The 70,866-nt window shown below is 39.0% G+C and overlaps 2 protein-coding genes, 1 non-coding gene and 1 pseudogene across 4 annotated transcripts; all 4 read left to right on the top strand.

The window, feature by feature from the left end:
* Nucleotides 1-3,417: 3,417 nt before the first annotated feature.
* On the top strand, nucleotides 3,418-28,004 carry csnk2a4 (casein kinase 2, alpha 4 polypeptide). The gene is made up of 13 exons (XM_041783193.1): nucleotides 3,418-3,570; nucleotides 10,208-10,516; nucleotides 10,612-10,723; nucleotides 10,835-10,936; nucleotides 17,656-17,706; nucleotides 17,992-18,051; nucleotides 18,297-18,380; nucleotides 18,613-18,723; nucleotides 20,553-20,654; nucleotides 20,787-20,887; nucleotides 22,239-22,387; nucleotides 22,481-22,570; nucleotides 26,462-28,004. The coding sequence occupies exons 2-13, from the start codon at nucleotides 10,416-10,418 to the stop codon at nucleotides 26,578-26,580; spliced, it is 1,182 nt and encodes a 393-aa protein (XP_041639127.1). The 5' UTR covers nucleotides 3,418-3,570; nucleotides 10,208-10,415; the 3' UTR covers nucleotides 26,581-28,004.
* LOC121507595 lies at nucleotides 17,752-17,887 on the top strand. Its single transcript, XR_005991744.1, has one exon. It is a non-coding gene; the product is annotated as a small nucleolar RNA SNORA57 (small nucleolar RNA).
* Nucleotides 28,005-33,017: 5,013 nt separating the features above from the next.
* On the top strand, nucleotides 33,018-36,369 carry LOC121507110 (interferon-inducible GTPase 5-like). Of its 2 annotated transcripts, none has more exons than XM_041783273.1 (3): nucleotides 33,018-33,094; nucleotides 34,264-34,828; nucleotides 35,178-36,369. In XM_041783273.1, exons 2-3 carry the CDS (start codon nucleotides 34,279-34,281, stop codon nucleotides 35,813-35,815), a joined length of 1,188 nt encoding a protein of 395 aa, XP_041639207.1. In that variant the 5' UTR covers nucleotides 33,018-33,094; nucleotides 34,264-34,278; the 3' UTR covers nucleotides 35,816-36,369. The 2 variants fall into 2 exon arrangements, with proteins under 2 accessions (XP_041639207.1, XP_041639208.1); XM_041783274.1 differs by having other exon boundaries at nucleotides 33,033-33,094; nucleotides 34,234-34,828.
* Nucleotides 36,370-50,338: 13,969 nt separating this feature from the next.
* LOC121506736 lies at nucleotides 50,339-51,809 on the top strand (annotated as a pseudogene).
* Nucleotides 51,810-70,866: the final 19,057 nt, after the last annotated feature.

The following is a 70,866-nucleotide window of genomic DNA, read 5'->3' on the forward strand; positions in this document are numbered from 1 at the left end:
TGTTAGTGTTTTGAAGAAAGATCTGTTTTTCTGTGATCAGAATGGATTATCATTTTACAATCCAAGTCCAAAAAAAGCTGGGGTGCTGTGATGATTTGTGAATCTCATAAACCCATATTTTAATTCACAATAGAACATAAACAACATATTAGACATTGAAACTGAGACATTTTACCATTTAATGAAAAATATGAGTTAATTTTGAATATAATTTGAAATTTTGAATTTCCAAGTATTTCAAGGAGTGCCTTAACAAGGGTTCAAAGCTTATAACACAAGCCTATTAACCATCCACCACTCTTTCATATATACAAATACCTCACCTGTGACTTGGATGTCATTATAGTTATCAGTCAGGCTCAAAACAAAGTGAAAAAAGCTTCCTATTTTATTTTCTTCTTTATTGTAAGCCATGGGCATAAAAGTGACTTAAATCTTTATAAGGTTTATTCATACCACTTTTTCTGTGGATAAACCATGAATGGTAAACATGATTATTTGTATACATTTTTCTCCACAAGGTTGATTATACAGCAATGACAATATCTGAAAATTTACTGAAGCAAGATCCCATTACTATTCATTTAAAATAAAATTGAATAAAAATAGAGATGATCATGCCCCCCAAAAAGGGATTTTTTAAACCAAACCTTCAGTTTACAAATTGAGCAGGCTTAAGTCAAAGCTGTCTCTACTTTAAATACACTGGTGCATGTTTTTACATTGTAGAACATAGACTTTGGTTCAAAGAAAAAAAAGTAAATCAAAACGATAATAAAAGAAATCCAGCCCATGAAATTAACTTAACAACCTAAAGGCCTGTTTAAAAAATGTCCAGCCAGGACTGAAATAGACTCCAGCGACCTGTAAAGTGCATTACTTTGTATACTATGCTGCCCCCTTGTGGACATAAGAAGTCTTTTTTCCCCTTAATTTGTAATGATGAGTTTTGCTTTGTCTCTGACCCAACATTGTTTTTTTTTAATCACTGATCTGTGAAATAATATAAAATATGAGCTAATAATATAAAAACATGTAAATCATCCAATAATAATGAGGCCACCTGTCTGCCTGCCAGTTACCAGGTTTATTATTTTCTGAATTTTACTCACAATCAGACGATTATTAAGTAAGATTCAGTGTTTTTGAAGAAGGCCCAACCAACCAAGTTATTAAACATTTACAGGATTTAATGAAACAAGCCATACAGAAAGATAGATTATCAGTGATCAGACCTACAGTATGAATCCCAGTCTTTAAACTGCAATAAGTGATCTAGGTCAGCGGTTTCCTGCTTGTGGGTCAGAACCCAAAAATGGGTTGTGGGGCTGTTTTTAGTGGGCTATGAATGTTTGCCTGGAAAAAAGAAATGTGGATAAAAGTACAGAAGCCCTAAGTGGACACACATTACCTTTATATACATTATATGGACAAAAGTATTTGGATGACTGATATTACACTAACAGGGACTGTGATGACATTGTATTCAAATACATGTACTTTAATATGCAGTTGAGCCCTCTTTTGCAGGTTTAACAGCCTCCACTCTTCCTGAAAGTCTTTAAGCAGGATTTTGGAGTGTTTTTTGGGAATTTGAGCCCATTCATTCTGCATTTATGAGGTCAGGCACTGATGTTGGATGAGAAGGCCTGGCTCACAATCTCTGTTCCAGTTCATCACAGAGGTGCTGGATGGGGTTAAGGTCAGGGCTCCATGCAGGCCAGTCAAGTTCTTCCAGATTGAACTCATAAAACCATGTTTTTATAGTCCATGCGTTATGTAATAGTTTGATAAAATAGAATACTTTTAATTCAGCCACATTTGAGGGTTTTTGAGCATGAACGCTATGTTTAAGGACATTGCAGTCAGATTTAAGTTTGGATTTAAACCCACTCCAAAACCTTCATAATGTTTTTAAACCATTTAGAAGTGGACTCTCTGGTGTTTTTTAGATCATTGTCATACTGCATAACTCAAGTTTACTTTAGATTGAGGTAACAAACTATTGGCCATACATTCACTGCTCTGAATTTTCTCCTTTTGTGGATAACGGCTCTCACTGTGGTTCATTGGAGTCCCAGTGCCTTAGAAATGTCCTTGTAGCCCTCTCCAGACAGACAGATGTCAGTGACTCTGTGTCTCACCTGTTCCTGACTTCATTTAAATGACAGCATGATGCAGTGCTTTTGGAGATCTTTGAGTCTTCTTCATTTTGTCTGACATGGGTGTTTGGCTCGTGAACCTGAACTCAGCTTTCCCAATTTGCAATCCTGAGTAAACAAGGAAAAAAGTGCAATTCATACATGTGGAAAAACTGTTGGTATCCTTCTTTTAAGAAAGAAAAACTCACAATGGTGACTGAAATAATTAATCGTTTATTAACTAATGAAAATCAGACATTGCTTTAAAATTGTGTTTCAACAGAATCCTTTTAAAGAACAAAATAATAAAACTGGCCTGGACAAAAAGTTAGTTTTATTTTTCAATTATTTTGTTGAACCACAATTCAAAAGCAATGTCTGATTTTCATTCATTTATCAATTTCCAGTAATTTTTTGTTTATCATTACTTTTGTCAGTTTCCAGTTATTTCAGTGACCACTGTGGGTTTTTCTTTCTTTAACAGGAGGGTACCAACAACTTTGTTCATATGTGTATATTGATTTGTGCCGTCAATCAATTAAAAGAATCAATCTAGCAAATTAGGGCTTTGTAGATAATTAATCCCACTTCATTACATATGCTCATAATCTAAGAAAGATTTCATCACTTGTAGATTTAAAGATAAGGGAAACCAAACAATCAGAAAGGACTTGCTTCTGAATGGCATCACAACTTTCTACTTGATTTTTATGGACCCCACACTTACTAGTAAATATAGGTTGGTTATAATCTGTAGCATATTGATTTTATTTCTTAAATCATAAAAAATAAGACATCAGAGAATTTCTACATGTGTTCCAGCTGGAGTAACAGAGCTACCTTAGACAGTTGTGTGATGGCATCAGAGTGAAACTAATCAGCGTGCATTTTCTAATCACATTTTTAACCCTGTGATTAATAAATCAAAAATAAGCAACATTTTGACAACACTAGGAAAAATGTGGACAAAAACTTTTACTTCAGAATACTGCACAGGCTCATAGGGGCAGGCACTGTTGTGGTGACTGGAATCTAAATTACATAGTTGGTTAGAATTATTGAGAAATGAACGGCTCATGAAGATAAAAACAACATGTTATGTTGAAATACAAGAAATATATCTTTATACAGTTTTTAATCTCAAGTGAACTATCTCAGCAAATGGGCAGAGAAAAATAGACGTGCCTGTGAAATGACGCAAAACCCTTTCCGCTTTATCGGCCTATTTGCGGTTAATGACTTGTCCCTTCACGGCCTCCGTTGCAGTACTCGGGGACGTAGGTGGCGGCGGTGGTCAGCCATATTGTCTCTGATACAGCAGAAATCACATACTGGCACAGACACACCGGCGAAGGAGGGAGGCGAGGATCGTTGCTTGACGAAACTCGGCTTATCGGGAAGCATTTCTGCCGTCGCGTTGGTCGAGGGGGTAAATATCCACTCCAGTGTTTTGCTTTTGTTGAAAATGTTGACTCTTATTCTCCGCTAAAGCCGATAAACCCTCGGAGAAACCCAGCGAGCGCTAACGTTAGCCATGCTAATGATAGCAGGCTAGCGACTTAGGCCCACATAAAGTTACAACACCTTCTGCTCACATAGACAATCATTCCGGCTGCATCACCCATTTAGCTTTATAATATATATAAACGCTGCAGTTATGGGAAAATATATGCAGAGAAATGATGTGTAACAGCAGAAATACAGCTCAGCTCTTATTTCAATGTCGACATCACGTCAGAATTACAGAAATTGAGTATGTAACTGTGACATATTTTACATCAAATGATTTTTATAACAGTATTTTTTCATCCTAATACATCATGAAGGCTTCTCAAGTTTGTGTAAGAGAAAACGTCCTTTAATTACGCGCTGATTGGTTTAGCAGGTTAGCTAGTTTAGATGAATGCCCTATGCAGGAGATGATCCGGTCGATCAGGAGGTCCCTTTGGTGAATCTTCATGGTGTCTCTGTGGATTATAAGTGATTAGATACTCAGGTTTTAACACCACTATACATGCCCTTCCTGGTTTTGATAGTATGATAAGAGGATAAGAAGACTATGATCAGAAACGTCTAATTTTGTGCTTAAAGTAGCCTGCAAAGCTTGTCAACATCTGGCATTAACAGTTTGTCATCAGTAGAGCTAAGCATCTCAGGGTAATTCATGACATAATATCTGATAAGTGGCGCTGCTCAATCCTAGCAACAATAGTCATGATTACTTAAAATGCTGCTGAGATCACAACCATTTCAAGATGTACACCCCTGGTAAGTTTCATCCTCAGTGTGAATGTCATGGAAGATTAATGTAGGATGAAGGGATCCCCCTGTCTGTGCTGGCACCAGATATTGCTACAGAGGGGTCACTGGGACAAGGCAGGATCGAGGGAGAGCAGCGCTGTGTATATGGAGCTCAGAACTTGTGTTAATAATTGCCATCCATGAGAGAATGCACCAACTGAGTTGTGATGTCTTATGTTAAAACTGAAGGCTTTATGCCACCCTTTCACTGTTTTTCTGTAACTAATGTTTGCATTAATTAGGAGTGTAAACGTATGTGTATTTGTACCATACCGATTCGGTACAGGCCTCTCGGTATGGTACAGATGTGTACCGAATGAGTACATGTGGAGCGAAGCTCACACACAGACGGAAAACCAGAGAGCAACTCACTGTCACACTGTCCTGGAAACCACACAACCACAGCAAACAACATATTCCCAGATAAAAGTGTCCTTTAACACTTTGTTTCCCAGTAAAATACAACAGTGGACAAAGACAACAACAGTAGTGCTGACATTATTCAGCAGCTGTGTCGCTGACAGCACGCTGTCCAGCGGATCAATCAAAGCGTTTTAAAAGGCTCCACTCAGACAAGAACGTCACTGTAACGAGGAGGAGAAACAAAAATCTCACCAGCTGCTTATGATTTTCCTATTCTTCAAGATCATTTTTATTATAACAATGATGCTCTGGCTCTGTGAATCAAATTAATTTTACCTTCAACCATCGAGGAGAGGGAGAGGAGGCTCCATCATGTCTGCAGCTGTGTCATACATAAAGTTATCCTCAGATTTCACACGGCTCTAACCTCTTTATGCTCCAAAATGGACTGTGAAAAGTTCTCCCAAACTTCGTAGTGGGTCCCACTGGTTAAAAAGGTAATCCAGTGCTGAAGTCTGTGTTGAAATTGGCAGGATAGACTCTGATTAGCATACTTAACAAGCTAACGCATGGTTGTATGCTGATGGGTTCGAGTTGACTGGGAAATATTAGCGTATAAAGAATGGGTAAAATATGTCAATATATCAATTAAAATAACCTAGTGATTAAAAAACTGTATGTATTTATTAATATTTTTATTCATTGAAGAACCTTTGGAAGGAGGTTGCTGCATTATTAATAATTTAAATGTAATGTATTCAGCCTATTTATTCTAATACAATTAAATTTAAAAAATTAAATTATACTTATTTGCTTTAATTACTGTACCAAAAACGTACCAAATTGTAATTTCAAAAAACCGAGGTACGTACCGAACCGAAATTTTTCCGTACCGTAACACCCCCAGCATGTATGGATAGTTAAGGATAGTTGTTGTAATACATGAAATTAGTAATATGATCATCATTTCTAGTGGCACTTTGGCATGTAAGTAGCTTTCTTTAAGCTTCTTTGTAAAGTGTACTGCTGGTGAATGTTGTCAAAAGATCAGACAAACAATAAATTACCCCAGAATGAGGCAGAGTGCTACTTGGGTACAACAGAGGATATACGTGTGTTTGTGTGTAGATAAGAAATTGGATGTGAAGTAAGATGAAGAGATTATACAAGCTTTATATCAAAAATATAACCTTATGTCATAAAATTTGGTACTCCAGTGTCGAGCTACACTGCATAGTCATCACCAAGGCATGAAGTGGAGTCACATTGACAGAGAAATCTGTCTAGAATGCAGTTTTATAAATTAAGATATCAATATTTGGCATCAATATGACAAAAGTGACCCCAAGTCAGGACAACAGTATGTTGCAATGTCAGTGTTTTGTCCCACCCTTGTCATTGCTTGACACATGGACTCAGAGAGCTTGATTTTCTTGAGGCTGGGTACAAAGAAAGATGGACTCTTGATACTAGAGATTTTTAAAATCTATTAATGTCTTATTAAATCTTTGTGTAGCTTACTGTACACACAGAATCACATAATCATGTAATGGTCCTTATATGGGTTCTACTAAAAAGTCCATGTTGTTACATATGAAAACAGAAACATTTAACAGCATGTCATTCAGTGCATTTCTTAAGAAGACACCTAAAAGCATTCAATACTGGTATTTGTGGATAACACAGAGGTAGTAAGAAGAACAGGGCTGTGGATATTCATAGCCAGCTGAAGATTTTAAACTAAAATACATGTGAGGTTAGAGATGGGTGATGTGGCCTAAAACTGATGTTGAGATATTTTTACACTAGCTACATCCTGACAAATGTTGATTTAGCCCTTTGATGCATAAAATGGCACCATTATCATTTTTAAAGTATCATTATTCTATTTGATTTTTAACATATGTATGCAGAAAACATAAAATCAATATCAGGTTAAATTTAGCACGTATTAACTTTTAAAAACTTCACTCATAAGCTTTTACAAATAAAAAATAGAGAATGTCATTACAGGCCTTCAGCTTAAATAGACTAGAATGCTCTCAGTGTTTTATTGTGTATTGAAAGTTATGAAATGTTTTCCTTGTAATGCTTGTTGTTCCTAAAATATTATTTTCCCTGTTAAAAATATTACTTTCCATGTTAGGGGTGAACCAAACCTACACACTGGAGGATTTTCTGACAAATTCCATGAGATGTAGGATTGGGCAGTATTCATCTTTTAATACAGTCATATCCTGGCTTAATTTTACCAGGCTATACTGTATTACTGCCAGGTGTTCATATTATGCATCGTAACATCACACTACACAGGCACTTTTCAACGTGCACGCGCAAGCAAAGCGAGCACCTCCCCCGGCATTTCATTAAATCCTTTATCAAAATGCAGTGAGTTTAAAGGTCTACCGGAGCACTGGAAGTGAAGAATTGTTCTCACACTTTATAAAGAAATGGAGCTACATCAGGGAAGAGGAGCAAACACAGTTCCTCTCTGTTTTTTGCACTTTTGACACTCTTTTCCTCTCTCTTCCCTCCCCTCCTCCCTGATTGACTATGACAAATAATAACCAGCTATTATCACATAGGACCTGGGAATGTGAATTAATGTTTTGTGTGCATTTAAACAGATGAAGATTGGCTGTATTCACAATAGGCCGAGATACTGCAGGTGGAAATGGACACAGCCTCAAGGCATGTATTATAAAAGTGTGCTCATTATGCAGCATTGTCTTCATGGCAGTAATTATAGCAGTATTACTGGTATACAGTATTACTGCCCATTCCCAATGACATGAGAGCATCTTTCAGACCATGTGCAAACATCCTGTGTGAGCATCAGGAAAAAAGCTTGTTTGAAGGCACCAAATTTTAACCCCTACTGTTAGGCTGAGGCCACAGATCTGTAGCTGTGGAGAGGCTGGTTATATCTGTTAGCTGCTGGGAACCTTTTTCACTTACAGACATTTAACAGTCTGGCAGGGAGTTTTTAGCACATCACTTGCAGCCAGGCATATCATACTTCATACTATCATATGACAGGTAAAGACCGGTGTTGCGGTTTAATGAGTGACTGTGTTAACTAGTGACTACATGTCAAATGCGTTGGGTTAAAAATGGATGTTGAAAATTTAGAGAGCCCCCCCTTTCTTTGGTTTCTCACTAAATTGATGGCGTTTAGATATATATGTTAGACATAGCTGAAAATGTTCAGTGTTTGAACATTTGGCCTTGTTCACACATAGTGTGCTTGACCATAACAGGTGTTTGACCATAACACCTGCCCTCCTACATCATTGTCAACAGTGAAGACTTTAGATTATTGATTCCACTGACGTATCTGATAAATACATTGCTTATACCCACATTCATATTAAATTATTTTGTAATTTAAGCATAAGTCGCTGTAATCCTTATTATTGTAATTTGCTGCTAAAAATGCTACGAATATGCAAATAAAGAAATCATGAAATCAGGAATCTGTCTGAACCTAAATTCAATTCTAAATCGAATCGTGACCCAAAGAATCAAAAACGAGACAATTAAAGATTCACATCTCTACAATTAAATGCAGGCATATACTTCACCTAACTGCTGATTCAATTAAGATTTTTTTCTAATCAGGCAGAAGAAATCACCTGTTGGGCAGCCTGATCTGTTTATGGTCAAATATGAGCGGAAATGATTGAATTGTGGGTCTTGTAGGGTTGTAGTCAACTAAAGTAAAACTTAGACGACCAACATCGCACCCTGGCACCAACCAATCGATTGGTCGTTCAGGTAAAAAATAAATAAATTTAAAAAAATGACCTTGTTGGGGACCGGTTTTATTCATACAGGTTCCTTACTGAACCTGCTTGGTACTCTAAATGATCCTTAAATGAACATAACAAGCCTTTGGAAGCATTAATAGATTTTTTAGGCCTGCCGCCCAGGGTGATCTTGGTCCAACAGAAGCTTTTTGACCAAATAATTGACCAATTAAATGGAAGCTGTCAGCTATAGAGTCTTACGCAAAGGGAAGTGATGAAAATAATATCTGCTAACCTGTCATTTCAAATGTCTATATTAGCCCAAATTTTCAGTTTTGATGCATTTCTTATTCATTTTAATGATGGCTGGATGGTATTATTGTTGGTAGAGCAGTTTGATTTTTCATTTAAAAAATCCTAATCATGATTATTTGGAATGGTCTTGACATTACAGTTATTAGACATGATAACTCATTGACTGAACTGATTCAGTTCAAACATTATATTGACCAGAACTGGAGCAGTGGCTGTATTTAGAGCTTTGCTGCTGTGTCATACTTGACCAGATGTTAGAGCTCTGCTAAAAAGGCAGGGCAGCATTCTGCTCTAACATTTTTGTATCAGTCAAGCTCCAGAAAGAGGTTAATGGCAGTGTATAATTTTACAAAATTAAACATAAGTAATGAAAAAAATAACCCTTTAAATTAAAAGATGATTGTGATTAATTATAGTAACTGCTGAGCAGGCCGATGGGATCTCACCTTAATGAAAATTCAGTGTTGGTGTGACAATTTAGACTGGCATTAAAGATTAGCTAGACTATGGCACAGCATCATACATCACAGTAAAATCATATCTAGTACAATATTGGCATAGGCTGGGCAACTTGTAAAGGTTGAATATTTCTTTGCCCTGAAATGTTTGACAGAAAACCCGCTAAAAAGAATTTTTTTCACACAGTGCAAACATTCAAGTGTCAAATTTTTCTAGAATAATTGGCAAAAAATCCTGCTTTCTTCATTTCTGTATATTTTTATTAACAATGTGAATAACATAAAATATTTGCAAAACGAGTCAAAAAAATCACAATAAGGCAAATTTTAGAGAAGTTGTTCAGCCCTAAAATTGGATATGTTATGTTGTGTTATGATATGGCCTCTGCATCAGTGCATCCTGAGTTAATGGAGATTTTTCCAAACACAATGTTTAACCCATTAAAGCCTGAAAACACAAATTATAGCCAGAAAATTCTCATTTTTAGAACTGAAATGTTTATTTCACTTTCTAATGAAATCCCAAAAAAATCGAAATTTCCATAAACTTTTAACATATATATCTTTTTTAATCTCATTTGATATATTAGGTGTTTTTGGTAACTGATTATCCACTTGAGGTATTTTTTTTCATCTATCAGATTGTATTCAGAAGTTTTTTTAAGTCATTTATGATCGTTTTGATTAGATAGAGGTATCAGAAGTATATATCAAATATGATACAACAGGCTTTAAGGGGTTAATATTCTATGTTGTCAGGATTTTGGCCTTTATTTCAAACTGTTGTGTTCAGTTAATGAAAGAAAATGCAAATACCTGTGATATCCACATGTCGATCAATAAATTGATCTTTATTTTCTTCTCTCAACTTCCATGACAGCTATCCCACCGTGCCCGTGGTGGCCCCTTCCCCTCCCCGTCCTCAGGCAAAGCCCCCTCCCCCAAATCCCTTGCCCTGTTGGGATCAGCCTCCCCCCTTGCCCCCACCTTCCCTCCTCTTCCTCCCTCCCTCCCACCCATCCTTCCTGTACTCCAACTGTCATCTGCTGCAGTGAAGTCACCCCACCATCTCTGCCAAGCTGTCGGACATGTCAGGACCCGTGCCGAGCCGGGCCAGGGTGTACACTGAGGTCAACACTCACCGGCCCAGGGAGTACTGGGACTATGAGTCCCATGTGGTTGAATGGGGGTAAATACCTTGTTGGCTGTAACACTAAATTTACAGCATGCTGTGAGACGACTCTTTAACCCGGCTAACATGTCACTTTGATCCACCTCTCACAGAAACCAGGATGACTTTCAGCTGGTGCGGAAGCTAGGGCGTGGCAAGTACAGTGAAGTCTTCGAGGCGATCAACATCACAAATAATGAGAAGGTGGTGGTGAAGATACTGAAGGTAAATCGATACAGAGATAGATCAAGGCCTGGATTAGGAAAGTAGCTCTGATTGAATGATTTAATGCTTTAATTCCACCTGACTAACCCTGCCTCATCCTGTTACCCTCAGCCTGTGAAGAAAAAGAAGATCAAGCGTGAGATCAAGATTTTGGAAAACCTACGCGGAGGTCCAAACATCATCTCTCTTATAGATATTGTGAAAGACCCAGTGGTAAGTACAGTTTATTTACTTAGAAATGCACTAAATTCCTTGACCATGAACACAGCAGAGGCTATAATTTTATTGAATGTAGCCTGTGCTTAAATTTTACACAAATGTAAACTGCATCAGGGTTCTGAATTATCATTGCTGTACCAATAGTTTGGTGAGCCCACCTGCTGTGCAAGCTTATCCATTTCACTTGTGCTTGGGAAGTATGTGTCTGTAAGTACTGAAGTTAGATAGATGTATCTAATCAGTAATCCAGCCTTGTAATGCTGTGTTGTGTCAGGGCTCTCTTCAAATAATTTAAAAATCATTAATTTGCTATAAAACACAAGACTGCCTTCTTAATAATTCAAAAATCATAGTTTAAAATTTATGCCTCTGATTTGACAAAAACAAATCCTTCTTACATGCAGAAGTCCACCAGTCCACTGAGTAAAGTGAGTTTTTATTAAATCGTTTAAGTCTTGCCAAGTAGAAAATGCTGCCACAACCAGAAGAATCTACCAGAATAAGTAAATAGATTTTAACCAAGTGTGATTTAAAACCAGCATGCCACACTGAAAAGAGAACCACCAAACTGTTCAATCTCAAAAGCTCATTAGTCCTTCACTGACAACAAGTTCCAAGAACTGATGAAACAAAGGAAGCAACGTGAGATAACAAACAGGGAACCACAGGTCTGATTTGCGCATACTTGTTTGGGTTTCTCTGAAACTCATGAGGCATGAAATTATGCAACAACTGTCAGTATGTTCATATGCAGTTAGAGAAAGGGAAACGGCTCTGATTGACTAAATCTGGGCTTTTAAAGTACATTGTGAAGTATTAGTCCTACTGAGGTTGAATTCCTCAGTCAGATTAACAAACGTTAACACTGCATTTAAAAGTGGCCCAAATCTGGTTGTTTTTGCTCTTATATGACTCATGCCTGTGTTTTTTCTGACAGTATAAACGGCGTCCTCCACCAATCTGTGCTTACAGTAGAGTGACACAAACACATGAAAACCCACTTGGAGTTTGCAAAGTACTCTATGAAAGCCAAGCTGGCTTTCATGTGTTTTGCACTTCCATGAGCTTTACAACAAGCTGGACTGTGTTTTAGGGGATAAACCTAGCTGTCTGCTCAGTGCTTGCTAACTATTTTAGCAAGGCCATACAGAAGTCCAACAGCATTGAGCTTAAAGGGGAAAGTTGCCGCTTAACTTAGCTGAGTCTCAACCTTGCAAAGCAGATGGATTTGCCCATTTCCGTGTTTCTCACTGCCGAGTCCATCTTGCAAAGGTCCCATCTCAACAGTTTGGCCTGATTAGAAAGCGACAGGACCAATCAGAGACGAGGGGCACTGCTTTTGGGAGCAGCAGAGTACGTAGCTACAAGAGGCCGATGGAATTATGGTGGAAGAGATTGGCGTGGATGCTGCTACAGTGTCAGTTTTGTCAGAACTTGACGACATTTCTTCGTTAAAAGAAAAACAAAGAACTGCACTGAGTTATTTTCTTTTCAAAAACAACAAAAGTCGTGTTCTGACATGTCTACAGTTGCCATGGTTGGCGTTATGCAGTTAACTGTGGAGTTTACTCCTCTGTAGCTGTGCACACCTACAACACACATTTTGTTGCTCAGATTGTCCCGTAAAGATGGGACAGACAGAACGTTCATCCAGTCACCCTCCAATTTTTTTTTTCTTCAAAGGCTCTGCCTTTTCCCAAACACTGTCTATGGAAAATTTACCAGAAGGTTTCACACATCCATCTTGCGTGTCAGGTTAGCCAGATCCAACATACTTAATACATTCTCCCACTGTGCTTGTACACCAGTTGGGTGAAATTACCCAATGAGCTATAACAGTAGTCTCACCTTTCTGTGCATGTAAACATACTGACTGAGAAGACATCCTGTACTCTGTAACTACTAATCATTGAGACTAAAATGTGTAAGTGACAATATAAAACATAGGAGTAATATCTTGTGTCTGCTGGAGACTATTTAGGGCTTATTGCTGGGTTCTGTGTGGCTTCCTTTTAAAATAGAAACAATTACCACAACATCTCTGCTTTAGTTTAGCAAATATCAAATACAATATCAAATAAGATTAATAGAAAATCTAATTTCTCACACCTGGCATGTTGAGAAGGTTTGCCAAACAATTAGTGTTGCAGCTTCCCAAGTATGTGGTTTGATTTCTCCATGTGAGATGTTGTCATCCAAAGGCTTTTTCATGTTTTACACTCCAGAGTGAAATATTTTAAGATTTTCCCTCTGACCTTCCAACATTTAATGCCATCATAACTATTTATTAACCAGTTGACTGTATGAATGGACTGGCAGATCTAAATTATTATTAGGTATAATGTAGATTAGCCTTCTTCCCTTACTTGAATAGATCCTGTGGAGAGCCCTGTTTAGTGCACCCAGATTAGCAAGTGCCCTTTGTCTAGCTAGCAAAAAAAGAAAGAAAACAACTGTTAGTAGATGAGCCAGTTTGTGGAATGTAAAAGGATGTAGGTTCTGATAAAAAGAAGCAGTCACAGGACATTTCTAAAGTGGACAGTGAAAGATTTTTCACTGTTTTCTGCTTCAGTCTTTATTTATTCACCTTAAAATCTGTGGTACTGGTCATACTGGTCATACTGGTATTGAAGACAGCTTGCTTTTGGGAGTTCAAGATGCCTTCCTTTTGTGAATCTCCACTTCATTCAGCAAAGTCCATAACATGCAGTTTCTCTGCAGCTGTGTAGCTCTTAGTCATAGCTTCCAGTACAAGAGCCACAATCCTAAATGGGAGTAGTGGTAGTATTTGAAGTACGAATGGAAACTATATTTCAGTGTTTAAGACCTGTATTTTAAATAATGCCAAGTATGAACAGATGGCATCTAAATAATTTTGATTATCCAAAGAAGTCCATGAGAAGGACCCCCAGCCCAGACAGAAAGGTCCCAGTACCTCAGGAATTCCAATGTTGAAATACGATATACGTGATCTGTTGGCTACCAGGATATTTCTATTTCACATGATCCTGTCTCTATTGCACACATGATGGTAATGGTATAAGGATGTAGAAAATTAGACATTTAAATGGGAATTAAAGTCTTTTGTATATGTGTGTAAACACATTTATTGATTTGACTTGCAGTTAACTTTTTAGACAATATTTCCCTTTCTTAACGCCTATGGGAGGAGTTAATTTTCCAAGAGAGCCTTTAAAGAGCCATATCTAGTCACGAAAGAGCTGCCTACAGCTCAAGAGTCACAGGTTGAGTATCTTTGGCATAGGATAGCATTGATCAGGTCCATGGCCCACCTTCTCTAGTCACTAGTTGTTTTTAACTGAGGATGTTTTAAAACAGTCCAGCGCTCCAGAAGGTGTATTTATTAAAATTCATACCCCACTTTCCTTTAGGTGCAGGACAGTGACCTGATAGCTGTTTAAAGTATCACCATCAGCTTGGTCTATGCCACTATGTATCCCTGCATGTTTGATAGGGAAGCAGCCACTTTCTTACACAATGACTGGGCATTATTTTTAGTTGTGCCAGTGTTTGGTGGTGGTGGTGGCTGAAACTGTGGTCATGGTGTTATCTACTTCAGTATTTTATACTGGTATACTGGATGTTCAGATATATAGGACACAGCAAAATTTTGGGATGAAAAAGTAAAGCTATTAAAAGTGTCTTAAACACCAGATTTTACGGTGAATAAATTATGGTTTATTTCTTCAGACAAACTGAGTGCTTTTAAACACTAAGAATGTATTTACCTTACAAACATGTAGAGATCTATGTTGAAATTGTGTTTGCTAGTAGCAGCTTTAGTTAACACTATGAGCAACAGACTGAAGGGCAGTTCAAATAAGCAGGCCTACAGTTGAAAAAAAGGCTTTAACTTCTGGCAACGCTTCAACAAAACAATGTCATGAGTGCCAGTTTGGCCTGGGTTCAAAAGATCAATTCTCCGATTCAGATCGATTCTTTTTAAAAAAATCCAGTATCGATCCATAAAATCCAAAGATTTAATATGTGCCTTTTTTCCTCTCCTGTCAGCTCCTCACGCTACCAGTCTCAGACTTACGTCACTCACGCAGCCTGAAAGTTGATCAGCACTTGCGTCTAAAAACGTTTAGACTCCAATTCAAGGTTTAAATATCACGCCCAATCATCTAATTTTGGATATCTGGGCGCGTTATTAACACGAGCTGCATATCTCGTCCTCAAACGTAAACTTTCGCCGGTGCAGCGCGAGCAGCGGAGCTCTACATGTGGAGAGCGCTTAAGCCGCTGCTGCTACAGACCGGGCAGACTCACACACAGTGGTGATCATCTGAGATGCTACGTTTAAGAGGAGCAAACCCCGACTGATCTGTGGAACCCCCGGTTATGCCGCTCAATACAATGTGCTTAATTTTACGACCCCCTATTCCTCCATTTCACGTGCAAATTACGCACGGCCCCGCTGTTTACAGCAGGGAAATGACGGAGCGCTCAGTCATTTAGAAAGATATGAGTAACAAACTCGCATCTCATGTAGATTTTCCATCAAGTTAGCATAATTTCACATTCACAACAACATACAGTGTACATAATATGATAGATAACATGATGCGTGTTTCTTTTTATCATCGCTGTGGGTCTTTTAATTAAAGAGCCTAGGTGTGTGTCTATAGAACACACCTCACAGACAGCAGACAGATAAACATTACAGCACCACACTGTATGCACTATATCTGAAAATGTGAATATTACTACTAGTAATAGTTTTTAGTAAAATAATGAATAAGTGCTCAAATTTACTAATTTTTATTCTTAGACAACAAGGGTTTCAACTTGGACTTGCAATAAGTGGCTTATCTCTGTAAAAACAAACATGATGGAGCCTGGCAGCTCTGCTCAACTAAAGGACCCTCCAAACTTGACTGCATTTTGGATATAAACACTACAAAGGCAGAGGCAAACTGAACAAAAAAAGACCATATCAAGGATGGGCCTCATGGAGGTAAAAAGTGATGTAAATACTACTAGTTCAGGGTCAATTTTTGATGCAAACCCTGAATTTTTTAAGAATGTGCTTAGTTGGAACATTCTTTGTACTATTTCCAACTAAAGTTCTCTGAGAATCTCTTAAATGTAGAAGCAACATAGGTTTTTTTACTAAAATATCTCTACATGAATCGATATTGAGTTGAATCGATAATCGAATCGGGGCCTTGAGAATCGGAATGGAATCGATTCAGGAAACCAGTGGCAATACCCAGCCCCAGTGCCAGTGATGTTCTGAGTATCATCACTGCTGTGGTTCAGTCTTAAGGTTGCAGGCCCAGTGCCTAAAAGATAATTCACCAGCTAACATCTGCTTATCACACTATTAAAGAAGTAGATATAATTATCCAAAGTAAGGATGCACCAATTGTAAAAAGGAAGGCTTGTCACACACCCATCAAGGGGGAAGGTAGATAACATAAAATATTAAAAAAAGAAGCATTTTCCCAGTTACCAAACTAACAGGCAGGGTCAAAGTACAGATTTAACAAAATGTATTTACAATAAGTTAAATTAGACAGATCACTCTTGATAAACTCAGACAAAAGACTGAATTCAAACTATGGAAGTGATATAGCACTCAAAAGTAAAATCAATCCAAAAACACAAATTACTGACAAAATACTAGATAATACTACAAAAACAAGATCAGAGCTAAAGTCAAAGAGGAGTCACATTTACCAAAACACTAACAAAATCACACTTATCAATAATTTGATGTTTTAATTGCTGAGAACAAAGATGCTGCTGTCAGTGAGGTCCGCTGTATTTACAAGGGTGCCGCCTGCCTGGACCCTACCGGCCAATCATGCAGCACCACCTGGAGACACGACATCCAAGATCCACTCCCACGACAGACAGCACACTCACTTGCAAGCACACGGGACATACAGAGGACTCGCTTTTACATGAAACAAGACAAAGATCCACAGAACAACAGAGCACTCACTCACACACAAAAGAAAAATACAAACTACAAAGCACCACGGCAATACTAAATAATTTAATACGGCCACAACTGTAAAAGGGCTGATGTTTGAAATAATGATTCAGTCGATTGTTGAGATCATTTGGAATGACTTTAATTTGTATCACTACTTAAGGTGCAGCAGTCCCACTTAGCATTTCTCTCACATGACCATGAAAGTGAGTTTGTCCAGCTTATTACCTGTTCAGTAAATAAGCTACGTCATTTCACAGTTAGGTAAACCAGATATTGGTAAAACTGATTGGACACAACAGAAAAACATCTGCTACTGACAGTGGTTCATGCCACAAGGCTGTTTGTCATAAGGGCCATTATTTACTGATAACGATGTTAAACCAATACATCTATGCATACCTAATCCAAAGAACTTGTTTTGATATGCAATTCTATAAGACTAATTAGAGGAAACACTGTTGTGTTAAACTGCCTTGTAGTTGTCTTTGACCACTTTAGCAGTGAAGCTGGTGACTCTGTTGTCCATGTGATCAAAGGAAGGAAACTGCAATGGATGCAAAGCAATCATTGCCCACCTGGGTTGCTTTGCTTATTCATGGTTAGGATATAAAGGCCTAAATGTTGCTCAAAGTGTGGCGGCCTGCTGAATTTGTGCACTGCTAGTATTAGTACCTTATAACTGTTAATATTTAGGTGTTTTTTTGTTCAAACTGCACATTCTAACAACGCAATTTCTACTTTTCAGTCCCGAACGCCTGCGTTGGTCTTTGAACATGTAAACAACACAGACTTCAAGGTAGGAGCACATCATCAACTCCATCCTTTAGATAATTTAGTGACACCTCCTTTCTTGGCATACTCGTTGTTTTTCGTACACGTGTGTGTATGTGATGGAGGAATATCAAAGTCCAGTGCTATGTCTTCGGTGCCAGAAGGTCAGCCATCTTCTGGTTCTATCCTCAATCACTGGCACATGAACAAAGACAGATCAGATTGCTGTGTGACTGTATTGTTATTGCTGCTACTGTCTGCATTGGATCACATTATCATAATAATAGCTCATCTTTGTTTTTCTTCCCAGCAACTGTACCAAACCCTAACAGACTATGACATCCGGTTCTACATGTACGAAATCCTCAAGGTGAGTCCTTCATGTTTCAGCTGTCTCCTTGCTTTTAATGTAAAACCTCTAAATGTCCTGTGAGTGTTCATCTGTGTTTTCTGCTACTTTAACTACTTAGTGTAGTGTCTCGAAACTGTGTAGTCAACACACTTTGTGTCAAGTATACAGAGGATTCTAGTTATCTGTTGCTGTTATTTTGACCTACTGGGAAGAAAACACCCTCAGAGAAATAGATGACAAAAGTTCATTGCTCTTGTTTGCAGGCGTTGGACTACTGCCACAGCATGGGAATCATGCATAGAGATGTGAAACCACATAATGTGATGATTGATCACGAACACCGTAAGGTGAGTCATAATGGTTGCTCTCTGTCCAGCCTTAGGGGAAAAACACAGATTTGAATGATTACATTTAACAGTAATTCTGTTGGTTTATTGTTTCATCTGCACTCCTGTTCTTATCCAGAATGTTCTGCTTCGATTTATTGAATCTGTGTTGTGTAACAAATACCTCTCTTACACTTGTGAATGCACAGTTCATTTATAGTGTGATATAACTGCTTCATATCTTAATCTGCAGTTGCGTCTCATTGACTGGGGTCTGGCTGAGTTTTACCACCCAGGACAGGAGTACAACGTCAGAGTCGCATCTCGTTACTTTAAAGGACCAGAGCTCCTGGTGGACTATCAGGTACATTCAGTGATTTCAGGGGAGAAGAAATTATTTAAACATTAGAAAGGATGTTAGAAAATTACCATCCAGGACTACTGTCAAGTAGGATTAGACAATGTTTGTTTTTAAAACCTGTTAAATCTTCAAATAAATTTCCATTAACAGATTTGATCTACGAATATGAAGTAATCTTTCCCATGCTTTCAAACAGATAGAAAGGCTGTAAATAATATTTTTTTGCCTTGTGCATAGAGTTGTTCCAAGTTCAATATCACTATCGAAAATACATCCAATACTGCTTGAAATTTAGGTATTGGTTTCAGGGAGAACACTTGTATATGCACTGATCCCATACAGTTTTGTTTAACTTTTTATTTTACTTTATTTAGCTGTGCTAAATGTTAGTGTTTTAAACCAGAAATCAGTTCTTCTTCGCTGTCAGAAAACACTGCATGCACGAGTTACCGTTTTCAGAGCAGTGAAGAAGAACCAAAGGGACCCACTGCAGCAGCAAAGTTAGGAGGCTGCGTGACAATTATTCTCTGTATATGTTCGTAAAAAACCTTTCAGACCAGCGTTGCCCACACGACAAGGGCTGACACCTTTGATTAAAATTTAAATAACTTTTGAACCATAAATGGTGGTGTTACACTGCTACACTAACCCCAGCTACTAATATCCCCTGACTCCAGGGCTAGAGAGCCCATAACCTTGTGCCTTACCCTCCGTGATTCATTTACTTGTACTTGGTACCTGATAATCTCTCAGTGGGTGTAAACAGCCCCCTGTCTGTGGGGTTTGTGTGTGGGTAACTTACCAACCTGAGACGCTGCGCATGCTGCGACCAGCTCGCTCTCGGTCGACCAACATTGGCGGTCTACAGCCACTTGTTTTTGTACTTGTTTGTTCAGGTATAATGTGCTCCCAACATCCGTGCCGTATCGTCGAAGAAAAAAACTAATTGTTCTGAATCAGTCTTGTGTCTCTTCGGAGTAGAGAGTTTCAGCGTCCTCCACCCATGGCGTCCATTTCTCTTCAGCCTTCTCACCCACCTCCACAGGTGTACCTCATAATGGCTGATAAGTCAGAGCCACCACACCCCACACTGCATGACGTCAGTCATGATCCTGCTTCTCCGCCTACCAACCATACCTTCCACTACAAGACACTAACACCAGACTAATTCCCTCAAACAGTATCATAACAGTAGTGTCTTACGTGTTTTTCCTCTTGAAGTTAGCCTAGTTAGTTAGTAAGGTCTTTCAGGTAAGGACAAATTAAGAGAGAAAAAACCTTCCCCATATCTCAAAATCAGCTTATCTATGACAGGTTACTCATTGCACCCGTCTAAATGATCTTATACAACAAAATAAGCTTTATAAAGCATTAAGAATTACGTTAAACCTCACTATGTTGTACTAAAAGAGCAGCTGACTTAGAGACGATCACCGGCATCTGCCTTATGGTTTCCGTAATCACGGCACAACAATACTTTAGCATCATAAAGCTTGCAAAACTGCCTGGAAAAGGGACCTGCCTGTTCTGATTTATAACAATAACTATTAAAAGGAGCACTTAATCCAGCCCACGCTGTCATTTATGAGCATATACCAGACGGCACGCAGCGTTTATTTACCGAGGTGGGGTAAAAAAGTGACAAATTGACCAAGCAACTGGCTGGAAGGTGTCAGCCTTACTATTTTTAACGGTCCTTCCACCCATTTCTACTGTAAACTATTAAAGCCAGAAAATATGAAAAGATAGCGGGGAAAGAAGAAAGTTTGCTTATTGCCTCTTAAAAAAAACTTTTTTGATATTCTTTTTAAACCTTTGTGTGCTTGTTCCAGATGTATGACTACAGTTTGGATATGTGGAGCTTGGGCTGTATGTTGGCGAGCATGATCTTCAGGAAGGAGCCTTTCTTCCATGGCCATGACAACTATGACCAGGTACACACAAATCATGGTTGAGCCTCATGGTTCAGGTTTTGAAACATTAACATGTCCACCATCTACAAAGTTTATGAATGAAAGGGTTTAGGCCTCTTGATGAGATCTGACGAACTGTTCTTGTTCCTGCAGTTGGTGAGAATAGCCAAGGTTCTTGGGACTGAAGACCTCTACGACTACATTGACAAGTACAACATTGAGCTGGAACCTCGCTTCAACGACATTCTCGGGAGGTAAGGAATGACTGCAGTCAGTAGATGTAGGTTAGGATGTGCTAGCTCCACAGTAGGACTGTATGTTAAATTTTGTTCTAACACACTGCCAAAGAATACCCACAATGCAGTAAAAAAAAAGCTGCTTTAGTTCAGGTGACTTGCATTCACTGTGAATGTGTTTTTCTGGATTGGGAATGCTGTTTGAACTTGTAAATGCCATGAATCATTTGAATTGATACCTCCTAGGCTGTAATTCCTAAATGATAGACGCCATAGTTTTGTAAAACCCTTTAAATCAAAGATGATTATCGTGTTATTTCAGATCCACTGTGGTGGTGAACCGAAAGATAAAACTTTTGTTGATGTCCAAATGATGACAGACCTAACTGTATTTACACACTGTAGCTTATCATATAAAGTCTGAGTGTCAAGGCTACTGGCTGGTTACTTAACCACAGCAGGGGCCGAATTCTGAATTTGGGTCCAACCTGAGGGCCAAACAGGGTCCACATTTAACCATGACCTGTCAACCTAATTTTCAACAGGAGTTAAATTTTGGGGGTACAAAACCTTAGCACTGATGATAAATGATTTTTGAGGTTGCAAACAGTCAAAATGATAAGTTTAAAGGCTCAAAAATCTGAGATAAAAATTCAAACTTATTAGCTCACAAGGTCCAAACATGGTGTTTAAAGAAAAAAAAAGTTTTTAAAAGGCAAATATATGAGATAGAAAGTTAAAATCATGATTCTTAACAGTCAAAATATGAGATAACATTCAAAACCATTGATTTAAAATGTCAAAGCATGAGAAAAACTTTAAATTTTGAGTTTTAAAGGTTGAAATATTACTTAAAATTTAAAGTTGAGGATCTAAAAGATAAAAAAAAATCAGATAAAAAGTCAAAATTGTGAATTGTAAAGGTCAACATATGAAATAAAAAGTCAAAACCATAGCTTTGCGTCATAACTGTGAGATACAAAATTAAGAATATGAAATGAAAACAGAAATGTATTTTCCCATTTTCCTGGCTTTTTATCTATTTTTAAAAACTTTTTTCTTTTTCAAAATTTTAAGACTTCAAAAGGATATCTCAAATCATCAAGGTTAAGTTTACATTTTTAAACTGGAGGAAATCTGCAGACCTCAAACCAGTGGACATGTAATAATAAAAATATAATTGGATCAGGTGAGCCCGGGTATAACTGTACCCCGGGCCGGATTTGGCCCCTAGGCCTTGAGTTTGACATCCTTGCTCTAAGGGTTAACTGCATGCATCATACACGGATGGATCTGATCCAGTCTTTCTGTGTCCACTTCTTTCAGTCCTCAGAATTCAGAGTGTAATTTCGATAACTTTACTTCCCAGACATTCTCGTAAGCGGTGGGAGCGGTTCGTTCACAGTGAGAACCAGCACCTGGTCAGCCCCGAGGCTCTGGATTTCCTGGACAAGCTACTGCGTTACGATCACCAGGCTCGGCTGACTGCTCGTGAGGCCATGGATCACCCTTACTTCTGTAAGCCCCTAGCGATGAGTGTTTGTTTACATGAGTTATATCTCAATCCACAGTGGCTGAAAGTGATTTCTTTTATTTCTGTTGTTCCTGCAGTCCCTATTGTGAAAGATCAGTCTCGTGTGGCCGGATCAGCCAACCTGCCCAGTGGGAACCCAGCCGTTAGCACAGCTAGCATGATCACTGGTAAGAATACTCATAGATCAGTGATTACAGATTCATTATAGACGATATATCTGTTTTCATATGTATTTCAGACCCTGAAATACATATGAACCCAATGTAATGTACGAGGATGGAAAAAAAAACACACTTTAAAGTCTAAAGAATGTAGATGAACAAAAAAAAAGACCTCATCTAACAATGGTCTGTTGGCCCAGCCTCAACTTTTTAGTACAAATGGCCAATATTTACAGCTGATACAAGCTGGCGCTCACAGCTATAAGATTGGTTGTAAATATTAGCATAAAAGCTAAATCTGCTGATGCCGATATCTTGCTGATAATATCATACATCCTGAACACAATTTCTTTGTGTTGTTGCAAACTGAAAAAGAGTTACTTCAATATATGTATCGTCACTTTTCTGGCTGTATTTATTTCTTTTTACTTTTTAGAAATCTCCAGCTGAGTTTTTAACACTGTAAACAAGTGTACCAGATGTCTTTTGTTCACATGCTCCAATAAGATAAGTCGAGCTACAGGCTCAGAAGTGAGAACATAAGAGCTGTAAAAATTCTTCAGGTTTTTTCATAGCTGCTCCCTGGCTCCACTTTGTTCATGCAAAATGTGCTGGATGAATTATAATGTCATTTATATCATATTTTGTCTCTGCCCGGGCTCACAAACAGAAACGATTGAATGTGAAGTCTATTCATCAGGTTAGGAAGCCACACCCATCTCTACCTCCAGGCAGCCAGGTAGTTTTATGAGAAAAAACTATCCACTCCACACCCAGTTACAGTTCAGTTAATTGCACCCTCAGCTACTGGAGTTTCATGATTAACCTGTAGGACTAAACTGTAAATACTTTTGTTTATAATCTGTGATGAAAAAACTTCTCACTTTCACACAGAAATAATGTTTATGTCCAGTTTCTTCGTACAAGGGTGCTTATTTTTAAACAGGCTGTCTAAAAGTGCTTAGTGTTACACCTGTAATGTTACAACTACAGATGAGATGTGGCTTCCATATTAACTAATCCAGGCCTATCATGTCATATTTTGGGTCAAATTGATGAATGGGTACCAAAAAACCCATGCTGGGATTGCATTTTCTGTAAAACATGCTGTAATGGCTGCAACATAATGTGGGAAAATATCCCAATGACTGTCATAATACTGTAGTTTCAGGAGGGGAGCTTACTTTTAGACCCCGTCCACACAGAGACAAATTCAGGTGTATATGGAAAAAAGTTTTTGTTTTATCGGCGTTTTGGAAGGCCGTAAATGCTACTTTTTGAATCCGGGTCCCAGAGTGAACAAGCTGTAAATGCTTACTGTTTCGCCTCTATGTGGACAGCCAACCGATTATGTCATACATAGCGTAGCCCACTTACGCTGCATGTGCTTGTCAAACCAAAACAACTATGGCAGATTATGGAGTTGTGTTTGTGTTGCAGAAACTCTTGAGCTTATTGTGGCTTTTACAGCTAAATCTGACACTCCTTTACCACCTCCACTGCAGAAAACAACAAGAAGGGCAACTAGGAGAAAGTTTGGAGCAGTTTTCCATAATATTCTCTCTTGGTGCATTTCCGTGGCAGCATTACAGCGCCATTTACAGGCTTGTTATATATACTACAGTGTTTTCCGAGGCTCCTTGCTTACACAGACCTTTCCTGAAACAATCCCATGTTTACGGAAATTTTTTTCAAAACTTAAAGGAAATAAATTGTTTTCGTCTCCATGTGGACAAGGTCTTAGTTTTGCTTACTAACTTTCTGAAAACATTCTGTAAAATCACTACTACAGAGCACATATTTCTAAGTTCTTAAAGTTGTTCCCATTGACTTTGGTCTCTTGTTCACATGGGGATATTTACAAGCACACCAAAATGTGTGATGTTCAGGAAAAATTCTCTCTAATTCATTGGAATTTCTGGCAAATTATCATAACATACACTATACGGCATTTAATTTCCAGCACACAGTTGTCAAGAAAACACAAAATACAGTTGTTGGTGGTGGTGAATCATACAGTACAGCTCCAGCTCCTGCGCATCAGAATCAGAATACAGTTACACACTGAACAGGCCCCATTGTTAAATTAGCCATGCAGTTAGTCTGCGAACATGAGTGCACGAGGCTGAGTAGCTAGCAGCTACAAAGCTAATGCACGCAGCAGGCAAACTTTACTCAGCAAACAACAGAAACTTAAAATGACTACAAGCAACAGTCACAAAATGTGACAACACTATTAATGTTGCTTTATGTGCATTTTAATTTGGGTAAAATTACTTTTGAACTTTAATATTTGAAACAAGTCACGGAGCTGTTTTACCGTTTATGACACAGGTGTCAAACTCAAGGCTTGGGGGCCAAATCTGGCCCGTGGAACGATTATATCCGGCCCGCAAAATCATAGCATTTGTATTATAACTGGCCCACCAGTATGAGGTCTGCAGATTTCCTCCAGTATAATGATGTAAATTTCAACTTGATTATTTAAAATATCCTTGTTAAGCCATAAAAATCTGGAAAAGCAAAGAGTAAGAAAGATTTAATTAAAAGTCAAGAATGTGGGGAAAGAAATTAATCTGTGTTTTATTTCGTATTCTCAATTTTGCATCTCAAGACAACGACTCAAACCTATGATTTGGACTTTTCATTTCATACTTTGACCTTTTCAACTCATGATGTGGACTTTGTCACATTTTTATCTTTTAGATTCCAAATTTAAAATTTTACTTCCTATTTTGACCTTTTCAAATCCTCCCTTTTGCTTTTTAATCCCATATTTTGACTTTAAAAACATGGTTTAATTATTTTTTTTTCTAATATTTGACATTTTAAATAAATAATTTTTACTTTTTATGTCATATTTTGACCTTTTACACTCCGAAATTTGAATTTAAGTCATATTTTTAACTTTATAGGTCTTAATTTTGAATGCTAGCTCAGAGTTTGACATTTTAAACTCCTAATTTTTGGCTTTTTAATCCCTTATTTTGACCTATCAGACTCACAATTTAGAATTTTAAGTCATATTATGACTTTTAAACTTATGATTTTCAAACGATCTCATATTTTCAACTTTCAAACTTATGATTTCAACTCTCTCCTTGTATATTTGCTCTTTTAAAACTTTTTTTTTCTATTTTCAATATCGTTTTCTGGTCTTTTGAACTAATAAATTGGAATTTTTATTTCAGATTTGAGCCTTTAAACTTAACATTTTAACTTTTTTGAATTTCCTGTTTTTTTTTTTTTTTTCATATTTTATCTCTGGTGGAAATGAGGTTGACAGTTTATGGTTAAATGTTGACCCTGTTAGGCCCTCAGGTTAGACCTGACCCCCTAATCCGGAACCTGCTGTGGTTGAGTTTGACACCCCTGGTTTATGAGATCGTCAGCAAGCAAAGGGAACAAGCTGAGGATCCCTGTCTGTACTATAACCGCCACATGAGGGCGCTGTTACCACTTAAATAAAGGGAGCCTTATCCCAGATCTGTCTTACATCTTTTCTTTAGATAACAGAGAAAGATAACATTTATCAGAAAAATTATAAGAACACTGAATGAACATAAAAATGAATTTTGACAAACTTCAACATTTAATAATAACCCTGTTACATCAGCATCCATCATGGGATTATTTAGGATTGAGTCTGATGCAGCAGAAGGAGATGTGCAGATGTCACTCTCCATATTTATCCAGAAATTTTGACGTGAAGATGTGACCCATGCAAGTCATGGATGCATGTTAAAAAAACAATAAAATAAAACAATTCAAAGAGCTTTTTAGAAAGACCGTGGTGCTGAGAGGTGATATGTGCGTCTGAAGTTGTTAAAGCACAGTTCATTCACATAGGTTAAATGTCTTTTAGTAATAATACTTGAACATGTGCACCTCTCTCAGGTATCTCTGCCTTGCCAGCCTCCACTGCCCTGGGTCCTCTCACTGGCTCGCCGGTCCTGTCTGCTGCCACCAACGCCCTGAGCACTCCAGTGCCCGCTGCTGTTGGCGCCCCACAGTGACACTCCACCTAAATTCACACCCACTCTCCCCTTTCCCACCACCATCACCCAGTCTGGGAGAGGGGGAGGGTGGACTAGACAGGTGCCACTCTGCCAGTCCTCACTACATCAAACCTAACCCGGTGTGACCACGCCCTGAAAAACTCCTGGCTGGAGGACGCCGTCGTCTAAGAAAAGAAAGATGTTTTCCCCTTTTCCTCCTTGAATGAACATGTTAACCTGACATCTGAAATGAATGTTCTGTGTAACTGAAATATACAGGTATTCCTTTCATTTTCCCCCACGAGTGAATACAAAGGAGTGTGTGTTTGTGTGTGTGGTGACGAGTCTGGGAGGGAGAATCATCCACGGCTGATTCGGGGTCTCAACAGCATGTTTGAAGTTTGGATTGTGAAGGCAGTGGTCAAAGAGTGCATCAGCAGAAGGCAAAAGTGTTGGCCATCAGGACCAAAAGGAGCACATCCTGTATAGTTTACTACTGCAGCACAGTCAAAAACAAACCCTGATGAGAACACAAAGTAATATAGCTAACCCTCCAGATCACAGCATTTTGGAAGTGTTTGGTGCTGTTTCTGTGCTCCAGGTGTATGTGAACACAATGACACTTCAACACTTTCTCTGCCTGAGTCGTTCTGTCTTGCCTTTCTTACCAAACCAGATAACCAGTCTTCTTTTGATATACGACTCCCCCCTGCCACGTCATCCCCTTGTAATCATTAGTTTTATATTGAAACGTATTGGATTGCTGGATTAGTGGGTTCGATCCACTCTCGTGTTGTACAATGAACGCTTAAAGAAGCCAGGTAAGGTTCATTCAGGTTCTCAAAGAAATGGTTCCTCAAACGTGCTGCTTTCCACTTCCTTGAATTACTTCAAGTGGCTTTTCTTGAATTATTTCAAGACATAACCAAAGTTTACTCAGTTGGTTGGAAGAAGAGACTGACCAAACCTAGTTTTTGTTATGTGGGAGTTACTCATGGAGACGCTGTAACACAGTGTGGGTTTTAAGATGACAACATGACACAAGAATTACCTGCAGGTGACTGAAGTGCTGTTATCATTGGAGGGAAGTTCAGTTCTGTAAAGTGTAGTGACATGGGTAAAGCTTTGTGACGAGTTCTAGTCGACTTTCACCAACATGCTGAGGGAAGTATTGAAGTTGAATAGCACTTGAAGAGTAGAGTTTTCCCCAGTGTTTTAGTGCCAGAGTTTGAAAGTGTAAGTTTTAGACCCTGCTGTAAATATGCATCCTTTTTTTTTGTTTTTCATCTCAAAACCTGAAAATGCAAATAAATCAGAACATGTATACATTGACCTGAAAACGGAGCAGTTTGAGTCCCTACATCACTGTATATATTTTTATGTCCTTATGTAGAAGACTAGTATTTGAAAATATTTGTGTAAATAAACAGGTGTTTTATTTATCAGATATATCTGACTGATTTATGTTCATGTTCATAACATAACTGTTCTTACACACAAAACATGCAAATGTAACCTTGCAAAGCAGATGGATTTGCCCGTTTCTGTGTTTCTAACCGGCAAATCTATCTTGCAAAGCTCCCATCCGAACAGTTTGGGCCCGGTTAGAAAGTGACAGGACCAATCAGCGTCGAGGGGCAGTACTTTTTGGCGTGTCAGAGTCGTGACGTAAGCAAGCAGTGAGAAGAGGCCAGTGAAGTAATGGTGGAAGAGATTAGCGTGGATGCTGCTAAAATGTAAATTTTATCAGAACTTGACGACATTTCTTCGTTAAAAGAAGAACAAAGAACAGCAGTGAGTTGTTTTCAAAAACGACAAAAGTTGTGTACTGACATGTCTACAGTCGCCATGTTTCGCATTGTAGAAGAAATAATTAAGGTCCAAATTCTATGGCTGGTTCAGATGAGCTTTATACACTACGCAGTGGAAGAAGAAACTCTGCTGTCAGAGCAGGCTTGAGATGGGGTTTTTGAAAGAGGGTTTGAGAATAACAAAAGGCTGATCAAAGACACAAGATCAAAAGAAGTCACAAGGCAACATTTGGTCACATGGGGTACAGGATGCGATCAGTGGGATTTGCATTTATATGTATTTTCCTGGGTGAAGTTGGCAGGTAGAGTAGGTTAACAATGAGGTGTGAAGAGACAGCAGAGAACATATGGGTTCTTATTAAAACACAGCAGAAACATAGGTTAACTGAATAAATAAAACAATTTTACTTCCTCAGCATTATGCAGCTCTTTATCAAGTTTACTCCTCCATAGAGGCAAACCTTGGTAGCAGCTACATCACGTGTTTTGTTGCTCTGATTGGCCTGTAAAGATGTGACAGAATGTCATCCAACCACCCTCAGTTTTTTTCAAAGGCTCTGCCCTTTACCAAACACTGTCTATGAGAGGTTTACCAGATACATCCAGGCCAAATCCATCTGGCGTGTCAGGTTACCCTTATTGGCAGCCTTTGGCTGAAAATAGGAAGTGTCACCCAGTCAGGCACAAGCTTCATTTTGTGGACCTTCTTTCATTTTATTTGAGCATTTGCCAATCAAAAATGGACCTCAGGCCGCATTTGGCCCCCGGGCCATAGTTTGGACACCCCTAGTTTAATGTGAATCTGCTCCAAAGGGGCAGAAAAGTAGGAGTGTTGATTTTAGGCCATCTTGTTACTGTGTTTTTGGTTGATAGTAAATACTTCCCTGATAGAAACTGCTGGAAAGAGTCAAAGGTTCCATGGAATTCCACAGGAAATGCATGCAGATTATTTTTGACCCACTTATGGAGGCTGGGGATGTAATACAAAACTACAATATCTTAAAAATGCATTAAAGATAACTTAACAGTTGGAAAGAAAAAGCAGAAACATACTTTTGAGGAATACCTGGAATATTAAACAACTACAGTCCCCATGGTTCGCGTTATGCAGCTCTCTATGGAGTTTACTCGTCAGTAGTGGCGAACTTTGGTAGCGGCTACGTCACGTGTTTTGTTGCCCTTAATTGCCTGTAAAGATGTGAATGAGCGTTCATCAAATCACCCTCCAAGTTTAATTTTTCAAAGGCTCTGCTTTGACCCAAGTGCTGTATGTGAGAGGTTTTCCAAATGGATGTGTGAAACAAATCCATCTGGCGTGCCAGGTAAATGCAAATGGGCACAACAGTACATTCAATTCTTCAGACCCCCTTCACTTTTCAAAATTTTGTTATGTTGCAGCCTGATGCTACAGTTTAAATTCTTTTTATTCTCATTAATCTACAGTCAGTCCCCTGTAATGGAAAAGTGAAAACAGAACTTACGAAATTTATGAAAAAATGCTGAAATTGCGACAACACTTAAAAATTAAGCTCAGGTTCCTCGATTCCTCTGGATCTTTGCTGAGATGTTTCTACACCTTGATTGGAGTCCACCTGTATTAAATCAAACTGACTGCACTTGATTTGGAAAGGCACACACACCTCTCTATAGAAGGCCTCACAGCTGACAATGCATATCAGGATAAAAACCAGTGAGGTCAAAGAAACTGCCGGCAGCTCAGAGACAGGATTGTTGGTAGGCACAGATCTGTGGAAGGTTACAAAAACACTTTCCGCTACACTGAAAGTCTCCAAAAGCACAGCGGCCTCCATAAATCTCAAATGGAAGAAGTTTGGCACAACCAGAGCTCATCCAAGAGCTGGCTGCCAGGCCAACCTGAGTAATGGGGTGAGAAGGGCAGAAGTAAGAGGTGACCGAGATCCTGATGGTCACTCTGGCTCAGATCCTGGAGGATAAAATCGGAGTGGTGTGCTCAGATCTCCAGTTTAAGTTAAAAGCCAGGCTGCTGAGTTCTGAACCAACTGTAGACGGTAAATATCTCTTTGGCTCAGGCAGGTGAAAAGGCCATTTCAATAATCTAGGAGTGAAAATATTAAAGCATGTTAAAGTGTTTCTGTGTCTTTACAGTTTAAAGTAAATCTTATTTCAGAAATATCTCTGAGATAATAAAAACAGGATTGCATAACTTTACCAGTATTTTCTTTTTTCAAAAGTTTAATTCCTTTCAAACAGCACTCCTTGATTTACAGGTTTCATGTGATTAAAAAATGAACCAGCAGATGGCAGCACTTCCTCTGTGATGTGCTGGGACCCGGTGACAAGTATGTCAGAAATTTCAGTGTTAAATTGTAGAAAGTACTTGACATCTAGCTCTTCACAACATCCAAACAAATTTTCAGAGTACCCAGTTTACCGGGGACATGATGATGGCTATCCCATGCATGTGGATGTTCTCATGGCCTGAATGGAGGAGGACAGAACCATCATGCAGTGTTTGATGTCCAGAGCCAGTCCAGTCACTCTCACTTATCCCCAGGATGTCCAGGTGCTACCTCTTCAACTCAGTAAAGACTTACGTTGTCTTGGAGGTCTCACTCATGATACGGATCTTGGTTTTAGGCCCTAGTAGACCCTCTTTTACTCTACTGACTTCCTTGTGGCTTTCATCAGTAGTGGTCATAATGCCACCCAGATAGTTTGTGTGGCAGGATTCTACTGCAGGACTGATTTGCTTGTTGTGGTTTCTGTAACAGTTTGGTTTTTACGATGTGGTGTAGTTTGCGCCAAGCCCAACCAGCTCACTCTTTGTCAGGCATCTACCCTTGGACCTCTCCAGCTTGGGCGACCTTGCCAGCAGACTGTGCTCCCGCTGGCGTAGCTCTATGGGTCGCTGAAACCCACAAGCCCTGTGACTACGTGCAACGTGTTGATCCTTCGAGGGGATCCATCCGCATAAAAGTGAAAGGAATTGCCGTGTATTTCAATAACGTGCCCGTGGGGCCAAATCTGTGAAACAGTTGTATCCAGTCCACAGGATCATATCATATTTCTATTGTAACTGGCCCACTGGTATGAGGTCTGCAGATTTCTTCCATATAGAAATGTAACCTTGATTATTTAAAATATACTTGTTATGTGGAAAATAAATGTGTTGACAAGGGTCAGCGGACCTCCAATAAAGTGAAAGGTTTATTTTTCAAAACTGCATCCACCAGTTGGGGTTCAACTGAAAAAAATATAAACAAAATCAAAAAGAAAGAACTGATTCTAGTTCAGATATTAAATAAGGGTAACAACATGCAGCTGACCATTTTAAAATGTGCATGTGTTTACACCAATGATTGTGTTCATTTTCACTTTGTTTTTAATAAAAAGCCTGGCCTCTGCATCCTCACCCTCTGCATGCACATGACAATGGCAGGGTCAAGATGAGTTTAGCAAAAATTATGCAAACCATGTATTGATAAAGTTAATGTGGTGGTCTGAGGTGTTATCAGGACAACACACACAAATACTTGACATACTGAGACACTGCAGCCTCGATCTCGTAGTCTTATGGTGCAGTGTTAATATTGGCAATTATTTTCAATTTTAGCCTTTGTTTTAGTCTTTTAGTAAAATGCATTTTAGTTTTAGTCACATTTTAGTCATTTCTATCCTTTTTAGTTTTAGTCTAGCTTTAGTTGATGAAAACTTAAAAAAAAAAAACATTTTAGTCTAGTTTTAGTCCATAAAAAGTCCTCACATTTTAGTCTTTACTTTCAGTCCAAGCATTTATTCTCCTGACTTAATCTGGTACCAAATAATGGTAGTGTGTTCTCTGCACCCTGCCAAACCTGGGGTCCCTGCCTTCTACTCCTGAGAGGCAGAATAGATACAACTGTATTGGTTTTTCTTTTTTTTTTTCTTGACAGATTTATCCACAGTGCTGAAATATGATGGATTATGAATGTCAGATGAAAACTGCATTAAATTTTATTCAAGTTGTAGTCATCTTGATGAAAACTAAACTTAGTTTTTGTCCATTTTATTCATCATAGATCTATTTTTGTTAGTTTTAGTCTAGTTTTTGTCATGGAAAAAAGGTCTGTCGATGAAATTAACACTGTTATGGTGGTTTCTCCTATTTCTGACATGTTTGCAAGATTATTTTTTGTTCAAGAGTCAAAACTCCTGAGGCACAAATCAAAAACTATGGCATTGTGGGAATAAATCTAGTGTTTCTGAATGTGTCATTATTAGTTTGTGTTATTGAGGTAAAGTACAGTTCTTATCTGTTGGCATTTCTTCAACTAAACAGTTGTGGCACAGGAGGTCTGAGGGTTGATGATGGAGCTCTACATGGACATTGTTGATAATAATCTAAACTTTTCAGAGAGATGATTCTCCTGATGAGTCCTCTAAGATGGCTCAGAGCTATAACACACTGAAATGTCATCCAGTCTCATATACAGGTCTGTAGAGTTAGAGTCTGCAGATCTCAGTATTTCCTGTAAATGAGGAGGTTTCATAGAAGTCATCTGATTAGGAATGGAGCACACAGCTGTCCCTGATCAACATAGGGACTATTTCATTGGTTCCTTCATAAGGGGCTGGACTCAGGCACTATTAAAGCCTGCCTCTCATAGAGTGTAGAAACAGTGTGAGCTCAGTCCTACAGCTGATCTACTCAGGAAACATTCAGCTGATCTGCTTTTGTCTCAACATTCAGACTTCAAGTGGTGAGTGGACTCTAAAACTCTGAAAAAGCTTCTTGCTGTTACTCGCTGTCTGAACAGAAACATTAAGATATGCTCTAGTTGTTTCATCAGACTTATGATCTTAGTGTAAATAAAGGATTTTTCTTTTACTGGAGGATTTACTGATCATTTTTATACCAACAAAAAAGAAAGATTCTAGGCCTTAATGAAAATTACGCTTTATTTTTGGGTAAAGTTTAACTAAATTAAATCAAACTAAATGTTATTTAATCATTATAGCTGAACAAAATCTAAATATGCTTCATATAAACTAAATTAAAAGAAATTGAGTGAACATAACATAAATTCAGCTTTATTTTTGAGTAAAGTGTCAATAACATCAGAGTAAATGTTCAATAATAACTAAAGCCAACATAAATATACTTTGCATACACTCCAAGCATCTGGAGTAAACTGTGTGTGATCAGATGGGTAAGCTCTAGTTGTTTGAAAGGTGGCTGTGCACATGTGTGATAGCTCAGGTAGCGTTACGACTGATGCAACACAATAAAACACTTATATTTCAATTTTTTGTTCACGTTTGATTTGAAAGGACAATTAAGTTTCAGTAATCATGTAGAAATCTTGCTTGAGATTATTATGAGACAAAAATAAGCAGAAATCTATTTTTAAGTTCAACCTTTATTTAACACTTCACCTTTATGTGCAATTCTGCTTAACTCTAATTCATTGAAATATGACCCTATTTACTCAATTATTTCAGGCTCTCTCCACAAGGTTTAAAATTTTTAAGTTTTTAATAAAAATACTTGGAAAATTTACAGGGAAGTTAATTACTTAAAATCAAGGTTTTTGGCATAAATATTTTTAGTGTACTGATGGATTAAGGATGTAAACTAGAGCTAACATGTTGCTCCTTATCTTCTTCACAGAGCTTCCTTTTCACATTTTACTACTGCTTTTATTGATCAGTGATTTCATATCATTGATCAGTCACTATGATGTCAGTAGATGGCTGATTTGATACATAATAACCTCTCCTCTATTTTCTACATGTATCCCTGTAATGATGTATCCTAAATGATAATTAAGCATTTTAATACATTTTTATGTAATGTTAGATCATTGTCTGATAAATTGTTTACTTTACCCAAAAACAGATCAATGACTTTTCTTCTCGTTTACTCCAGTTGGCAGGAAGCACCATGGATGATCCATGTGATTTAAATACTGAAGAAATAAAAGAGGCTCTGAAAAACAATGACATAGTCTTAGCTGTCAAAAAGATCAAAAAGCATTTGGAGAATATGGATCAAATTCCTCTCAATATTGCCGTCACTGGAGAGTCTGGCTCTGGTAAATCCACCTTCGTCAATGCTTTTAGAGGCATAGGTGATGATGCTGAGGGAGCTGCTCCTACTGGTCCTGTAGAAACCACCATGGAGGCAACACAGTACCCTCACCCAGTCTATCCCAATGTTATACTCTGGGATCTCCCTGGTATCGGCACCCCAACATTTTCAGCTGCTGAATACCTGAAGAAGGTGAAGTTTGAGAAGTTTGACTTCTTCATCATCATCTCAGCTGATCGCTTCAGAGAAAATGATGTGAAGCTGGCCAAAGAGATTCAGAGGATGGAGAAGAAGTTCTACTTTGTTCGCTCAAAGATTGACAATGACATTCGTGCTGAGAGAAGAAAGAGAAACTTTAATGAACAACAGACCCTAGAGAAGATAAAGAATAACTGTATTCAAGGTAAGTGTTGGTTTAGAGGGGAACATCATACACACTGAACTTAAAGACAGGTGCATCATGCAGAAAGAAAAGCATCAGTGAGTTTTTCTTGAACTACAAACCAACATGCCTCTTTGATCACTGCTATTAGTTATCAGGTTATGGTGAACATGTCTACTCTAAGTTTTAGTGGTTATTTATATGAACATGGCAGGACTATCTAGTTTGACAGTTGTCAGATCTGATCATTATACCACAGTGTCTGTGTTTATGTCTGAGCTAGAGAGAGCTGCTGCCTCATGACACAAAGAAGGTGAAGAGTTTTCTCCTTCACGCTTTAATAACTTTGTGGTTTTGTTTTGCTCTCCAGGTCTGAAGAATCAAGGTTTTGAAAACCCCCAAGTCTTCCTGGTGTCCAGCTTTGAACTTAAGCTGTATGATTTCCATCTGTTAGAGGAAACCCTGGAGGAGGAGCTCCCTGAACACAAGAGAGATGTTCTGCTGTATGCCATGCCAAATATCAGTCTGGAGATAATCAACAAGAAGAAAAAGGCTTTGAAGGCTAACATAAAATACATTGCCTGTTTATCTGCCACAGTGGCATGTGTACCAGTTCCTGGAGTCTCTCTTGTTGTTGATCTAGCCATCCTGGTGACCACAGCCAAAAAATACAAAAATACTTTGGGTCTTGATGACAGGTCACTGCAAAATCTTGCTTGGAGTGCAAATGTACCTGTGGAGGATCTCAGAGCAGTGATGAAATCACCACTGGCTAGAGCAGAAATAAGCAAAGAGCTCATAATGAAGGTGCTCTCCGCGTCAGCAGTTCAGTTCACTTCAATCACAGTAGAGGAGGTGTCCAGAATTTCCCCAATCATAGGTACCTTTATAGCAGCAAGTCTCTCTTGTGCCTCCACCTACATGGCTCTCAGTTTAATCCTCAACACGCTGGCAGATGATGTACAGAGGGTTTTCAAAAGAGCCCTGGGTTCGGCCTCCTCAGAGTGATTTTATAATGTGAATATAAATTTGGCTCAGATGTAAGTGTACAAAGTAAATGAGCTTCTGATTTATTTTGGGAGTGGATTTGAATCTTTTCTAAAGCAGCAGCATTTTTCACCTGTTTAACAAATAATACCAGTTGTCTAGATGTTGTATTTACATGAGATTAAAATGAAGCTTTTTGACTCATCGATAAAATGTTCATTGAAATAAGAGACTTCTTTGTGAAAAAAGGGAGATAGCTTAAAATCTAGTTATAACATCTGAATGTAAATGTTTTATGTAAGTGGACTCTTTCCATTAATTTTCACCATTTTAATCTCTGAACCTTTTTAACTCTTTTAATCTTTTTGGTTTGATTGTATTCAGTGCATTTTATTCTACCTTAACTATTCAGACCTCCCCTTCTATGTATATCCTAAATTTGTTGATTTTAATGACCATCTTTCTATGATTAAATTCTTTATTTTTGCTGTTTTAGTCTATACTGACTCATAAATGATTGTAAATGAGGGATGCCCACTCGAGTGATTTTTTTAAGTCAATAAACGTTGATTGAACAGAGAATTTTCCGTGTCAGGTACTTGAAACTAAGTTATACAGACATGTTGTCTTTCCCTACTTTAACACCCAGTTAACTTCAGTTGTCATCGACCATTCAGACATTTTTAAAATGCAGCTAGATCAGTTTTCTTCTTCTTCTTCTTTTTTTTTTTTAAGATTTGTTTTTGGGCCTTTTCATACCTTTATTGGATAGAGGAGGACAGTGGATGGACTCAGAAACAGGGACAAGAGTGGAGGAGAGACACATGGCAAAGGGCCTCAGGCTGGGTGTGGTGTGTGCCTTAACCACTTGGCTACTGGTGCACCCCTAGATCAGTCTTAATGAGACAAAATTCAAACAGTAGGATCCACATTGAACATTAAGATGTATATATAAATGACTTTCTTCACATAGTTTGTCAGTGCTTATAAAAACATTCATATTCATACAGATGCAGTATAGATGCTCTTTTGATAGTCAGAGTTTACTGATGTTTTAGGAAAGTAATGCGTGTATTTAATAAAGGAATCACAGTCATTCATAGATACACAGTATTACAACTTTCTCATATGATTGTTCATGAGAGTGACCATCAGAGATGAACAGGAAGAAACCAGACTGTCTTGACCAAATACAGCAAAATTTGTTTTTAGGGTCTCTGCACCCATTCCAGGTAAACAAAGGCATTTTAACTGTTTAAAAAAACACTTTAGCGCAGTTCAAAACTGGTCACCCACCACATTATCTTTAATGACAAGCTGTGACCCAAATTTTCAAACATTTTAACCATGCATCGTTATTCAATTAAAAAGGTTAAGTCTCAATTTTGGATGGATCACAATGTATGACAGAAAAAAAGAGACAGGACAAAACAACATTTTAGACTCCATTTCCTCAGGATAGCCAGTAAATTGTAGCCAATTTTCCACAGATCTTGTAGAATTACATACAGTGACATCCGGAAAGTATTCATAACACTTCACCTTTTCCACATTTTGTTATGTCACAGCCTCATTCCAAAATGGAATAAATTCATTTTAAATTCTAAATCCTACACACAACACCCCATAATGACTATGTGAAAAAAGGTTTTTTTTTATTTTTGCAAATTTATCAAAAATAAAAAACTGAGACGTCACATGTACATAAGTATTCACAGCCTTTGCCACGAAGCTCAAAATTGAGCTCAGGTACATCCTGTTTCCACTGATCATCCTTGAGATGTTCCTACAGCTTAATTGAGGTCCACCTGTGGTAAATTCAGTTGATTGGACATGATTTGGAAAGGCACACACCTGTCTATATAAGGTCCCACAGGTGACAGTGCATTTCAGAGCACAAACCGAGCATGAAGTCAAAGGAATTGTCTGTAGATCTCCGAGACAGGATTGTCTCAAGGCACAAATCTGGGGAAGGGTACAGAAAAATTTCTCCTGCTTTGAAGGTCCCAATGAACACAGTGGCCTCCATCATCTGTAAATGGAAGAAGTTCAGAACCACCAGGGGTCTTCCTAGAGCTCGCCGCCCGTCTAAACTGAACGATCGGGGGAGAAGGGCTTTAGTCAGAGAGGTGACCAAGAACCTGATGGTCACTTTGTCAGAGCTCCAACGGTCCTCTGTGGAGACAGGAGAACCTTCCAGAAGGACAACCATCTCTGCAGCAATCCACCAATCAGGCCTGTATGGTAGAGTGGCCAGACGGAAGCCACTCCTTAGTAAAAGGCATATGGCAGCCTGCCTGAAGTTTACCAAAAGGACCTGGAGGACTCTCAGACCATAAGAAACAAAATTCTCAGGTCTGATGAGACAAAGATTGAACTCTTTGGAATGCCAGGCGACATGTTTGGAGGACACCAGGCACCACTCATCACCTGGCCAATACCATCCCGACAGAGAAGCATGGTGGTGGCAGCATCATGCTGTGGGGATGTTTTTCTGGAACTGGGAGGCTAGTCAGGATTGAGGGAAAGATGAATGCAGCAATGTACAGAGACATCCTGCATGAAAACCTGCTCCAGAGAGCTTTTGACCTCAGACTGGGCCGACGGTTCATCTTTCAGCAGGACAACGACCCTAAGCACACAGCCAAGATATCAAAGGAGTGGCTTCAGGACAACTCAGTGAATGTCCTTGAGTGGCCCAGCCAGAGCCCAGACTTGAATCTGATCAAACATCTCTGGAGAGATCTGAAAATTGCTGTGCACCGACGCTCCCCATCTGACCTGATGGAGCTTGAGAGGTGCTGCAGAGAGGAATGGGTGAAACTGCGCAAATATAAGTGTGCCAAGCTTGTGGCATCATACTCAAAAAGACTTGAGGCTGTAATTGCTGCTAAAGGTGCATCAACAACGTATTGAGCAAAGGCTGTGAATACTTATGTTCATGTGATGTCTCAGTTTTTTATTTTTTTTTATAAATTTGCAAAAATTAAAAAAAAAAACTTTTTTCACATTTTCATTATGGGGTGTTGTGTGTAGAATTTAGAGGAAAAAAAATGAATTTATTCCATTTTGGAATGAGCTTGTAACATAACAAAATGTGGAAAAAGTGAAGCGTTATGAATACTTTCCAGATGCCACTGTGTGTGTCTATATATGTATGTATATATATATATATATATATATATATATATATATATATATATATGTGTGTGTGTGTGTGTGTGTTTGGGGTATGGGTGTGTGTGTGCGTGGGTGTGTGTGCATGGGTCTATTTGTTTGAGATGAGTGACCAGATTATATGGCTGGTTGTAATCTGCAGCCTTACCACTAGATTCTGCAAGATCCCACTCACAGGATCTCTGAGAAATGCCTCACATAGACCCTCATGCCAGACCCTGGCGTAGAAACCAGCACAGACGTGGGTGTTGAAAGCCTCTAAGAATTTCAACGTGGATTAATTTGGACATGTCTACTTGGCCAATCACCATATCAGTGTGTGAGTGTAATAAATCCAGTGGCAGAAAATAGGCCTCATTTTAGTATAAATTATACGTGATCAGATTTAATGACATGGCATGGCAAAATAACTGCTCCTCTGGTTATGGTGTCAATTTCCAGGTCAGAGAAGTAAAGGAAATTAAATATCTGTTGTTTTTCAGCTTGAATAATGGCATAAAGTTAAAAAGGAACTTTTTTCAGATTAAGAATACTTTTTTTAATCCATCTATTAAAAACATATTTCAAAAAACAATAATAGCTTTACATTGTGAGAACTTAAAATTAAGGCAATCTATAAGAAACATATTTTTTAAAAATCATTTATAACATCTTCTTGTTCTGATAAAAATACTAGCAGTATAAAAAAATCAAAAGGGTCTCCATAAATCTTAAAATCAAAAGCATTACTTTTTATCTGCTCCCTTTAGATTACATGGATAGTTAAAATACCCGATATAGAGCTGCATCACCACTAGGGGTGTAAGTGAACGGTTCACAAAGGTCATGGTTCAATTTGGGTTCAGTTAATCTATAAAAAATGTTATTACATTACATTATTGTGATCATTACTTTTGTAACTAAGGCCTGTCACACACTACAAGATTTGAAGTCTGATTTTAGGCAAGATTTGACCCCCCTGACAATTGTGGGAGCTTATACTGACTGGAACCTCATTGCAAATGATTATTTGTCTGAATAGTCTGCATGTGTGTGGTGTCAACACGTTTAATTTACTGCTCCAAATTGCGCCGTAGCCTCCCAAACCCTGAATTGTAAATATCAAACATGTTTTATACAAGCGGCAACCTCTGGTCCTTAAAAATGAAGCCAATGCGGAAGTGCTAAAAATTGTTGTACCGTGAGTGTCCACTTGAGGCTGGCTGCAGGAAAACCGGAAGTTCCGTCTGCACACATGTTAAACAGCTGGTTTTGACACTAGAAATAAACTGGTTTACAGCCTGGTTCAAAACATCAAACGTGTCTCATTAGCTAGTGTCTTGTTGTGCTCCCACTGTACGGGGGTGAACTTTTTTGTACCACGATCGTTTGGATTATATTTAGCTGATTGGCACGTCTCATTTGATTGACAGATAGCTTGGCAGGCAGAGGCTCCATTTCTGTCAACTGGAATGCTAGCTAGCAGGCTGACAGGAAGTCGCGCTTAGTGGGTGGGCGGTTAGGTTAATCCAAAGACCGCGATTTCAATATGGAAGCATCCATGAATGGACCAGATTAACAGGTTTCACTTCTATGTCTGTTGCACAGAGTTCCTTGTCCCTCCATGAGCTAAATTACAGTCATCAAGTGGGACATCTACGCTTCTTTGACCGTCTCATAGCAGAATAGGACCACCTGGTCCTTAGATGTGAAAATGACGTCCAGGGTCCTAGAACTGTGGTCTTGAAACTGCGGGCCTGAAACTGCAGGCTCCAGGACTGCAGCTATACCCTACTCGGCTAGGGTGTTGTCGCTGATTGTCAGGAGGTTTCAGTTCCTCACTGCTCTGTTAACAATGAACTTGTGATAGGCTAAACTTCTCTATAGCTGCTGTGTCACATTTGTTTTCAATGTGGTGTTTCATGTGTCTTCTCAACTTTCAGCATGCCTCAGCAAAAAGAGTTACATAACTAAACCAAACAAGCTCAAAGTGTGAAAAACATGCAAGAAAAAAAAGGAATCAGGAGAGGTGGCAAATACTTCTTAGCAGCAGTGTACAATTTCTCACAGAAAGTGGGACAAATCTTTATCACCAAATTCCTAACCTGTATATTCCACATACTCTTAAGCCCAGGAGGTTGGGTGCACTTTTTTGCTGTTCACTTTGTTATTATTCCATGACTGTTTGCCTCTACTTGACACAGTTGATCAAGTTACCTAAGGTCATGTGCTTATTTTTTTCCTTGTGTTTTTAGTATGTCTTGTTTTATTATGAAATACTTACCCTTGTCTCTGGCTGCGTCTCACTTTGACTTTTATATGGCTTGGGTCTCTGGCGTGAGTCTTTTCCTTGAGTCTTAGTCCATCCCACTCTCTTCATAATCTAATAAATAGAAATCACCATTAGCCCACCCAGCAAAAATTAGTTAAAAAGATGTTTAAAAAAAGTCTCCACTATGTCTAAACAACATCTAGATTTAATTGAAAAGTGAAAGCTGAAAGCTGTAATTTTCAGGTCATTGAAAAGACGTCTGTAGAAAGATGTCGCTGTAATATGGTTGTATTTTAAATGACTATTATTGAGATAAATATGGACAAAATCAGACGGACAAAACATAGCCCAGTTTTCTACGACTATCTCTTGACTACATGAAGGCTATGATGAACTGAATGTAGCCTGAAGAAATAAAATGTCTAAATGATGTTGGGTGTTTGGTGGGAAATAGAAGATTTATATCTGAATCTTTTGATTTTATGAACTTTTAAAATGTTTTATGTTTGAAGGTGAATCAGAAAACAAATCAAATATTAGATTCAGACTTTATTATTGATTTTATTAAATTTATTTTCAATATTTCACTATAAATGCTTATTTCAAACACTTTTTAAATCCCAGCCCATCAGTTATTGAGTCAAAGTTTCTAACCCTAATAAATGATTTTATAATAAAGCATTTACTCATAGAAAGAGTCTGCATGTGTTTTATATACTGCAGGTTTCTCTTCATTCAGGTTTTTCTGATCCCACACTGAGACCAAACACTGTAAATGTGGATATTTGATTAGAATAAATACAGTACAAATTTATGGAGACATAATCAGCTGTTAATGCCTCCTGACAGCTGACTGATGATCAGCTGATTGATGATCAGCCCGGCCTTCACCATAAACTGACATTGCTTCACGTGACACTGCAGATGGAGGAACATCTCATGGGCTGTTAAACATCGATTCTCAGTCCTCCACCTGGATTCCTCCAGTTACTCCATGAGTATCTGGTGGGACGGACTAAGGTCGGCCACACACTACAGAATTTTAAGCCTGATTTTAGCCAAGATTTGACTCCCCCAACGATCGTGGGGGCGTATCCCAACTTGAGCCTGGTTGCAAACGATTATCTGTCTGAATAGTCTGCATGTGTGTGGTGTCAACACGATTAATTTACTGCTCCAAATCACGTCGAAGTCTCCCAGACCCTGAATCGTAAATATCAAACATGTTTGATATTTACGATTCTAGTTCGTAGTGCCGCTGACCGAGTACCCACAACAACCAGTGAGAGCGAGCAAACCGGGTAACGTCACCAGACGGATCAGACGTACTTTCACTGCTCACAACCATAAACACAACTGTACCTTAATTCCATTCAGGATTTCATCCTGAGTCTTTCCGTTGTTTTATGATCTGTGCTGCACCTGAAACACATGCCAGGACAGCCTGTTGTTGAGAGACAGCAAGATGGTATTGACAGACATCCATGTTTGTTTTTTTCTGAAGTCACATGATCACATGAGGTCATAGCATAGGGGGTCACTGGCAAGTTGGCAGGTATGTGGTCTCCAGTGATCTGACAATCTGGCTCAGTCATTTAGTAGTTGCAGTCAGAAGATTAACGATGAAAAATCCTTTGAAACTGTCCTCATGTCTGTGGTCTCCCACGGTTTTAATATCGTTAAAGATTTAAAAATCGTCTAGTGTGTGGCCGGCCTAAGACTGAAGCCAGAGACCCAAGCCAAATCAAAGTCAAAGTGAGACGTAGCCACTGTCTGTCTTCCAGATCCTGCTCCTTGTGTTTCCCTCTTCATGTGTCTGCTCCTCCCCTGATTATCCACACCTGTGTCTCATTGACCCCTGATTGTCTGTGTATCTAATCCCAGTGTGTGCTTCCTCATGTTGCCAGTTTGTAGCATTTGCCCCTGTGTGACCTCGCTCCAGCCTTTTTCTAGTGAAACCTCTCTTGTGAATGACCAACACTTTGCCAAAGTCGTCACGTCCTACCGTCCCACCATTCCCTGTGTTTTGCTCAGTTTGTCACTCCCCTTTAACCTTGCAAAGCTGATGGATCCGCCTGTTTCTGTGTTTCTCGCTGGCGAATCCATCTTGCAAAGCTACCGTCTGAACTGTTTGGGCCTGGTTAAAAAGTGACAGGACCAATCAGCATCGAGGGGCAGTACTTTGGGCACAGCAGAGTTGTGACGTAAGCAAGCAGCAACAAGAGGCTGGTGCAATTATTCCTGAAGACATTAGCGTGGATGCTGCTAAAGCGTAAGTTTTATCAGAACTTGATGATATTTCTTCATTAAAAGAAGAACAAAGAACAGCAGTGAGTTTTCTTTTCAAAGATGAATAGTTTGTGTACTGACATGTCTACAGTCACCATGATTTACATTATGCTGTTCTCTATGGAGTTTATTCCTTGTTAGGGGCTCACCTCGGTATCGGCAACAACATCACATGTGTTGTTGCTCTGATGGCCTGCAAAAAATGGGACGGACAGAAAGTTCATCCAATCACCCTCCAATTTTTTTCAGAGGCTGTGACTTTTTCCAAACACTGTCTATGGGAGGTTTTCCAGATAATGTGTGAAACAAATCCCTCTGGTGTGTCAGGTTGGCTTTCACATGGAGTTTTTTTTTTTTTTTTTGCTTACTCCAAGTGTGTTTTCATGTGTTTTGTTCTTCATTTTGTTTTAATTGTATTAGTATCAGAAATGTCTTCAAACCCTCTCTGCTTCTGCATCCAGAGGCTTTTAAAAACAGTGCAGAGGTGAGGAGAGGGATAAGGAACTGCTTGCATCTCTGCTTCTCTTGTAGCGGGAGCCAAGTTGGATTTCATTTGTTTGCGCTGAGGAGAGGCTTCTGTCTAACCACTCTGCCATAACCCCAGATCAGTGGAGGGCTGCAGTAATGATTGTCCTTGTGGAACTTTGTCCCATCTCCACTCAGGATCTCTGGAGTTCAGTCAGAGAGACCATCAGGTCCTTGGTCACCTCTCTTACTAAGGCCTTTCTGCCCCGATTACTCCATTTGGAACAACCAGCTATTGTTAGAGTCCTGTTTGTGCCAGTCTTCTTCTATTTGAGAATTCTGGAGGCCACTGTGCTTTTGGGAACCTTGAGTGCAGCAGAAATGTTTTGTAGCCTTCCTCAGATCTGTGCCTTGCAACAGTCCTGTCTCTGAGCTCTGCAGGCAGTTCCTCTGACCTCATAGCTTGGTTTGTGCACTAACATGCATTGCCTGTGAGGCATTATGTAGAGAGGAGTGTGTCATTCCAAACCATGTCCAGTCATTTGATTTTAAACAGCTGGACTGTAATCAAGGTGTACAAAAATCTCAGTAAAGATCAGGAGAAATGGGAGGAAGCTAAATTGGAAATGTTTTTTGCAGAGGGTCTGAATACTTATGGCAATGTGATGTATGATATTTTAGATTTTTAGTTTTAATAATAATTTTATATAAGCACTCACAGCTGCCAAATACCTTGATAAGATTACATAATTATTTCTTCTGTGGAAAGTCATCTTTGTTTAAATGTAAAGTACAAGATTATATAACAGAAATTCTTTTCATTTTTAGAACATTAAACACCACAATTGAAAACAAATTTCACTCAGCAGCTTTAAACAGAGGGAGTCAATCACAAGTTCATTGTTGACAGAGCAATGAGGACGCTTAAACCTTCTGACATCAGCTACAGTTGCAATCACACTTATTCAATCCCCATTGCAAATAAGATTTATTGTGAAAATTTAAAGACTTCAATGAAAAAAATCAAAGAAAGCAATTGAAATAGCCCAACACAACTAATACTTTAATTGGTTTCAGTCAGCCAACTGTGATGGCTTAGTAGAATCTTCCAGGACTTCTTCTGCAACCAAGTCTTGGTGGAATTTGAGGTATGGTTGGGATCATTGTCCTGTTGGACGGTCCAATGACTCAAGCTCCAGTTTCCTCACAGAGGGCATGACTTTTCCTCCTAGGAATTCTTGATACTTCAGTACTTCGATCCATCTTGCTTTCCACACGCTGCAGGTTTCCAGTACCAGGGGATGAAAGCAGCCCCAGATTATCACCAAGTCACCACCATGCTTAACTGTGGGCACAGTGGTCTTTTCAGCATCTGCTTCATTCTTATTCCTCAAGTAATACAGCTGATCCATTGTGCCCAAAAAGTTCCTGTTTTGTTTAATTTCTCCACAGAACAGAATTCTAAAACATCCGTGGCTTATTTCTATGATTTTGAGCTTGTTGGAGCTAACTTTTCTTGTGCTTTTGGTTCAGTATTGGTGTACGTCTCAGCTACATTCAGCATTACTGTACTCACTAAAACCTCAGTCCATGCTGCCACCAAGTTTAACTGGAGGTCTTTAGTAGTCACATGAGGGTTTTCCACAACCTGCCTTCTCAGATATCTGGTTGCAGCCATTGATAGCTTCCTTTTTCTGCCCCATCCAGGTAGTGGAACCACTGTTTCTGTAACTCTGAACTTGTGAACTATGCTTCCAACAGTGTCTGTAGAAACATTCAGTGCCTTTGCTATCTTTTGTATCTTGTATCCTGTTCCTTATTTGTGAAGGGCAATGATCCCTTCTCTTAACTTTTTGGACCATGCTTTTGACTTTGCCATATTTCTAACATTTAGTCAAACCTGACACTCATCAAACCCCTCACAGTTCAGGTATATCATGAGTTCCAGCTCAAGCAAACCTGGTTAAACTAATGAAGCCCTGGGTTAGTGAGATGAGGTGTACTTGAAACAACACTAGTTTTGCATATTTGAGCTGTTGGGAGGGATTCTTTTCAGGGTTTGAATCATTTTTAGACTGGGGAAGTTCCATTTTCAGTTGGATTTGCAGCAATTGAGTTGTTGAATTAGTTCAACTCCCTTTATGTGATTTGTTCATTGCACACAGCTGAAAGTCTGTAAATCTTCAGAGTGAATCTGATTTGCAGTGGGGGTTGAATAATTTGGATTGGTACTGTACATTAGGCTGGCCTGCAGTCATATCGGCCATGCTCCTTATTATCACTCATATCCTTCTAAAAACAAAAGCAGACTAGTTATGAAGAATATGCAACCCCTCATACTTATGACTGGCTTCCTTTATCAACACTGGAGGTCATTTCACTATTCAGCATTTTCCTTTTTTTCACTTCCAGCCCCTTCATCAAGTCTGCTATAAAGAGACAATCAAAGAAGTGCAAATGTCAGACTGGATGACTTTAAATAAGCTCACTGTTGTTTGATAACCTCTAAGCAGTGAAAATGAAAATAATGAAAATCAGTGCCAGAGCTCCACCCTTATAAACAAACCACCATACTTATCTTGGTCTAAGAGAGACCCACAGACTGAAGGTAATCAGATTCACCTTCAGACTGAGGTAACACGCTTCTCTGATTGAGTTCAGTTGAAAAAGCAGAAAATTCAACAGCACTGTTTTTACCGGCTGACTCTCCGAGCACTGAAGGTGAGTTTAACTAAAAACAGTGTGTTTCCTCCTCATTATCGTGATTAATTACAAAACTGTTGTTTTTAAGTATTATTCATGCCATTCTTCACTAGATTGTAACAATCCCTGTGATTTCAACCATGTAAAGCATTTTAAAAACAATGAACAGCAGTTATATTTTTGCTGGGTCAGTTGTCTCTTATAGTCTCCAGCCGTGCGTTCACTCACAATGCATGAAGCCCAGCAGATTAAATTATTTTAATCTCCAGACATGTCGGCTGATAATATCTAATGTAAATCTATAATTTGTGTTCTTTGGTTGTCAGCTCATAAACACTCCAGGTTTATACAGTTCAGTTATATTCAGAGTAAAACACTCCTCCTTCTGTTGAAACCTTTACTCATTCACAAATATTTCCTATGTAAGAAGATAAAGGCTTGTTTGTTTCCTCTCGAGTTTGAAGTAACTGTTTTTTTTCTGCTTAAATTTCAATGGTACTGTGATATTACAGTGTACAGCTGAACTTCAAGAGTAACTGAAGGCAGACAGATTTTTTTATTTTTTAGATAAATCAATAAAGAAACGTTCCTCAAATATAACAAATAATGTGAAAATGAGCTGAGAGCTTGTCCCGCTCAACCTCATTTAAAAAACAGTGTTGCTCACAAGGATTGTCAGAGGTTTGGTGTGATGTTATTTTAATTTTTGAAGCCAGTATTTAATCTAACACTAACAGATCCTTGCTGCCCAGCGAGTCCACATTGAGTTGAAAGCTTGAGCTCAGACCTGGAGTAGGATCTGAGCGTGTCATACACCCACGCTAAGCTTGATAAATGCAGGTCTGTGCGTGTAAATGAGTGTACACCCACATTTCTGGTGTCAGCACGTTGGATGAATGAGGGCCAGTGTGTGTTCAGCCCTTCAGCCGAACTATTCAATCAATATTCAGTTAATCTGTTCTTGTCTCAACGTTCAGACTTCAAGTGGTGAGTGGACCATAATTCAGTTGCTATTTGCTGATGTTAGTGTAAATAAAGGATTTTCTAGTGATGTCATTGATCAGTCACTGTGATGTCAGTAGATGGTTTATTAATGTAACCTCTCATGTTAGTACAGTAAAGACTTTATTTTCAAAGTAAGTTTTGTACTAGAGGAGATGAGTAATGTGTGTGGTAAGTTTGATGTCACTACAATGTATAAAATTAGAGTTATTGATTATTTATTACATATTTTAATATATAAAAAAATCATAAATTACTTCTTTTCAAAGTCTTGTAGTATAAACTAGAGACAATTAATGTGTGAGGTAAGGTTAATGCCAATACAGTGTCTAATATTAGAGTAATTATTGATTTATTACATCCAGTATGGTAATTTATTGACGGTCCCTACATCTCTGATCCACAGCGGGTCACACATAGGGAACAAAGAAATCTGTCAGGCCCAGAAGATGGTTCATTGTAGTGAGAATCTATCCAGAACAACTAAAGATGAAACCAAAATCTAAGGCTGTTGATATCACACCCTCCAAGGAGGAAAGATAATGATACACGGGGGGAGAGATCCTTTCTTCTTCCTAAATCTACACCTACAGAGATCCTTCAGGAATGTCACTGAAAGGGGGGGGGATTCTCTTTCCCCCATGGCTGACAACTTATCAAGGAACCACGTTCGAAAAACAAGAGTTTCTCAGGCAGTAGGACTCTTAAACTGCCATTTTGATAAAAGATAGCTCCCAATGGAGATAAACACCTTAAAATCTGAATCTTTCGATTGGTCGACCAAATGGTGAACCTCCTCAGACTAAATCCTGTCTTCCTGAAAGCTGTAAGAAACTTTGCACTATGCCTCATAAATCTAAGGACTCTGTCTTCCTACAGAGCCGTGGCACAAAGCAGGCGCATGTCGTAAATTCCTGGTGTTATCTCGACCACATGAAGCTGCAAGGATTGGAAGTATCAAAAAACTGTCTTAATCATTATGTTTCCAACAGGACATGTTCATATTTGGTTGAGTCTGTTTACAAGGAACAGAATGACATGTCATACTAATCTCTGGCATCTTCCCTTACTGAATTATGGTTTTATGATCTAATTTAGTTGTATTTCTCCAAGTTGACGAACAGAGACTGAAAATCGTCCATGGATCAACATTGCCACCTTGTGGTCAAGTTCCGTCACACCCAAATGCAGAAACATTTTCTAATGTATAATTGTGCGTATAAACAATTAACTGTGTTTCTCATGTTTGTGTGATAGTTTATTGATAGTATTCTAGAGTTTTTATAACCATGTTGTGTTATCTCTACATTATCCGATTAACTTGATGATCTGGTAGAGTGGATTTAATCAAACCCTGGGAGGGCTTCAAAACCGAAACCCCTCCCTCTTGTATAAGAGTAACTTCAGAACTCACAAGAGTTCAGACAGAGAAACAGAAACAGAGAGTGTGGAGTTCGGTGTGCAGTTCCAGCGGTCAGGTCTGGACAGTCCAAGAAGAGGCTCACTGAGGAGAGCTCTGCTGAGTCTCCTTGGGCCTCCTAGGCCCATTCTTGATCCAAGCGTTGTGCCAAGTCTGATAAACAATCAGACTTAGAATTTTTCTTATCCAGTACAAGATTTTCCCTAACCTTTTTATAGCTTCGTGCTAGATTTTTGTAACGCAGAGTTTTTGTTTTTCCTTTTTATCACACAATCGACTTCACTGTGAGCCAGCAGTCACGTGGTGTCGATGCGTTTGAGTTTATCCGATTTTTAATTGGACGATCAAGAGCTGTTTTTGGAACGAGAGACAATCCTTCCCAGAGTCTGTGGACAAGAGTCTGTACAGCCGTCCCTACAGTCTGAGTGACCCATCGGCACCGCAGCGGCCCAGCTTGAACCCATCCGGGTCGGACCAGAGTTGGCACGCGGTAGCTTCGGGCGTTCAGAACTTGCCAGGCGCCTTCCTCCGGGCCCCTCCAGAGGGGTCCTCTCCTCCTCGCCTCCATCAAACGGCTGGTATGATCCAATTCATCTCTCTGGTGCTGATGTCTCCAAAGTTCCAATAAATTAGTTCAGATCTATTATTCTTCCAAATTCACGCTCCAAATTCTTAACGTCGGTTAAAATCTTTCCGTTAGGATTATTAGAATAATCCACTCTCACCAACTAAGTTAGCATCCTTTCTCTTTTCCATATTTAGCCATGTTCTGTTTATTCATTTACATTATCTATTCATATAACCTGTGATTTATGTCTGTTATTTTGTGATTTTATAATAAATCTTCAAAAGACAGTCGGAGTTCGGGAATTCATTCTATTAAGCAGAGAAATAGAGTCAATGTTATGAGAATTTACTACTTTAGAAGTGAGATTGATTTACAGTTAATGTTCTTGTTAATTAATTAAAGGTTTTGATTAATTAATATTTACAATATTTTATTGGTTATTTTTGACAGACCTTCCTTTTCACATTGTACTACTGAATATTTGCTGCATACTGACCTCTCATATTTTCTACATGTACCCCTGTAATAATGTAACCTGAATGATAATTAAGCATTTTCACTAATTTACTGAATGTCAGATGATCTTCTAATAAATTGTGTTCTTCCCTGCCCCCCCAAGAAGATATTGGTGACTTTTTTCTTCTTTTACTCCAGTTGGCAGGAAGCACCATGGTTGATCCATGTGATTGTTATGATGAAGAAATAAAAGAGGCTCTGCAGAACAATGACCAAGCCTTAGCTGTTGAAAAGATCAGAAAGTATTTGGATAAACAGAATCAAATTCCTCTCAATATTGCCATCACTGGAGAGTCTGGCTCTGGTAAATCCACCTTCATCAATGCTTTTAGAGGCATAGGTGACGATGATGAAGGAGCTGCTGCTACTGGTTGTGTAGAAACCACTATGGAGGCAACACAGTACCCCCACCCAGTCTATCCCAGTGTTGTACTCTGGGATCTCCCTGGTATTGACACCTCCAGATTTTCAACTGCTGAATACCTGGAGAAGGTGGAGTTTGAGAAGTTTGACTTCTTCATCATCATCTCAGCTGATCGCTTCAGAGAAAATGATGTGAAGCTGGCCAAAGAGATTCAGAGGATGAAGAAGAAGTTCTACTTTGTTCACTCAAAGATTGACAATGACATTCGTGCTGAGGGAAGAAAGAGAAACTTTAATGAACAACAGACCCTAGAGAAGATAAAGAATGACTGTACTCAAGGTAAGTGTTGGTTTAGAGGGGAACATCATACACACTGAACTTAAAGACAGGTGCATCATGCAGAAAGAAAAGCATCAGTGAGTTTTTCTTGAACTAAAACCAACATGCCTCTTTGATCATTGCTATTAGTTATCAGGTTATGGTGAACATGTCTACTCTAAGTGTTAGTGGTTATTTATATGAACATGGCAGGACTATCTAGTTTGACAGTCGTCAGATCTGATCATTATAACACAGTGTCTGTGTTTATGTCTGAGCTAGAGAGAGCTGCTGCCTCATGACACAAAGAAGGTGAAGAGTTTTCTCCTTCACTGTTTTGCTCTCCAGGTCTGAAGAATCAAGGTTTTGAGAACCCCCAAGTCTTCCTGGTGTCCAGCTTTGAACTTCACCTGTATGGTTTCCATCTGTTAGAGGAAACCCTGGAGAAGGAGCTTCCTGCACACAAGAAAGATGCTCTGCTGTATGCCATGCCAAATATCAGTCTGGAGATAATCAACAAGAAGAAAGAGGCTTTGAAGGCTAACATAAAATACATTGCCTGTTTATCTGCCACAGTGGCATGTGTACCAATTCCTGGAGTCTCTCTTGTTGTTGATCTAGCCATCCTGGTGACCACAGCCCAAAAATACAAAAATGCTTTGGGTCTTGATGACAGGTCACTGCAAAATCTTGCTTGGAGTGCAAATGTACCTGTGGAGGATCTCAGAGCAGAGATGAAATCACCACTGGCTAGAGCAGTCTCAAGCATCTTTAATCGCAGCAGAGGAGGGGTTCAGATTGATCCCAGTCATAGGTACCATTATAGCAGCGACTGCCTCTTGTGCCTCCACCTACATGGCTCTCAGTTTATTCCTCGACATCCTGGCAGATGATGTACAGAGGGTTTTCAAAAGAGCCCTGGGTTTGGACACCTCAGTGTGATTTTATCAAAGTGAATATAAGTTTGGCTCAGATGTAAGTGTACAAAGTAAATGAGCTTCTGATTTATTTTGGAGTTAATTTGAATCTTTTCTGAAGAAGCAGCATTTTTCACCTGTTTAGTTAATATGCCAGTTGTCTAGATGTTGTATTTACATGAGATTAAAATGAAGCTTTTTGACTGATCAATAAGATGTTCATTGAATTAAGTGACTTCTTTGTGAAATAAGGGAGAAAGTTCAAAATCTAATTATAACGTGAATGTAAATATTTTATGTAAGTGGACTTTTTACATTAATTTTCACCATTTTAATCTCTGAACCTTTTTAACTCTTTTAATCTGTTTTTGGTTTGATTGTATTCAGTGCATTTTATTCTACCTTAACTATTCAGACCTCCTCTTCTGTGTATATCCTAAATTTGTTGATTTTAATGACCATTCTTCTATTGTTAAATTCCTTGTATTCACTGAAATTAGTCTGTAACTGACTGATAAATGATTGTAAATGAGGGATGCCCTCTAGTGATTTTTAAGTCAATAAAGGTTGAACAGAGACTTTTCTGTGTCAGGTACTGAAACTAAGTTATACAGACATGTTGTCTTTTCCCTACTTTAACATCCACTTCAGTTGTCATCGACTGTTCAGACATTTTTAAAATGCAGCTAGATCAGTCTTAATGAGACAACATGCAAACAGTTGGATCCCTCATTGAATGCTCAGATGTAAATGACTTTCTTCACATAGTTTATCAGTGCTTACAAAAACATTCATATTCATACAGATGCAGTCTCGATGCTCTTTTGACAGTCAAAGTTTACTGATATTTTAGGAATGTAATGTATGTATTTAATAAATGAATGGCAGTGACTCAGAGATACACAGAACTACAACTTTCTCATATGATTGTTCATGAAGAGTGACCATCAGAGATGAATAAGAAGAAACCAGACTGTCTTGAAGCAGTGTGGGGAAGAACGTCAATACTAATCAGTCACAGACACAAATAAAATATCTAATAATGACATTGTAAATAATGTAAATAATAATAACTATTGAAAATTTTAAACAACATTAAGATTTGAGGAAAACACTGAAGTGTCAAAACCAGGTGAGGGTGCAGCTCAACTGGTTTAACTGGGCATGACCCCTCCAGTCATCTCAGTCCACTCCGGGTCCTTGTTGGCCACTGGTTCTGCTCCCTGACCAGGAGCTGTTAAATTTAGTAGGAGTGCTGGTGCCTGAAGATGATCAGTGCATATTCTCTGTAAATCAGACCTTCAAATGAAGCAGATGAGTGATATTCATGCAGCGACTTGTTACATGAATCCTCTTTGAATCAGGGCGTTATAAATCTAGATGTCTTTATTGCTTTGGCTGTCAATGTGTTTACTGTTTATGTTGTCTCAAGTTAGTCATGGATAAAGCATTCCAACACATTCTTCTAGTCAAAAATGTTTTTACAGAATTAATAGAGCAGCAGCACCTAGTGTCCAAAGACATACAATACAGTCAAGCACAAGCTTCATGCTCTAATGCAGCCTTTCTCAGCAGGTGTGCTGTGGCTTAAATTTCACCAAGAAATATCATAAATATATCATTCATTAAGTCACCACCTGGATTTAACCAAGCAAATAGGTAAAAGCCTTCCATTAGGTGATGTTTCAGCTCATCAGCTGGCAACAAGAACCCTAACTCTAACTGATGCAGTGAGTAGCTTCTCATTTCTTAACAACCATGATGGAAAACACACCCTGTAGTTGTGGAAAAGATGTTACTCTGTTTCAGAAGGCTCAGATTATTGGCATGCGTCATGAAAAGAAAACATCTGATAACTAAAATTGGATCAAGAACTCTCCAACGCATTATTGAAAACAGGAAGGATAGATGGGAATCATCATCTTCAAGGAAGAAATGTGGTCAGAAAAAAGCCTTGAATGATCGTGACTATTGATCACTTCAACATTTGGTGACATCAAATCGTAAAGAAAACAACAGTAGAACTCACAGCTATGTTTACTAGAGAAAGTAAGAGCATTTCTACATGCATAATGCAAAGGGATTGAGACTAAACAGCTGTGTAGCCTTAAAAGGATACTTCAACATTTTGGCAAATTCACCCATTGCCATAATTCCTATAGTCTCAGTAATAGGTTTGTTACCTTCAGTTGTCGGTGCAAGCTGTTTTTAGATCGGCCACTGCTGAGTTCAGACCTGCTGTGCCAACTTAATGTAAGTAGACGGTATTACGGCTTTTCCTCATCAAACTCATCAAATACACAATCCAACAACTCCAAAACGCTCTCGTGGACAAGTTGTGACCTGCACATTCACCATGCTGAGGGACGGCCAGAAGTCCCATGTCTGTGGATCTGAGGGGCCTGGAAGTGGTATAAGGGCTGAGGAGGTTGGAAATGTAAGCTGGTGTCAGGCCATTTACAGCTTTAAACACAAACAGAGCAACCTTAAAGTCAATCCTGTACCATATGGGAAGCCAGTGAAGAGAGGCTAAGACTGGGGTGATATGTTCCCTTTATGAGAGCCAGTGAGAAGCCTTGCTGCCGCATTTTGTACCATTTGCAGCCTGGAGAGGGATGTCTGGCTGATTCCAGAATACAGAGAGTTACAATAATCCAGCCGTGACGAAATGAAGGCATGTAAAAAAATTTTCTGAATCATTAAAAGAGAAAATCGGTTTTAATTTGGCTATTGTTCTTACCTGAAAGAAATTGGTTTTTACCACAGATTTTACTTGGCTTTCAAATGTGAATGCAGAGTCAAATATCACTCCAAGATTCTTAGCCTGAGGCTTGATGAAGGTGGAAAAATTTCCTAAGCTCCTAGAGACCTGTTTGGTAGAGTTGGGGGGGGGGGGCAAAGACAATGACCTCAGTTTTGCTTTCATTCATTAGTAAAAAAATTTCAGCCATCCAGCATTTGATGTCATCAAGACACTGTATGAGTGCATTGAAGTCTGACTCGTTTTTTGATTTTATGGGAAGATAGAGTTGTATATCATCAGCATAACAGTGGTATGAATTATTGTGCTTTTCTATAACTTTATCAAATGGCAGCTTGTAAATGGAGAAGAAAATGGGGCCTAGGATGGAGCCTTGAGGCACCCCACATGACAGGTTGGCTATTGATGAAATAGAATTTCCTATGTTGACAGTGAATGATCTGTGTTGTAAGTAGGAGATGAACCACTGCAGAGCAATACCTCTAACACCAACCCCATACTCTAGGCGACTGAGTAGAATGCCATGATCTAAAGTATCGAATGCTGCGCTCAGGTCCAATAGAACCAGGATGGCACAGTTACCTGCATCAACAGTAAGGAGGAGGTCATTATAGACTTTGAGTAAGGCAGACTCGGTACTATGACCAGTCCTAAAGCCTGACTGAAACTGGTCAAGTATGCCATTTAGATGAAGGTATGGTAACAGTCTCTGTAGGACAACTTTTTCTAAAACTTTTGAGAGGAATGGCAGTTTGGAAATGGGCCGGTAATTAGAAAGTGGTACGGGATCCATGTTAGGCTTTTTTAACAGAGGTAGCACCACTACATGTTTGAAGAATGATGGAACTGTACCAGATGCCAGCGAGCTGTTTATAATGGACAGAATACTGGGGCCAGTGAAATCAAAGGTCTCCCTTAGAAGATGGGTGGGGACTATATCAAGGGGGCAAGTTGTGGAATTAATATTGAAAACAATTTTCCCCCTTTCACACTCCTTGTTTGTCAATTTTATTTGTGAAAAACTGCAGGAAGTCTTCACATATGTTGGCGGAGTCATTTTGAAGGGGTCTAGCGGGGGGACAAGTGAGAGAATGTATGGTTTGAAAGAGGGTCCTTGGATTGTGGTGGTGTTTTGAAATTATATCAAAAAAATGTTTAGCTCTTGCTGCTTTAACCTCTTTCTGGTACCTTAACAGATGGTCCTTTCAGATATCAAAAGAGATGTGGAGCTTGTCCTTTTTCCATTTACGCTCAGCTCTTCAACAAATCCTTCTAAGAGCTTTGGTAGAATCATTTAGCCATGGCTGTCATCTAGGCCGAGGCTTTTTTACCTTTATGGGAGCAATAACATCTAGGATTGATGAACAGGTGGAATTATATAAGGATGTGAGCTCGTCTGTGTTAAGTTCAGGAGGAGAGGCCTCAATGGAGTGAATGTTTGGTGCAACTACAAAGGCAGATGAGAAAGCACTGGCAGTAGAAGAGTTAATATAGGGACAGGAGCGAGCAGGGAGGAGAACATTTGATTGTAAGGCAGGTAGAGGAACAGTGAACATCATTGCACTGTGGTCTGAGATGCAAGGGTTAGTGAGTTCTAAGTTGTTAACAGGACAACCAGCTGATAAAACTAAGTCAAGTGTATGACCAAGAGAGTGAGTAGGACCAGAAGTATGTTGTGCTAAATTAAAAGATTCAATCAGACTTAGGAATTCTTTGAGTGGTTTGGAGGGGCAGCAGACATGGATATTAAAGTCACCAAGAACCAGGACTCTATCAAAATTGGGCATGATAAGGGATAACAGTTCAGAGAGTTGTGGGATAAAATTCTTATCAGGTTTGGGCGGGCGATACACAAGGACAATTATAAGGTTCACTTTTCCTACTTTAAAGGCCTGCACTTCAAAACTTGAGAAACAACCCACAGACAAGCACGTACAATTAAACTCATTTTGAAAAACAGTGGCCAACCCCCCCCGCCCCACCCTGCCCTGAGGTTCTTGGGGTGTTAAAAAATGAGCACTCAGGAAGTGCAACTTCAATAAGTGGACTGACTTCATCAGTAGTAATCCAAGTTTCGGTAATCAGTAAAAAATCTAAATTGTGGGAGGTGAAGAAGTCATTAAGAATAAAGGTCTTATTTGTCAGTGATCTTGCACTTATCAGGGCTAGTTTAATTGGGGAAGCATCTATGTGATCATTTAATGGCACCCAAGGCAGACAGCGAAGGTTACTAAAGTTCACATTGGGCCCAGTAAAGTGTCTTGAATTTGTCTCACGAGAGGACCTTTGAGGAATTCTAACAGGAATGACAGATTTACATGAGGCTGATCTGGGACCAAAAGTCATGTATGGCAACAGCGCGGATCTGTAGAGCGAGACAGGGATCCAGCCGACGTCAATCTTTTGCGGGACAGTCATTTCCAGCCAAGCAAACCGGGGTCTGTGTAATCCTGGGAAGAGCTGGGGCAGAAAGTATTCCAAATGATTAATAGGTCAGACAGCACTCTAGCTCCAGTACGGTTTAGGTGTAGCCCATCTGGGCCAAAGAGCTCCCCATTTTCCCAAAAGGCATTAAAACTGTCTACAAAGTGCATGCTGTGGGAGGAGCAGGCCAACCAGGTGTTTAAGCTAAGAAGCCTGCTGAAGCGGCCAATTCCACGGCCAAATGTGGGAATTGGTCCTGAAATGTATATTTTTTTGTTTAAGGGCTTCAGAGTATTAGAAAGGTGTGTGAAGTCCCTTTTTAGGAGTTCAGACTGCTGCTTGGGGATGTCATTTGTGCCAACATGGATTACAAGGGTTTCTACTGCTGGGTAGGATTTTATTAGGTCTGGCATTTTGTCTGCAATATCAAGCACTGTGGCGCCAGGAAAACAGAGTGTAGCTGCATTTCTGACCTTTACGTGCCTGATGATCAAATCTCCGATGATGAGAGTCTTCGGCAACTTGTGAGGCGGGTAGTCCGTGAAAGAGCGGCCACCCATGGGGGCTACATCCTGAGAGGGGACAGCTGATGGCCGACTCTGAGTTGAAGGGCTGCTGTGGAGGCTCCGTCGTCTGCGGCGTCTCAGGCATGGTTGTGGTAGCCTGTGAGGAAGTGCCTTTTTCATGATGTGACTGTAATCCAGGTGGTTCGGGGCGAAGACTTCCAGGGTGACGGAAAACAGCCTCCTTCAGGAGCTTACAGCGGGAGGAGGAAGTCCCTCCCGGGGCAGGCGGTGTCCTATCCCTCCTCTCTGCGGTGGATAGACCCACTGTCCGAGCTTTCCCAGTCACTGACGGTGGGGATGCAGGGCTGTTGGTGGATGCTGCTGCCGTCGAGGCGTCCCGCTCCAGAGGGAACAGGTTTGGATGGCCATCTGGCGGTTCTGCCGTAGCCTCGCGAGTTAGAGCCGCATAGCGAGTTGAAAGATCCAGGCGGTGAAGCTGACTGAGCCTGGCTCCTGTTCCTGCTACGGACCACAACCTCTTCCCAAGGCAGGTGGTTTGGAGTGGAGAAGGAAGAAGGATGGAGACTGGTAGCTGGATCCCAGGTGACAGTGTCGTTAAGGGCTGAGCTTAGAGTGGCTATCTGCTTAGCCTGGTAGGATGCCACGACGATAAAGCCAGAGAGGAGAGTGTCTTTATTCTTCAACTCGTCCGAGAGTCGGCGAATGTCTTGTTTGAGGTTAGTTATATTCCTGTTTGCTTTTTCGAGTAATACACAGTCTTTGCAGGACATGGTTAAAATCTTTTCACTAGTCTGCTCGAGCAGCGGGACCGCGTGACAGCGTGGGAACCAGCTGACAGCTGAAAGTGGGATCAAAGCAGGCTAAAAGTGCAGGATCTGGGCAGCGGATGACTTAAAAACCTTTAGTTAAAAAAAAATGGTACTATAGAAGCTCCTGTTTTAAAACATTTTCCATAAAAACTGCCCTAAAAAAAAGCTTATGAATGGGGTAAAAACGAAGACAACAGGCTGACAGCACTTTGACACAACAGACGCCAATTATGTAACATTACAACACATAAGGCAAATACTCTGAACTATTTCTTGAGTAAACCACTGGGCAGAGTGACACAGTGCAGCAGCCATGCCTGGAGTGTAGTTCCAGCTTTGCATTTAGCTTCCATGATTATTTCATAGCATGGTGAATGTGCAGGTCACAACTTGTCCACGAGAGTGTTTTGGAGTTGTTGGATTGTGTATTTGATGAGTTTGATGAGGGAAAGCCGGAATACCGTCTGCTTACATTGAGTTGGCACAGCAGGTCCGAGCTCGGCAGCGGCTGATCTAAAAACAGCTTGCACCGACAACTGAAGGTAACAAACCTATTACTAAGACTATAGGAATTATGGCAATGGACGAATTTGCCAAAATGTTGAAGTATCCCTTTAAGAAAACAATTTATCACTAAGGCTGATCAGAAAAAGGCTTCTGTTTGCGAGGGAGCATAAAGATTGGACTCAGGAGCATGTGGTCTGATGAGCCCAGATTTAGCTTGTTCCATAGAGATGGGCGCATCAAGGTAAGAAGAGAGGTGGATGAAGTGATGCTCCTATCATGCCTAGTGCCTACCATACAGGCCTGTGGGATCAGTGCATTGATCTAGGGTTGCAGCAGTTATTCAGTTCTAGGTTCAGCATTGTTGTGAGCCTAAAGAATGAGGTAAGCTGACTACCTGAATATACTGAATGACCAGGTTATTCTATCAATGAATTTTTTCTTCCCTAATGGCACAGGTATGTTCCAAGATGACAGTGCCAGGATTCATCATGCTCCAATTGTGAAAGAGTGGTTCAGGGAGCATGAGACATCATTTTCAGACATGGATCGGCCACCACAGAGTCCAGACCTTAACCTCATTGAGAGTCTTCAAGATGTGCTAGAGAAGACTTTGCACAGCGGTCCAACTTTCCCATCATCAGTACAAGATCCTGAAGAAAAAATTAATGCAACTCTGGACAGAAATAAATGTTGTGACATTGCAGAAGCTTATCGAATTGATGCCACAGCAAATGCCTGCCATAACAAAAGCTAAAGGCAGTCCAACAAAATATTAGTGTGCCACTTGTTTTTGAATAGGCAGTGTTGTTATTCACTGTCAGTCCTGAACAGAAAAATAATTTTGGTTGAATGTTCTCCATTCATCCATCCATTTTCTTAGAGTACCTCATGAGTATGAGTACCTCATTTTTTCCTGAAGAACACTGCCAGAGTAAGCATATGTTACAGTCCACTACCAAGTGCATTATACATGTTAAAGTTCACATTTTTTGGAAGATTAAGATGAAAAAATGTGTTTCTATATAGTGCATACCTCTCTTTCAAGACACTCCAAAATGCTGCTTGGGGTTGCCCTCCTGTTTGATGTAACAGCGGCCTTGCACTGTGTGATTAGACTTGGCACCAAGGCATCCATTGATGACTCCATTAGGTCTGTGGTGATGACACGCTTGAATCTGACTCTTAGTTGAATAGATAGATGACAGGAGGACAGAGAAAGATGAAGCTTTAGGAAAAAGCATGAAGCTATATATATAGTGTGAGAAAAAGAAGTTTTTAAAACATCATCATTGCATAAATATTATTATTGCACTGGTTCTAAGCCCACTGGGCTGACTCCCATTTCTGATTTTTGTATCTGGTCTGTTACCTGCAGATACTGATGGTTGTTCTTTAAAACTTACCAACAAGAAAGTTTTTGTTTTCTACATTGTTTAGTCGATGTACCATGTTGTTAAGTACACAAACTAAGTGTTTTCTGATTCATTTTACATAAATCTTCAAATTAAGACACACAAAAAAGGGTTTGGGTGGGTGAATTATTTTCAAAAAATGTCTTTTTGCCAAGGTGGGCTTAAATTGCAAAGTGACCCAAACAACAGCTAGCGTAAGCTAACTTTTCCTTTGGCAAAAGAGTAATAACTGTGATAGCAAGTTTTACAACATATTTAGGCTACAGGCATTTTTTTATACATTTGTTTCATTTTGGTGAGAACATATTATCTTTATTTTCCTGGTAGTCACTGTAGAACCATTTAAGCCCATCTTATGTGTTTCCATAGGAAATAATGACATTTTGAGGTTTGATAGCTTTTCACTGTAATCCTGTGTTGGATGTTGTTATACCTCACTAACTTCATTAACACGAGTACATCACAGATCACACACTGCCCAGAAGAGTTATGTCAGTTAATTTTGCACAATAATTTGTTTACAGTGAGAAAAATGACAACAAAAGGAAGAATTACAGCAACTGTCCTAAAATCATCGAGGCCTGCCGCCTTTACCACGAGGACACAATTAAGAACTTGTCTCTCTCAGCAAGACAGTGTAAGAAAATAAAAATAAGAATTGGAATTTTTATTTTTGAGGTGCTAAAAAATAAATCATGTTTAACATGTATAACATGTTACCTAATGAATATGTGTTTACTACCTGAAAAATATAATGAATTTTTATATTTCTGTCAATAAATGTGGTTGTGGGCTTATTTGGAACACAAATGGGCTTAAATGGTACTTTGGTAAAAAAAATAAAGCCCATGCCAGACTTTTGACTTTATTCATAAAATTTCTTTAATTTGTTCTTTAAATATGCATAAATAAACAAATATACTTTAAAATGAGAGATTAATCCTTAATTTTAACAAAAGATCATGTTTATAAACCATCTTAGTATCTATGAAAAATATGTGCACTTAGATTTTGGTGGGCTTAATGGGTATACTTACCCTACACATCTTTATTTCCTTGCAGCAGAGAAGGATGAGAAAGCACTGGCAGTAGAAGAGTTAATATAGCGACAGGAGCGAGCAGGGAGGAGAACATTTGATTGTAAGGCAGGTAGAGGAACAGTGAACATCATTGCACTGTGGTCTGAGATGCAAGGGTTAGTGAGTTCTAAGTTGTTAACAGGACAACCAGCTGATAAAACTAAGTCAAGTGTATGACCAAGAGAGTCCCCCCCCCCCCCCCAAAAAAAAAACAAAAACAAACAAACAAAAAAAACTTAATATTTGGTTGCACACCCTTGGGAAAAAATAACTGAAACCAATCTCTTCCTATAACCATCAATAATCTTCTTTCACCTCTCAACTGGAATTTTGGACCACTCTTTTTTAGCAAACTGCTCCAGGTCTCTCAGATTTGAAGGGTGTCTTCTTGCAGCAATAATTTTGAGATCTCTCCATAGGTGTTTCAGCTTTCTGACACTAGGCCCTACATTGCAGCCCAAAATCTTTTGATAGTCTCCAGATTTCATGATTCCTTGCACACAGTCAAGGTACCCAGTGCCAGAGGCAGCAAAACAACCCCAGAACATCCTTGAACCTCCACCATGTTTGACTGTAGGTACTGTGTTCTTTTCTTTGTAGGCCTCATTCTGTTTTCTGTAAACCGTAGAATGATGTGCTTTTCCAAAAAGCTCTACCTTAGTCTCATCTGTCCACAAAATGTTCTCCCAGAAGGATTGAGGCTTACTCAGGAACATTTTTGCAAACTCCAGTCTGGCTTTTTTATGTCTCTTTGTCAGCAGTGGGGTTCTCCTTGGTCTCCTCCATAGCGCTTCATCTCATTCAGATGACCACGTATGGTCCCAGCTGACACTTTTGCATCCTGAGTCTGCAGGACAGCCTGAATTTATGTGGAAGTTGACTGAGGATGTTTATCCATGATTCCAACTATCCTACGTTGCATTCTTTTGCCCATTTCTCTCTTCTGTCCACGTCCAGGGAGATTAGCCACAGTTCCATGGGTTATACTTCTTGATTATATTACACACAGTGGAAAAGGAATTTTCAAGATCTATGGAGATGGTCTTGTAACTTTGAGATTGTTCATATTTTTCCACAATTTTGCTTCTTAAGTCCTCAGACAGTTCTTGGCTCTTCTTTTTCTTCTCCATGCTTGGTGTGACACACACAGGAACACAACACAAAGGTTGAGTCAACTTTTAGACATTCTAACTGGCTTCAGGTGTGATTTCTAGATTGCCATTGATTTACCCACAGTTTTAAAAGGGTGCCAACAATTTTGTATAGCCCATTTGCGAGTTTTGTGTCAAATTAGGTCAATTTTGGCTTTGTCTTCTGATTTTTTTGTGTTGCTCCAGTGCACATAAAGGAAATAAACACGTGTATACCAAAAACATTTGTAATTGCAACAATTTCTGGGATAAATGGTGTATTTCCTGGAAACATTCTAGGGGTGCCAATACTGTCGTCTATGACTATAAGACCTGAGAACACACTGTTTAGCCTACTACATGAATCCTCCGGCAGTCATTGGGATTTAGAATTTTTTTTTTTTTTTTTTTTTCAGCGAAATATTTTGACAGGGGTGACTTGAGATTATTCAAAATTTTAAAGGGTGCCTGGACAGGAAAAAGGTTAAGAAATGCTCTAATGCAGCTCATTTTTCATCTTGTATTTAGAGTTTGCTGTAGGCTGAGGAAAACTGGACCACATGCTGCATTTAACTCACATGCTGTAGTTTGGACAGCCCTGACTTTCAACATCAAAAATGTAATAAATATATCAATTCAGACTTGATATCAGTTCAACAGCAAAATCCCTGTAAGAAACATTTGACTCTACTATCAACACTATGAGTGCTAAAACTCTACTGACAAAAATATTCCTTTATTTAACATACATAACATGTTCAGCTCTGCTGCTTACAAATGTGGGACCATTTAAAAGGCAAATAAACAGGATTCCTAATGGTAAAAGACATATTACCAAGAAGCATTGTTACAACAACAAAATAATCTGCCAAACACAAATTTTCTCTCTTTTTGTTTTAGCTTTTTATCATTGTTTTAAGAGTCCACTCTGTAAGTTGTATGATACAGTCACTAGGGGGCGTAAGATCATCATGTCTGGACCTCAGATTGTGTCTCAAAGCCCCCAGGCCTTGGTTAAGAGACTCAAAAACCATTTCTTTAACTTATGGAAGCATATGAAAAGAAGGAAATCATAAATGTTGGCAATAGATGAAGTCATGTTGTTGCTTGGAGATTCAGTTGTATTAAATAGTTATATAAGCGCTCTTATCATGTACTCATGCGCTTCTTTTTTTAAATGAATTGCACTTTCTTGTCTTTTTCTGCTGACCGAACACCTTTTCCACCTCATAAGAGACTTTTTAGAGGAAGTATTAAGTGCTGAATTTCATTTGATCAACAAAAATACAATCATCTGAGAGGAAGAAGAGGCATGAGATATTTATCACTGCTCATGTTCTGATTGGCTCTTTGTGGTTGGACATCTAAAGGCAGGATAATTTTTTCAATGGTTTTATGCAGACTTAGATTGTTTTTATGCAGACTTTACCAAGAGGTCGCTATAATGCCACAGTGTGGATGAGCACAGGGATGAAACACAACATGGTGATACAACTTTGTGAATATTAAAGTCGTCAGCTGTCATGTAAGATGAGATTAACTGTTCAGAAGTTTTAGGCATGTTGGCGCTAAGGATTCACCATGAGGCCTGATGTGCCCTGACCCAGAAACGGAGAAAAGGAAGGCAGCCAAGGTCAAGCTGGACAACATCTTTTTTTTTTTTTCCTGGCCTTTTCATCCCTGTTAATACATCCAGTGACTGCTGGCAGTTTTCAGGCCCTTAGGACATCCAAAATACAAAGGGGCACTTTGTAACCCTTCTACCCGCCCCTTGCCTACTCCGCCCAAAGTTGTGGACTTTCTTATTTTTTCAACAGATTATTTTCCCATGTCCCTGGTGATGCAAGGACATCCAGATAATGGCTGTGTGTCAGTCCTCCTTTAAAATTGATGGTGCCCTCAGGCAGCTCACTCGCCAAATCTATGCCTTAGGTCAGCCTCATTTTTGGCCCAAACTAGCCAAAAAGTTCTGCCCAGTACTATATTTTTTTACACAGATGCATGCTGGATTTACGCCCTTAAAGAGACCAAATTCCCAGGTCTAAACAAGCATTTTGAGCCAATATTTCATATTTTCTTTAATACTTATTAGGGCTGTCAGTATTAATTGCATCAATTGCAATTCATGTCCACAATTAGTCCAAATTTTTAAAAAATGCAATAATTTTATTATTTATTGTCCTTTTCAACACACTTTGGTGAAGCATTGTCAGCTTCTCCTTGCAGCCACAGTGATGTAAAATAAATCTATCACTGCTCCTTTTGTGTGATTTTAAAGTTATTATTTGACAGCCATAATCTTTATATATCATTGGTTTAATTTCTATTGTTGGTCTGCCTTGGCATGTGGTTTATTGTTGTTTTCATGAACATTCTGTTTTTTTTTTTTTTTTACTATTTGCTGTTTTATGTTTAATATTGATGTGGAATTCATATTTCCTATTTTGTGTTCCAAGAGGCTCGAAAAAAATGTTGCATCCTTTCATGCATTGTCCTGTGCACATGTGTGGTCACTAAAGCAATAATTACAATCTTGGTGCCACAACACCCTGAAGAATGCACAAGCTGATAAACGCTGGAGTATTTGAATGTTTCTAGCCTTGTGACTTAAAGGCCTTTTACATCTTAAAGAATCATCTTAAGTGCCTTTTTTTAGGCTGTATATGTGTTAACTGACACAAGTGTTAATGGAGATTTTTGGCTTTTGCAGCCAGGCCTTTAAGTGAATACTTGGGAATTAAAAGTTTTTAAAATTTCTTCATTTTCAACACAGGAGGTTCCTGATTGGAGTCCTATCCTATGAAAGAATTTTAGTTGGACTTTTTTACAGAAGAGGTTTGAAGTCTTTGCCTAGATGGTCCAACAAATTTCTGGGAAACAAATCTCTGGTTAACTGCAAAGTGGAAACCTCCAGTTTTAAAATAACAAATCCAATGCAGAAGCACAAAACCTGCAATTCCTCAAGCATCCATTTAAGGATGGCTGTAAAAGCTCTAAGAGTCCTATTAAGTGTGCCAGGGTAGCTGTTATGTGGCTCAAGCTCATTGCCTGTTACCAGGTTAAATGAAAGTTTGAGACAGGATTTCCAGTATACAGTGCTGTGAAAAAGTATTTGCCTTCTTCCTGTATTGTTATTTTCTTACATATTTGTCACACTTAAATTTGACAAATATGTTTCAGATCATTGTTTAAATTTTAATGTAAGACAAAAATAACCCAGATGAATACAAAATTCAGTGTAAAAATGATGGTATTATTTAAGTGGAAAAAAAGCCATCCAAACCTGCGTGGCCATAAATGAACAAGTAGTTGGCCCCTTTGTTAAATCATGAATTAACTGTGACAAACCTCATTTTGTGAAAGCTGAGTTAAACTTTAATAGCCACACCTAGGCTTGATTACTAAAAGACCTGTTGAATCCTAACCTTGCAAAGCTCCTATCTAAACAGTTTGGGCTAAAAGGTGTAAACTCAAAACGTATGTGTTTATTATTAGATAAGGTATATGGGCTACTCAACACTTTAAATGATCGAAACTGTTTTAAGAGGTACTTTAAGTTTGCCCAATGCATTCGATGAATACCAGTGGAGTAAATCAATGAAAATAGCATCTGTAAAGCAGTAAAAATCTCACTGGTAGAATGTCCCTGGACTCTCCCTAGTCTTGAGTACACGTTAAAAACTCCTGGGTTAAAACCAACCCAATTTGGGTTGTTTTTAACCCAACCTTGGGGTAAAAAATGACCAGCACTTTCCTGGTGTTAATTTAACTAGGAAAAATGTGTTATTCATTTAACCCAGAATAATGGGTTGAATAGTCAACCCAATAGTTGGGTATATTAACTACAGTTCTGGGTTATTTAACACAGAATGTTGGGTTGACTCGAGTGTTTTTTGAAGTGTGACACCATGAGTGAGGGGGTCAATGTTGCAGACCCTGTTTGTATGTGACTGATTCTGTGGTTTCTAATAAATAATAGCTGCTCATGCTTCCTGTACCAGAGCTTGTCAAACTCTTTCAACTTGTCTGGGAGCCATTCACTGCTAGCCACAATATGAGAGTAGAAAATGCAGACTTCCACCATTAACCCTATCTCCCAATAGTGAAGAGTCCTTAAAAAATATTACTGGATCCAGACGGAGAGCCGGATCAGCTGATTACTCCCTCCCTGGTGGGGTGGAGACATCATGAGGCAAGGCATTGGCTCTGCCGCGTGAAGAAGCCAGGATGAAATATTGCCTGCTGGTGCCAACAGATGCACTGACCGTCTCACCCATGGTTTTTTGAAAATTTTGAAATAGCCCCTCCCCTTAAAGAACCAAACATACTAAGTTATCTCAGCTTAACATGATCATTGCATTGCATCTTTCAGCTGAATAGTACAAACGACTAATTTGATTTAGTAATGTCAATGTTGTTGACAAAACATAAAAGAATAAGTAATGAGTGCTAAAAAGTTGAAGTAGAAACAAAATCCGGGTTTACAGTGTAGTCTGTACTAAACCTTGAGCACTAATGACTTCCTTACCTAAGTACTCTACACAAAGAAATTTTAGTTATTTGAACTGAAGTGCAATTGTTTCTTTGTAAAGTTACTTGGTTTTTTCAAGGCAATCGGTTTGCATGATTTTTTAAAGTAAGGTTAACTAATTTGATTTTACAGTGTTGTAGTTAACATGGGCAATTGAAAGAATCTCTAGATGGGGCCTACATGGGTCTCATATGGGCTGATCCACACTTGCAGTTCACATGGGCAATCCCAGGTGGTGCCAACATGGAACCCATGGACAAACCCACATGGGACCCATATGAGTGCCCACATATAACCCATGTGGGGCCCACATGGACATGCTGGCTGGGACATAATGGGCAACACTGCTTACTTGCCAGCTAGCTAACGAGGAGTATAGCTAAATAGAGAACATCCGATAGCTAACTAACTAGCGAATGTTATCTGGCTAGTTAGTTCGCTAGCGGATGTTCGCTAGTTAGTAAGCTAGCTAGCAAGCAGGCGAGTTTGACTAACATTAGCTACATTTGTTCATAACATTGAGTACATGACTTCAGTATCTGCAAACATGACATTGAGTAACGTTATATGACTTCAGTATGTGCAAAGTGTATAGCGGTACAAACAGACTTTCCAAAATGCTAAATGTTTACCTTCAGTGCATGATTAACGTCCTCTTGGTCCAGGGCTACAAGTGAAGTGCGTATGTGCAAGATGACAAGGGGTAGATGGAGGGATGCTGCAAGAGACATGAGCGAAGGGGTGTTAACCCAGAGTATGGGTTACTCTGATATGTTAACCCAGAAATATAATTAACTCAAGCAACCCAGAAATTGGAATTACCCTTTCAGCCAGAAAATGGGTTAATTTCTGAAAATTAACACAGAAATATAACCCAACCCCAGCAACTCAGGAATTGTGTTGATTAAATAACACAGGAGTTTTTAGTGTGAAGCCCCTAAAGTTGGCAACTCCTAGCTCCACCCCTGGTTTAAAACATTGGACATGACTTAAATCGTATGAGCTAAAAAAGCACAACAATGTTCATAAACATTGGCTACATATAACATACAATGGCAGTGCAGTTGTTAACAGATCTATCAATGAAAAGGCAATAAGATGAAAGTCATCTATGATCAGGCGCATGGAAGTTTACTCAGGCAGTCAGCTGATAGAAAAGTTTTGTTTCAGCAGACAAGCTCTGACTGAATAACAGAACCATTCCTCCTGAATACTAAGAGACGTGATCAGTACAAACACGGAGCTGTCCACGCCCTGCAGGTGCTTATTCTCTCAGTAGGCTGTGTCATAATCAGTTATAAATAATAATGATCAATAATCATCATCATTTTAAAGAAGACAATGATTGAAATACTATTTAGTAAATCAACCTGTTGGTTTCTATTTAGAAGACTGAGCAGGGCAGACGTGAGGGGCATTTTAACCTCTGTGAGACATAGTGTTTATCAGAGAACAACATGATGGTTTAAAAAAAGGAAAGTTTGTGTATGTTTTGTCTTAATTCCAGATCTCTGTTATGAGGATGAGTGTGTTTGCTTCTTCATGTGAATAGGAAGAGAAGTGACGACTGCATCAGGGGTAAGAACTTGAGCTGCGTGCTAAGATGTTTTGCGCTCAAGGGTAACCCTATGATGCAAATGGATAATTTTTCAACTGCATCCACCAGTTGGGATTCAACTTAACAAAATAACAAAATAATTCAAATTAATTTTTGGTAGTGAGAAGAAATTATTCAAGATTGGCCTTGAAAATGTAATGTACAGTTATTAAATAAGTGTATCAACATGCAGCTGACCATTTGAAAATCTGCACGTGTTTACACAAATGACAATGTAGGGTCAAATTTTTTTTATCAAAAATTATACCAATCATGTATTGATAAAGGTAATGTGGTGGTCTGAGGTGTTATCAGGACAACACACACAAATACTTGACACATTGAGACAGTGCAGCCTCGATCTCATAGTCTTATGATGCTTTTCTCCTATTTCTGACATGTTTGCAAGATTATATTCAGAGGTGTCAAGTAACTAAGTACAAATACTTTGTTATCTTACTTAAGTAGAAATTTTGGGTATCTATACTTTAATGGAGTGATTATTTTCAGCCGACTCTTTACTTCTACTCCTTACATTTTCACGCAATTATCTGTACTTTCTACTCCTTACATTTTAAAAATAGCTTCGTTACTGCTATATCATTTCAGCTTGTTTTCATTCCGGCTTGAAAAAAAAGAAAAGAAAAAAAAACCTCACAAATAAAAACCCCAAAACCTATCCAGATAAATCGCACCATCCGGTTAGAGTGAATTTGATTGTAGATGGATGAGAAGTTTAAACATAATACCATTCTGACAACCTATTGGTCTGTACGCGATCCAGTGCACCTTCCAATATGACGAATCACATCACACTCCAGCAAGGAAATAGCAGACGTATGTAGCCTAGAACGAAGATGTCTGTAGCAGAGACTCAAGAGAACTCGAGCGAAATGTCCCAACCAAGCATCAGTGAGGAGGTTGGTAGTACACATATATGGTTCTTGAATGTATTTGCATCGTACTAAAATGTGTTCATTTTCAATGGGCATAAATGCGGCTGAAACAGGTGCATCCCAAATTTTTTTACATTAACATTTTAATATAACATTATAGTCATTATGGCCTCCAGAAATTTTTTTTTTTTTTTTTTGCGAAGGTGGGGTGGGGTAGTGCACTATGGTAGAATAGAATAGAATGGTAGAATGGAATGGAATGGTAGAATGGAATGAAAAGAATAATGGAATGGAATGGTAAAATGGAATGGAATGGTAGAATAGAATGGAATGGAATGGTAGAATAGAATGGAATGGAATGGTAGAATAGAATGGAATGGTAGAACGGAATGGAATGGTAGAATGGAATGAAAAGAATAATGGAATGGAATGGTAGAATAGAATGGAATGGAATGGTAGAATAGAATGGAATGGAATGGTAGAATAGAATGGAATGGTAGAACGGAATGGAATGGTAGAATGGAATGAAAAGAATAATGGAATGGAATGGTAAAATGGAATGGAACGGTAGAATAGAATGGAATGGTAGAATGGAATGAAAAGAATAATGGAATGGAATGGTAGAATAGAATGGAATAGAATGGTAGAATAGAATGGAATGGAATGGTAGAATAGAATGGAATGGTAGAACGGAATGGAATGGTATAATGGAATGAAAAGAATAATGGAATGGAATGGTGAAATGGAATGGAATGGTAGAATAGAATGGAATGGTAGAACGGATTGGAATGGTAGAATAGAATGGAATGGTAGAATGGAATGGAATGGTAGACTGGAATGGAATGGTAGAATGGAATGGAATGGTAGACTGGAATGGAATGGTAGAATAGAATGGAATGGTAGACTGGAATGGAATGGTAGAATAGAATGGAATGGTAGAATGGAATTGGCCCCTGTGGCGCAGCCTATGCTTTTGTCCTTAATGGCATTTTCCCCCCTAACATTACTTTTACTTTTATACTTTAAGTAGTTTTGAAACCAGTACTCTGACACTTTTACTTGAGTAAAAAGCTTGAGAATATACTTCAACTTCTACATAAGTCTTTTTAAACCCTAGAATCTATACTTCTACCTGAGTAATGAATGTGAATACTTTTGACACCTCTGATTATTTTTTTTTCAGGGGTCAAAACTGTTGTTGCACAAATCAAAAACTATGGCATTGTGGGAATAAACCTAGGGATTCTGAATGTTTTATTAGTTTGTGTTATTGAGGTAAAGCACAATGCTTATCTGTCGGCATTTCCTTAACTAAACAGTTGTGGCACAGGCGGTCTGAGGGTTGATGATGGAGCTCTACATGGACATTGTTGATAATAATCTAAACTTTTCAGAGAGAGGATTTTCCT

Source organism: Cheilinus undulatus, linkage group 3 (assembly GCF_018320785.1).
Source record: "Cheilinus undulatus linkage group 3, ASM1832078v1, whole genome shotgun sequence".
NCBI lineage: Eukaryota > Metazoa > Chordata > Actinopteri > Labriformes > Labridae > Cheilinus > Cheilinus undulatus.

Coding starts and splice junctions, on each gene's coding strand:
- csnk2a4 (XM_041783193.1), top strand. CDS start 10,416: ATGTCAGGACCCGTGCCGAGCCGGGCCAGGGTGTACACTGAGGTCAAC. Junction 20,655..20,786: donor GCCATGACAACTATGACCAG/GTACACACAAAT, acceptor TTGTTCCTGCAG/TTGGTGAGAATAGCCAAGGT. Junction 22,388..22,480: donor CATGGATCACCCTTACTTCT/GTAAGCCCCTAG, acceptor TTGTTCCTGCAG/TCCCTATTGTGAAAGATCAG.
- LOC121507110 (XM_041783273.1), top strand. CDS start 34,279: ATGGATGATCCATGTGATTTAAATACTGAAGAAATAAAAGAGGCTCTG. Junction 34,829..35,177: donor AAAGAATAACTGTATTCAAG/GTAAGTGTTGGT, acceptor TTTGCTCTCCAG/GTCTGAAGAATCAAGGTTTT.